At 41.0% G+C, this 72,089-nt stretch overlaps 1 long non-coding RNA gene across 1 annotated transcript; it reads right to left on the bottom strand.

Moving 5' to 3' along the window:
* Positions 1–16,667: 16,667 nt before the first annotated feature.
* On the bottom strand, positions 16,668–47,169 carry LOC131254833 (uncharacterized). Its single transcript, XR_009175943.1, has 3 exons — positions 46,699–47,169; positions 17,060–18,583; positions 16,668–16,907 (listed from the first exon to the last, which is right to left on the bottom strand). It is a non-coding gene; the product is annotated as an uncharacterized LOC131254833 (long non-coding RNA).
* Between the last annotated feature and the right edge of the window lie 24,920 nt (positions 47,170–72,089).

Genomic DNA, 72,089 nt, shown 5'->3' with positions numbered 1-72,089 from the left:
AGTCAACAATACGACTTTGAAGGTTCTGAATCTTTCATCAAAGTAATGCAAACTAAGGAATAGGAAATTGGAGCTCTCTTCTGTTTCTCTTTTCCCCTTTGCCATGAATTTTAGCTATGTTTTGCATATGGTTCCTTTCATAGGCTGCTTCTTTGGGTTCAAGTTTTAAGCTAATTGCAACAACAAGCTCTTTTCTGAAGTGTCCAACTTATCTTTTGTGTCTTTCATGTTTCTCTTTATGATTGATGAATTTTGGTTGATGTAAGCCCCGTGTCTTAGTCCATACCCTTCTGTAGGCTTCCGCGATCTTCCTGGTCGAATTCTGGCAACCTCCGACCTTTATCCGTCGTTTGCGCACGACCCTGAGTTACACGCTGTCAACCCGAGTCGACTCAACCCGAGACTTGTACTGTAGCGACCACGCCGTCGCCACAGTTCCGATGTCGCGTCTCGCGCGCTGAAGCGATACCCAGGCCAGGAGATGTGGGCCCGTGTTTAGTTCGAGGAAAACGTCGCGCGTTGCAAAACTGAAGAGAATCTCTACAACATGTCACCTCAATCCATCAATCAATCCCATCAAGGGTCAAGTACATGTCAAGTACACCATCACCTCACACCCATCCCCAAGTAACCTCAAAGGTCAAAAAGTTCTTACAAACCCCATACCCTTCTTACACAAATTACCCTAAAAGTCAAAAAAGTTCTTACACCCATCACTCACCACATCCATCACTCCATCACCCATCTCTCTCTCTCTCTCTCTCTCTCTCTCTCTCTACAACCCTCTCTCTCTCTCATTTCTCAAACTCACTCTTCCAAGCAAGAAAAGAGATCACACGTCCAAGCTCTTCACCCTCCAAGAGAACTTTGTGTGTGGCCCACTTCCTACCCTCTCATCTCCCATCTCAACCATCAAAACTCCATCATCTTCCATTGGAATCGAAGCTAAAGAGCAAAGGAAGCCTAAGGAGCAAGAAGGAGACGGTTGATGATCTTGGATCTCCATTTCTTTATTTTTTTTTATGATGTAAGGGCCCACTAATGATGGGACCCACCTTGATGTAGGCTTTGTATCAAAGAGGGGCCCATAGTGGAGGGGCCCCTCCATCCTCGCCGATCTCTCTCTCTCTCTCTCTCTCTCTCTCTCTCTCTCTCTCTCTATGATCATGGCCCACATATGATGTGTGTATTTTACCTATGCCATCCAAATAGTGGGCCACCTTGATCCCTTTTTAGGGCCTGCATGACCGGGTGGTCACACAGGCCCGGATGAAAGGGAAACACAAATATTAGACTGATCCAAAACAGGTGGTCCATGTGGGACCCACCTTGATGAGGTGCATACCCACACCGTCTGTCACCAGTGGAGGGTGCACTGACGCTGGGTGTGTGCTAACAGTGAAGTGTTAACTGACAGTGGAGGTGTACTGAAGCTAGGTGTGTGCTGACAGTCAAGTGTGGACTGACGTGGGGTGGGGCTCAAAGTGAAGTGTTAACTGACGGTGGGGTCCGTGGGACCCACCCACCTCGTCCATCCCTTTTTATGGGCCACACTATAGTGCATGTGTTTTATCCAAACCGTCCACCGCCCCTGGACGGTGGGACCACATCTGTGGGGCCCTCCTTGATGTGTTTTCCACACCCAGATCCACAGCTCCAGTGGTAGGCTGAGTGAAAGATACCCCGTTTCAACCCTGAGGTCTTAACACGATTCCCTAGTGAGCGTGGCTGCCAGTGAAGTGTGACGTGGCCGTAGGGTCCGTGGGTCCCACCCATGTCATCCATCCATTTTTTATGGGCCCCACCGTGATGCGTGTGGCGTCTCCATTGTCCCTGGACGGTGGGACCCACCCCACGTGTGGGGCCACTTTGGCATGTGCGTCCGTCCAGGCCGTCCAGGGCCTGGACATTACGTGCATATCAAATATAATATTATTATATTATATTATATCAATATGCTATATGATATATATTTTATATGTTATATTATAATATAATATCATATCTTATTTGTGTGTGTTGAGGGTGGGCCCTACGTGGGACCACATCTGCTCCCTTTAAATGCAATAAAGTTGCACTAGCAGCAGATATTTATAAATATATTAAAATATATTATATTATATATAAGGGTGGGACCCACCTCTGCCTCTTTTAAGCAGCAGCAACTGCCTGTACACGGCAGCTATACAACAGCAAGCTCCTAGGGTCTCGCCTATTCCATCCACGCCGTTTATCTATGGGACCCATCCTAACGCATGTGTTGTATACAAACCGTCCAACTTTTGGAGATATCATTTTATGGCTTGAGGCAAAAATAAGACAGGCCTAATATCAAGAGGACCACACTGCAGAAAACAGTGTTGAGTGAACGTCCACCATTGAAACCCTTCTTAGGGTCATAGCGGTTCTAGATCAATTTGAAATTTGTTTTTCATCTTAATTTAGGTCTGTGTGACCTTATAGACAGATTGTATGGGAAATAAATGTTATGGTGGGCCTTGGGTATTCTAGTGGTGGGAATCATTATCACTACTGTATTTGGAGTGCGGTCCATGTGATTTAAGTATATTTTTAATACTCTAAAATGATCCCTAGGAATAGATGAATGGTGTAGATGGCGCAACCCACTTAATGAAGGTTAGGCCTATTCGATTCAGCCCATTTGATTCGGCTCATTCGAGTCAGCCCATTTGATTCGGCCCATTTGATCAGCCCATTCGATTCAGCCCATTTGATTCGGCCCATTTGATCGGCCCATTTGAATCGGCCAATTTGGTTCGGCCCATTTGATTCGGCCCATGTGATTTGGCCCATTCGATTCGGTCATGCCTTAGGAGCAATGATGGTTTGACGTCCACATTGTAAGAGTAATGATGGTTAAATGTCCGCATTGTAAGTCTCCCTAAGGCCCATTGTTAGGCCCATACTTGTAGTGTGTAGGCCGTCTAGGCCCATCTTCGTTACGAACAAGAATCCGTCGCCATATAACATGTTTAGTATAGTTCCATGATTCATGATCATATGCATCATATGTATGCTTAATATGAGAAGTGACTGATTATAGCATATGCCTTCGGATAGATTTTTATGGGCTCCCGGATAGGTGGTGTTGCCCTACATGTGCGCACGATACACACAGGATTGCTACATGACTGGATAGTGTGATTCATGCATTTCATATTGTGTGACATGGTTACTGTATGCCCTAGTGACATCAGGGCCGTAGCCGCCACAGGCGAATCATGGTTGGCATGATTGGATACCGGAAATCTTATTCTACACGGGGTGTTATAGATATCCCTGGGTGAAAGTCCCTAAACCCTTATGGTACCAGGATGTTGCTCCAACGTCTAGACCAAGTGGGTGCAGGAGCGCCGAGTGCCGATTACCAAAAGGTTGCGCTTTCCACTGTGTCGTGGTCGGTTGGGAGGGAGTGCGGCCTTACCTGCCCGAGAGAAGGGGGCAAAGCTAGACTGAGTTTGACCAACTTGAGGAATGGGTCCGCTATCGACGAGTCGAGTCCGATATTAGCAGGCGGATAGTGAGGTCTTGTCCACTCACCTTGTTGAGCGTGATGGGGCGGCAATCTGGTTAGAGTGTACTAGACCTATTCCAGATTTAAATTGTATTGATATATGGACTCAGATGAAGATTTGTATACTTGAGTTACATCTCTCATCGCATGGCCTTGGTATGGCCAACATCATTCATGCCTTGCATCGCATAGCCTTGGTATGGCTAATGGTATTCATGGATTCATCAGCATGTTTCACATTACTCTGATACTGCATAACTGTATTACTACCTTGCGCACACACTTTCACCACCCTCTAAGCTTTCCATAAGCTTATACACGACCGTTGCGTGCAGGTGACATTGGACCGCAGCAGTGCTGAGGCAGGAGCGCTTAGCAGATCATCTTGGAGCTTTTTGTCCATTATCGTTGTATTTCCCTTTATGCTCATTGTACTTATAAAGTTTTTGATCATAGTGAAAATGTGATGGAGTTTTTGGTAGTTGTTTGTGGGTTATGCCTTTGGTTATGCTTATGATAAATCAAACTGACGTTGAAAATCCTCCTCGTAGCATCCCAAGATCGGAACCTGGCGAATGGACACTGGGAGCCGAGAATGGGATACTACGGAGGCTATCAACACTGGATTCGGCGATCGAAAATTTTGTCAGCCCGGTTTTCGAGTTTGGGGCGTGACAGAAGTTGGTATCAGAGCATAACTTGGGAATAACTAAGAACAACATTACATGTTTGCTATGAGTTTAGAATGACTAAGTCCCGAAGTTCGGATAGCTTAGCGATTTTTTGTTATAGACCCTTAACGTGCGTGCCTTCGAGAGTTTTAAAAGTTGATAAGCGCCTTTGCCCTTTCCTGTAGGACATAATGCCCAGGAGAGTGACCCGATCGACTCCCGCACCACCACCTGAGACTCCCGCTCCACCACCTGTGACTCCTGCTCTACCACCTACGATCCCCACTCTACCACCAGAGATTCTGACTCCCCAACCTGAGGATGTCGTTCCTCTACCAGAGACCGATGCGGATCCGACCGTACCTGTGAGTGCTTTCCAGTTATAGCAGATGTTGCAGGCTGTGACGGTCGTACTTCAGGGGCAGGGCAGGCACCCTGTTGTTTCACCAGCCCAGGCAGAGCAGGAGCGCATGAGCGCCCTTCTTCGAGAGTTCCGATGGCTCGATCCCCCGTGTTTCCAGGCCAAGCCAAACCCGACAGCAGCTGAGAGATGGCGCTCCGATGTGGAGAAGATATTTGATACGATGGGATGTACGACCCAGCGGCGAGTCCGATTAGAAGTATTTCTTCTCCATGGTGAGGCTGAGCACTAGTGGACATCAGTCTCCTGAGCAGCAGGCATCGATTTTGAGTGGACTTGAGAGGATTTTGTGGATCGGTTTGACCTACAGTACTTTCCTGATCACATTTGACGATAGCGAGTGTTGGAGTTCGAGGCCCTGGTGCAAGGTGAAATGACAGTGGCTCAGTATGTGGCTCGTTTTGTAGCGCTATCCAGATTTGCACCATATCTAGTAGATGATGAGCGGAGAGCCCGCGGGTTCGAGGACGGCTTGCGTTACGGTCTTCGAGGTCGTGTTATTGGGCATGAGCTCCCGACTTTTGAGGGAGTGGTACGGAAGGCCCAGATTTATGAGGCTGAGTGCGCCGGTTCTCAGTCTGATCGCGGGCAGAGGAGAGACCGGAAGAGGCAGGCTCCTCCCGGTGACTCCTAACAGCGTCGACCACAGCATCAGAGGTGCACAGGTCGCCCAGCCTTCCGAGCGCCAGCAGCACCTCCGGCACCACCTCCGAGACAGTTCACCGGCACCTGTTTTGGATGCGGTGCGATGAGGCACCGTATGTGGGAGTGTCCCCGCTCCCAGCAACAGCAACCGAGAGGCCCATAGCAGCCTCCACCACAGCCGCAGCAGAGACCCACACAGCAGCAGCGACAGCAGCCCCCACCACCAAGGCCACCTCAGCAGCAGCATCAGCACCAGCCTCCGAGACCGCAGCAGCAGAGGCAGCAGTTTCGACCTCCTTAGCGACAACAGCAACAGCAACACACTCAGAGGGGACAGGCACCTCCCAAGCCGGCTCAGGCTAGGTTTTATGCGGCTCAGCAGGAGCCGCAATCATCCAGAGGAGTCGTCGAGGGTATACTTATAGTCTCTACATGCATTGCATGTGTGTTGTTTGATTCTGGTGCATCGCATTCTTTTGTGGCCTAGAGTTTCTGCCGATCGACTGGTTTACCGTTGGAGTTTGCTCATGAGGGCCTGTCAGTATCGACTCCCTTGGGGAAGACTACAGTGTTGGGCCGATTTTGCTCGTCTTGCCCCGTTCTAGATGGGATTCCTTTTTGTCTGTCGATCTATTTGCATTGCCAATGTCCAAGTTCGACGTTATCTTGGGCATGGATTGGCTTGCCGAGTATCACGTCATATTGGACTACTCCGCGAGGACAGTCACATTCTATATACCAGGCTTGCTGCAGTTTCAGTTCGTTGCAGAGCCCCGGGGAGATCCATTGTCTTGCTTAATGTCCTACGCTGTTAAGGAGCTTGTTGCCGCTTATATTGACCAGTTACTCATGGTTTGCGATTTTCTCGATGTGTTCCAGGAGATTCCGGGATTACCGCCTCACCAACACACCAAGTTTCAGATTGATCTCGTGCTCGGTACCGTGCCTATTTCGAAAGCCCCGTATTGTATGGCATTGTTGGAGTTGTGGGAACTACAGAAGCAGTTGGACAAGTTACGCGAGTTGGGCTTTATCTGTCCAAGCAATTCGCCGTGGGGAGCGCCGGTACTCTTCATGAAGAAGAATGATGGCTCGTTGAGGCTCTGCATAGACTACCGCGAGCTCAAAAAAGTCATGATCAAGAACAAGTATCCACTCTTGAGGATTGATGATTTATTTGATCAGCTGCAGGGTACACAATTCTTTTCAAAGATTGACCTGCGTTTCGGTTATCATCAAATTTGGGTCCGAGAGGAGGACATTCCAAAGAAAACATTCAGGACGTGTTATGGTCATTTTGAGTTTCAGGTCATATCCTTCGAACTGACCAATGTACCCGCGGTCTTCATACAGTTGATGAACGAGGTCTTCCGTCCGTATCTCGATCAGTTTGTTGTAGTCTTCATTGACGACATTCCGATCTATTCAAGGACCCGTGAGGAGCACGAGCAACATCTGGAGGTTACGTTGCAGACCTTCCACGCCCACCAGCTGTATGTGAAGCTGGAGAAGTGTGAGTTTTGGTAGGAGGAGGTGAAGTTTCTTGGTCACGTGGTACGAGGGAGGGTGTCGCAGTAGACCCCTCGAAGGTTGAGGTAGTGCGTCAGTGGGGCCAGCCCACAAATACGTCCGAGATCAGCAATTTTCTTGGTTTAGCGGGCTACTACCGGCGTTTCATTGAGGGCTTCTCTCGTATTACAGCCCCGCTGACAGGTTGACTCGGAAGGGCGCAGAGTTTATTTGGAGTGACGCCTGGAGCGAGCATTTATGGAGTTGAAGCACCGCCTCACGTCCGCTCATGTCCTCACTCTTCCCTCTGGGAGTGATGGATTTATTGTATTCACAGATGCCTCGCATATTGGTTTGGGTGCTGTCCTGATGCAGCACGGGAGACCAGTGGCCTTCACGTCTCGTCAGCTTAAGGTCCATGAGCTGAACTACCTCACCCATGATTTGGAGCTAGCTGTAGTTGTCTTCGCACTGAAGGTGTGGAGGCACCATCTCTATGGGGTTAGGTTAGAGCTCTTCTCCGACCACAAGAGATTGAAGTACCAGTTCTCTTAGTCTGAGCTGAACATGAGGCAGAGACGCTGGATGGAGCTCCTGAAGGACTATGATTTTGACCTCCAGTACCACCTAGGCAAGGCGAACGTAGTGGCAGATGCCCTCAGCCGTCAGCCACGAGGCCTGGTGGCACATATGATGGTTCAGAAGTAGAGGATGTTCGAGGATATAGTAGAGTATGATTTTGAGTTCGGCCTGCAGTCTTCTATCCTGCAATTATCGAGCCTATTGATTCAACCCTCTTGTCGCAAGGGTAATCGAGGCTCAGCAGGTTGATGAGTCGTTGCAAACTTATATGGTTGAGGTGGCATCTAAGAGTTAGACAAATTGGCAGATTGGTACAGATGGTGGACTTTGCTTCAGAGGCCGATTATGTGTCCCGGATATTTCTGAGTTGCGCAGAGATCTTATGACTGAGGCACATCGATCGTAGTTTTCTATCCACCCTGACTCGACGAAGATGTACCGTAATATGAGGCGACAGTATTTTTGGGCGGGAATGAAGCGCCAGATTGCCAGTTTTATAGCCGAGAGTGACACGTGCCAGCGTGTCAAGGCCGATCATCAGAGACCCCCTGGTCTATTGCAGCCGTTGAGCGTCCCGATATGGAAGTGGGAGCACGTGTCGACAGATTTCATTATGGGCTTGCCGAGGACTCAGCACGGTCATGACGTCATCTGGGTCATCATTAATCGTCTGACGAAGTCAGCACATTTTCTTGCGATTCGTGCGACTTGACCCTTGGACCAGCTTGCGAGGTTATGCATCGAGGAGATTGTGAGACTGCATGGCGTTCCAGTCTCGATCGTTTCTGATCGAGACTCGAGATTCACTTCTCAGTTTTGGGGGAGCTTCCAGAGAGTGATGGGAACTAATTTGCAGCTCAGCACCGCGTACCATTCGTAGACCGATGGCCAAACCGAGAGGGTCAACCAGATCCTTGAGGATATGCTTTGGGCCTACACGATTGATTTCGGGGGTAGCTGGGATGAGCATTTGCGATTGGCTGAGTTCGCATATAACAACAGCTATCAGGCGACCATCGGTATGGCTCCTTTTAAGGCACTATACGGCAAACTGTGCAGATCACCGAGTTGTTGGATCGAGGTTGGAGAGCATCGTCTCCTACGTCCCGAGCTTGTACAACAGACATCAGAGGCCATCGATATCATTAGGCAGAGGATGCGCACAGCTCAGAGCCGGTAGAAGAGTTTTGCTGATCGCCGGTGTCGTCCTTTGGAGTTTGATGTAGGGGACCATGTGTATCTCAAGGTCTTGCCCATGAAGGGCGTAGTTCGATTTGGAGCGAAGGGCAAGCTTGCCCCAAGATTCATAGGACCTTTTGAGATCACTGGGCGTGTTGGCGCCGTGGCCTATCAGCTTGCTTTGCCATCTCAGTTGTCTGGCATCCATAACGTTTTTCATGTCTCTATGTTGAGAAAGTGTGGGTCAGACATCGTTCCTGTTATTGATTGGCAGCCGTTAGAGGTTTGTAAGGACGCTTCCTACATTGAGCAGCCAGTTCGTATCCTTGATCGGAAGGAGCAGGTCTTCTAGACCAAGGTCATTCCGTTGATGAAGGTTCAGTGGGGTCACCATTCTGTTGAGGAGGCTTCTTGGGAGCGCGAGGCCAAAATTCAAGAGCGCTATCCCCATCTTTTTTATGATTGATCATGTGTTGTATTTTGTATGATGTCTCCGATTTTATATGATGATGTTATGTTTCTTCTTTCTCATGAGTTATGCCTATTTGCGATGATTGTGTAAATTTCGAGGACGAAATTTTTATTAGGAGGGGAGAGCTATAAGCCCCATGTCTTAGTCTGTACCCTTCCAAAGGCTTCTGCGATCTTCACGGTCAAATTCCGCCAACCTTCGACCTTTATCCAATGTTTGCTTATGATCCTGAGTTACAAGCTGTTAACCCGAGTTAACTCAACTCGAGACTTGTATTGTAGCGACCGCGTCATCGCTGCGGTTCCGATGTCGCGTCTCCTGCGCCGATACGATACCCAGGCCAGGAGATGTGGGCCCGCGTTCAGTTCGAGGAAAATGCCACGCGTTGTAAAATCGAAGAAAATTTCTACAACATGTCACCTCAATCCATCAATCAATCCCATCAAGGGTCAAGTACACCATCACCTCACACCCATCCTCAAGTAACCCCAAAAGTCAAAAAGTTCTTACACACCATATACCCTTCTTACACAAATTACCCTAAAAGTCAAAAAAGTTCTTACACCCATCACTCACCACATCCATCACTCCATCACCAATCTCTCTCTCTCTCTCTCTCTCTCTCTCTCTCTCTCTCTCTCTCTCTCTTTACAACCCTCTCTCTCTCATTTCTCAAGCTCACTCTCCCAAGCAAGAAAAGAGATCACACGTCCAAGCTCTTCACCCTCCAAGAGAACTTTGTATGTGGCCCACTTCCTACCCCTCTCATCTCCCATCTCAACCATCAAAACTCCATCATCTTCCGTTGGAATCGAAGCTAAGGAGCAAAGGAAGCCTAAGGAGCAAGAAGGAGACGGTGGGTGATCTTGGATCTCCATTTCTTTATCTTTTTATGATATAAGCGCCCACTTATGATGGGACCCACCTTGATGTAGGCTTTGATCAAAGAGGGGCCCATAGTGGCGGGGCCCCTCCATCCTCGTCGATGTCTCTCTCTCTCTCTCTCTCTCTCTCTCTCTCTCTCTCTCTCTCTCTATGATCATGGCCCACATATGATGTGTGTATTTTACCCATGCCATCCAAATAGTGGGCCACCTTGATCCCTTTTTGGGGCCTGCATGACCGGGTGGTCACACAAGCCCGGATGAAAGGGAAACATAAATATTAGACTGATCCAAAACAGGTGGTCCATGTGGGACCCACCTTGATGAGGTGCATACCCACACCGTCTGTCACCAGTGGAGGGTGCACTGACGTTGGGTGTGTGCTAACAGTGAAGTGTTAACTGACAGTGGAGGTGTACTGAAGTTGGGTGTGTGCTGACAGTGAAGTGTGGACTGACGTGGGGTGTGGCTAACAGTGAAGTGTTAACTGACGGTGGGGTCCGTGGGACCCACCCACCTCGTCCATCCCTTTTGATGGGCCACACTATAGTGCATTTGTTTTATCCAAACCATCCACCACCCCTGGACGGTGGGACCCACATCCGTGTGGGGCCCTCCTTGATGTGTTTTCCACACCCAGATCCACAGCTCCAGTGGTAGGCTGAGTGAAAGATACCTTGTTTCAACGGTGGGACCCATCCACGGCTCCAGTGGTAGGCTGAGTGAAAGATACCTCGTTTCAACATTGAGATCTTGGCACCATTCCCTAGTGAGGGTGGCTGCCAATGAAGTGTGACGTGGCCATGGGGTCCGTGGGACCCACCCATGTCGTCCATCCGTTTTTTATGGGCCCCACCATGATGCGTGTGAGGTCTCCACCATCCTAGACGGTGGGACCCACCCCACGTGTGGGACCACTTTGGCGTGTGTGTCCGTCCAGGCCATCCAGGGCCTGGACGTTACGTACATATCAAATATAATATTAATATATTATATTATATTAATATGCTATATGATATATATATTATATGTTATATTATAATGTAATATCATATCTTATTTGTGTGTGTTGAGGGTGGGCCCTACGTGAGACCCACCTCTGCTCCCTTTAAATGCAATAAAGCTGCACTAGCAGCAGATATTTATAAATATATTAAAATATATTATATTATATATACTTTTATGTATATATAAGGGTGGGCCCTACGTGGGACCTACCTCTGCCTCTTTTAAGCAGCAATAGCTGCCTGTACACGGCAGCTTTACAACAGCAAGCTCTATGGGTCCCGCCTATTCCATCCGTGCCATTTATCTATGGGACCCATCTTGATGCATGTGTTGTATACAAACCGTCCAACCAATGGAGATATCATTTTATGGCTTGAGGCAAAAATAAGACATGCCTAATATCAAGAGGACCACACTGCAAAAAACAGTGTTGAGTGAATGTCCACCATTGAAACCCTTCTTGGGGTCACAGCGGTTCTGGATCAATTTGAAATTTGTTTTTCATCTTAATTCAGGTCTGTGTGACCTTATGGACAGATTGTATGGGAAGTAAATGTTATGGCGGGCCTTGGGTATTCTAGTGGTGGGAATCATTATCACCACTGTATTTGGAGTGTGGTCCATGCGATTTAAATATATTTTTAATACTCTAAAATGATCCCTAGGAATAGATGAATGGTGTAGATGGCGCGACCCACTTAATGAAGGTTAGGCCCATTTGATTCGGCCCATTTGATTCGGCCCATTCGAGTCGGCCCATTTGATTCGGCCCATTCGATTCGGCTCATTTGATTCGGCCCATTTGATTCGCCCATTCGATTCGGCCCATTTGATCGGCCCATTTAAATCGGCCAATTTGGTTCGGCCCATTTGATTCGGCCCATGTGATTTGGCCCATTTGATCGGCCCATTCGATCCGGTCATGCCTTAGGAGCAATGATGGTTTGACGTCCACATTGTAAGAGCAATGATGGTTAAATGTCCGCATTGTAACTCTCCCTAGGGCCCATTGTTTGGCTCATACTTGTAGTATGTAGGCCGTCTAGGCCCATATTCATTACGAACAAGAATCCATCGCCATATAACATGTTTAATATAGTTCCATGATTCATGATCATACGCATCATATGTATGCTTGATATGAGAAGTGACTGATCATAGCATGTCTTCGGGTAGATTGTTATAGGCACCCGGATAGGCGGTGTTGCCCTACATGTGCACACGATACGCGCAGGATTGCTGCATGACTGGATAGTGTGATTCATGTATTTCGCATTGTGTGACATGGTTACTGTATGCCCTAGCGACATCAGGGCCGTAGCTGCCACAGGCATCTCGTGATTGGCAGGATTAGATACCGGAAATCTTATTCTACATGGGGTGCTATAGATATCCCTGGGTGAAAGTCCCTAAACCCTTATGGTACCAGGAGGTTGCTCCAATGTCTAGACCGAGTGGGTGCAGGAGTGCCGAGTGCCGATTACCAGAAGGCTGTGCTTTCCACTGTGTCGTGGTCGGTTAGGAGGGGGTGCGGCCTTACCCGCCCGAGAGGAGGGGCAAAGCTAGGCTGAGTTTGACCAGCTCGAGGAATGGGTCCGCTATCGACGAGCCGAGTCCGATATTGGCAGGTGGATAGTGAGGTCTTTTTCACTCACCTTGTTGCGCGCGATGGGGCGGCAATCTGTTTGGAGTGTACTAGACCCCGGTGATATTACAGATTTAAATTGTATTAACATATGGACTCAGATGAGGATTTGTATGCTTGAGTTGCATCTCGCATCGCATGGCCTTGGTATGGCCAACATCATCCATGCCTTGCATCGTATAGCCTTAGTACGGCTAATGGTATTCATGGATTCATCAGCATGTTCCGCATTACTCTGATACTGCATAACTGTATTACTACCTTACGCACACTTTCACCACCCTCTAGGCTTTACATAAGCTTATGCACGACCGTTGCGTGTAGGTGACGTTGGACCGCAGCAGCGCTGAGGCAGAGGCGCTTAGCAGATCATCTTGAAGCTTTTTGTCCATTATCATTGTATTTCCCTTTATGCTCTTTGTACTTATAAAGTTTTTTATCATAGTGGAAATGTGATGGAGTTTTTGGTTGTTGTTTGTGGGTTATGCCTTTGGTTATGCTTATGATAAATCAAACTGACGTTGAAAATCCTCCTCGTAGCATCCCAGGATCGGAACTTGTCAAATGTGCGCTGGGAGCCAAGAATGGGGTACTACGGAGGCTGTCTGCGCCGGATTCAGCGATCGGGAATTTTGTGAGCCCGGTTTCCGAGTTTGGGGCGTGAAAGTTGAGGTCCTGCAAATGGGTTTTTCTTCCTGGTTTAATTAATGGCAACTAAAGGAGGTACGGATCGTTTTTCTTCTAATGGTGGACATGTCTGTAATTTATCTATGATGAATTAATGATTCAGGTTTATCTCCTTTTTGTTTCTTTTTGGGTTTTTTTTTTTTAGTTTGATGGATATCTACTAGCCTTTTGTTGTAGTATATATATATTTTTTATAGCTTTCTCCCATGAGAGTTGTGATCTCATTGCCACCCTTACACAATCTATATCATATAGAGATTCAATATTTTAATTTTGTGTAATGGGATGCTCTTTTGGGATTACTGAAACTTAGAATGTGGATGTCGTTCGATATATGGATACGTATTGGATCTTTATTTGGATCGGATCTTTATTCGCAAAGTTGGCTCTTGTCGATCGTCAATGCATTGAGTTTTTGTACCTACTATGCTCAGATGTATTTTATCTTTCATCTTCTTTCTTTGTTATTTGTTCTAATTGGGTTTTTTCTTTTTCTTTTTTCTTTCATTCTTTATTTTTTGTTTAGCTTGCTTAAGAGCAATGAGTTGTTTTTAAAGGAATCTATCATATTGTGCATCAAAGCTAAGTCACCTTCTTTGCAGATACGTTGGATTGAGAAGACGCCTTCTAATCAATCCATATTTTTCAAAGAATGGAAATAAATCTCCCGATCCCATCATGGACAATCTATTATCTCAAAATCCAGGTAATTTTAATTTCTTTCTTTATACTTTCATATGAAATTGATGATGGGTTTGGATTTTATTTTCCTTTATACCATTTTTCTCTCATGCTTTCTCTAGAATTTTTTATGTTCACTGTGAGCTCATTACCTATGCAGATAGCATGTGGGGCCACTTCTTATGCAATGCTTAGCTAGAGAAAATGGTCGATCGGGATTTGTCTCATTTGTATCCTGAGCATGGGAGTTACTTTTAGACATTGGTATGTCAGGCCATTCAGTTAATCACTTCAGTTAAAAGTACATAATCATAAGATCAAGATTCCTATTTATTACAAAATGGAAATTTTCCTATTTGGTACCTAATCTGTGCATATGTGGCCCACTATCGTGACTTGACTCGAGACCAAATGAGTTGATCGAAGTCTAAAAGACATGGCATAAATACTTACGTAAAAGTAATATAAAATACAAATGTTGTCAAAGCATCCAACACTTATATTATTAAAATATCAAAATTCTCTCTAAAATGATCTCATTTCTACTCACATTCAAATAGAAATTGTTAAAACTTAAGATCTGGGAAGTGAGATAGATTGGAACATGTACATATGATTATCTTCATTAGTTAATTTAATATCTATAGATAGTTTTTTTTTTGGTTATTTGGGATGTAATTAATTTCTTTTTGTTATTTTGTTTTATAGGATTTAGGCAGGGATGAATGGGAGCTGGATCGATGGATTTCTTTACTTTTTTTTTTTTCTTTTAATGTATTTGGAACCATTTAACTTATTATTGTAAATATTATTTTAATATTCATTTTTAGGACTGGCTAATGAATGGGATATGGTCGAGCTCAGTTTTGATGGATCTTTCCTTTGAGGAACCCATAAATCCTCATTACGGTCCTATTTTACAACCATTACAGGTCATGATCAGGCCTGAATTACAAGCATTGCTAGGCTTGACTTCTGCAATTAATGAATAGACAAAAGGCTGCATGGCTGGCAATTGCCTTCCATCAGGCAAAGCTAACATTTTTCTGTTGATTCAAGTGTGGCAACAAAGTTGACAATGAAATTTATGTAATATTATTTTTAAAGTTTCAAATATGTAATAAAAAAAAAGAAAAAAAAGAATGCAGGTTTCAATCAAATATAAATAGTGGCATGCACTTATGCTGGTGCTTCCGCAAGCCTTTACTGGTGCTTTAACAGACCTTTACTGCGCTCATAAAAGTGCCGGTAAAAGGTGTAAACCGCCGGTGAAGCATGCATACAGGAGCGCCCAGCACAACTGCGGATAAAAGTCACTAGCTGCCGGCAAAACGTTTGCCGACGCCACCTTTACCGGTGCTTGCCTGACTACCGACAAAAGTTTTTCCAGCGGTTTTCTGGGTTTTTATGCATTGGAATTTTCTTGTAGTGTAGGAATCTACATTATAAAGTAAACGGTGAACTGAGTGCACCATTTTTATGCATTGGAAGGCTAGAAGGCGATGGTCCACTGCTAAGCCTGGTGTGGGCCTAGCACAAAAGCCTAACCTTGAAACTTTTGTCTGGGCGTGAGCCCTATCCAATCTGGCCCAAAAAATTGATCAAATCCCCATTTCCCATGATTGATGCTCCTAATCCATCCATTGATCAAGGGCTAACTGTGATGTAGTCGCATACCTATCATCATGAGCACCACCTTATGTTTTATTTTGATCCCCAAAGCAAGACTAATCCAAGCTTAGGTGGGCTAAACCATGTAAAATCATGCCTAAAACATCTAAAATCATGTGGTGTGGCCCGCGGAGTTTTGGAATGGCCTGATTTTTGTCGTGTCCATTCATCCTGGTGGTGTCCATATTCTGAATGGATTGGATGGCATATAAAATACATTGTGAGGCACACAATTCTAAATGACAGGCATTCCATCCCAACTATTCCATTGGGCAAGGACACCAATAAGGCAATCAACAATGGTTGGAAGATGCTGGAAACAACCTTAGCAGATAGTGTTTGCTGAGGTTTGGTCCAGTGTTTTAAAAACTAGAAGACACTGGAAACATACAGATGGAATTATGGGTTTGGTCCAGTGTTTTAAAAAATAGACCAGACCATCCAATCCAACCGAGTTCTACTGGAACTGGAGACCTTTTTAGTTTGGTTTTAATAAAACTACTCAAGCACTAAAAAAAAAAAAACATTAAAACTCAACTGAATAACGGCATACTGACACTGGAACCTGTAACAAAGAAGTATGAACTGTCAGTTTATTCGGTTTGAACCAAACTTGACTAAACTCAAAAGGACATGTGCAATTAGTATTGCTTCATATACATCATGAACTCTTCACCTTTTAAATATTGGCATTCATATTAGCTATTCACTAAATAGCTGAGGAACTTGCCTTGTAAAATGAAGTGAAAAAGGGCTAGATTTTGAATGAGTGTCTGAATGAACAACCAAAAGAAGCATATCAGACATGCTCAATGGCACATCAGAATCTCAGTATGAAGATGCAGACAGAGGCATCATGAGTTTACATGCATGCAGCAATTCAATGCAATGAAGAAGTGCCTGTTTTTCACTGGAACCATTTGCATAAGCATTAGGAGCATTCATTCCAGATGCGAGAATACTCTATGGAACATCAGACGATCTGTCATTGAGCAAACTCAAGGAAACAAATAGCAAGTTTAGATATAGAACTAATGCATATGCAAATATGCAATGATAACAGAACCATACCTGTAGTTGCACCATGAAAATAGTGTACATTTTAACATATTGCAAGTCATAGTAATCTTCAAATTGAAGGGACGCAACCTGTGAACAGCATGACATTAGGAAACATAGAATAATCACTACTAACAAAGAAAAATGCTAAAATATAGATTTCTATTAAACCATGAAATGGATTCTTACCTTCGTTAAACACGGGAGAATAAGATTCCTATACAATGGCATGGGAAAGAACTTTAGGACTGTTTCCAGCTATCACATCCACAAAGCATTAACAAATGCATAAGATTAACGGGAGATAAGAAAGATGAATAAATGAAAAAAAAACGTGTTACAGAAAAATATAGAAACCAAAAGTAACTTAGCACTAATAACTTTAGCTCCGTAGTTGTTAAAGCACAAACCAGCGGGGATTCAAATATATAGCCTAGAGGAATCCATGATAGAAAAGCATGCAATGTTGCCAGTGTTGCTCGTATAAGTTTTGTCCTTTGTGATGTAGATAGTACATATAAGTACAATTCATGAATTAGCTGAAATCACTGTAGACAAACCAAATGGGACGTCAGTAACATGGGCACTATAACTAACTAGAAATAGCAAGAACACAAACTACAATTAGTGGTTTGCATCTTTCCAAAGATGTATACACTTCAGTATTCCCATGTTGTCCAAACAACAGAAACCACATCAATTCATGAGTAATGAGCGAAACCGGAACCCCATGTATTATCTTCTCCAATATTAGAAGCTAATCTTCTTTCTTTCTGAAAACAAATAAGAATTCAGAATCTTCTTTCTAGAAGCTAAATTTGTCAACATGTTGTCAGTTGTAGGACACAAAAACTAGCCCAATGTACTATTCTTAAATAATGGCTCCAACATCAACTAACAAAATCCACTAATGATTTTATGTATGAACCATCTACCAGCAACCCAGGGATGAGGAATCAGGAAAGTGCTAATATGGTGAAACAATTATGTTATATATAGAGCAGCAAGCCCATCCACATGCCTCTAATCATGGTACACATGGATGATATCTAAGTTGTCCATCATGTGGTCCTGCTGAGAAGATTTACTGAGCCAAGAACAGGACTGGCCAACTTAGTATCACATCATCATCTTGGACTCTTCTTTCCTAAAATGTGGCCCTCTTAATGACTGAGCTGGCCTTATTCCAGGCCAAAAGGTTCTCTCTTCTATGCTTTCTTTTTTCTTGCCACCCAAACCCAATGATGTGGTTAAGGAATTCAAGGTAATCGATAAAAGTTAAACAACTATATCCTTATCCATGGTAGCTGTGGAGTCGACTTCATTCTTTCCCCAAGGACCCACAAGACAGATTCCATAAGGAGCCCTATATCTTTAGAACAAGATCCATCAGCATTTAAACCATTGGATTTCAAATATCTAACAGAATAAATAATATAAAATCAAAGAACTATCTATAGAGTAAGAAGGTAGCTCATAGTCATGCTAATCATTGAGCACACAAAGTCCGAATTCCCACTAGTCCCCACAACAAGAGATATTTATACATTTACATCAATTTGACAAACGAAAAAAAAATAAAAATAAGTAAATTCATTAGAAAAATAATACCTTAGATGGATCTTGAGTTAGCATTTTGTCCAATAACTCCAAAGCAAGGGGGTTAATACTCTTAAGAAAATGAAGTATAAATTAAGCCCGTCAACAAGAGGACTAATAAGGGACAGAGACCGTGTTTCATTTCCAGCAACTTTGATGCTACTTGAGATATTGAATTGGAACTTATCATTTGAAAATAGACCACTAAATCTAGAACTACTTACTCTTTGAAAACCTCCCCAATGTCTCTCCATTGGACTTTGTGGCTTCATTTCATTATACTTGGGCAAGTTGAAAACCTCCCAAATGTCCCTCCATTGTCTTCATTGGCAGATCTACACAACTAGAAAATTTTATGAATTTATCTACCTGCAACAAGCAAAAAACGGAGCACTAGCATTAACCTTCTCTACTGGGATCACAAAGTAGGAGGCTTACTTTTTAAATGAGGAAAACCAAACCCACACTGAAGTTTTTTTTTAAATATATATATTATTTTTCGAAGGTGAGCGAGACTACCATAGGTTTCAATGTTGTAATGAAGATTTTCTACCATTGAACTGAATGCTCAAATCCAAACTGATGCCAAGGTTGGGAAAAGAAAATTAAAACTGAAGTTTATGAAAAATACTAGAGTCGACGCAAAGGAACAATCAGGAAAAAAGAATATTCTGCATGATGAAAAAGTGTCCATTTAAGAAATATGATTGTATGTTAGGTGGGATGGTGGTCAAACAATGGAAAAACACGAATGTCCCTGAACACTAAGTTTGAATGATTACAACTATGGCCTTCCAAGAAAAAACTTCCGAATATACATGGGATTTTCTATTGCATGGTGTCTTTAAAAGCATGAACATGCTTAGCTTCCGAATATACATGGGAGGCTTGCTGGAACATAAATATCAATACAAATCAGACACTCAACTAAAAAGAAACAGATTGGTGAACTACAATATACCCACTAAAAGCATGGAGTAAATGTTGGTGCATGCTAACTTCTTAATTGATAAAAGAAAATTGCAAATATTGCTTCTAACCTGAGAAGTTTTTAACTACTTTTGTGCTATTTTTCTTGGATAAAGGCTTGACATTCAGGCAAGTCGAAGTCACCACTAATTGATCCTACCAGCATATTTAAATTTAAAAAAAATGAAGCTCTATAACAATGGATCTTGGAAGAACATGGAGAATATGAGCCAGCAAGAGATATAAACCCGAAGTAGAGACTTGTAATAAGAAAGCATATGCAGTTCATGTATTGCAGTCCAATATTAAAGTAATTACATGAAATAGCTTAAAATGCTTGACAGCTCAAAGTACGGTTAACGCCATCAAACAAACATAACATACATTTAAGCCATCAAACAGACATGTTAAATGCATTAATTAACCATGGTCTACTACTGGAAAATCATCCAGAAATTGTACTTCTGGAAGATCGGTCTGATCCTTTGGACGACAAACTAGAAGTTCATAGCCAGAAATCAAAACAAAACAAAACAAAATCCCTGGTGCCTCAGAAATACTTAGGTCGAGACATGCAAAAAATGGTACAGCAAGATGGCTCCTTGACGTAATCTTCATAAGAGGAAAAAACTCCATAGAAAAAAAATCAATGAAACTTATCTGATTCCCACATGTATCCCTAATCCTAAAAACAATCATACATGTATCCGTCTTTTTTTTTTTAAATTTATTATTTTAAACACACCACCTGAACTGTTATTAATATGAAATGGGGTCCGTACGTCTATTTGGGCGGGTGCCAACAAAAAAGTGAGGCCCATCATATACATGCATCGCATACAAAAATTGTCTAATAGACTCTAGACACGTCTACAAGAATTCAAACCGAACGGTCAGCCCCAGATACCATGAACCGCAGAGAAGCGGAGAACAGGCTGATTCTAATCACAACTCCCTGGAATTGATGGAGGCGCTTGGTTGATGTGACCCATTAATCTGCAAGGATTAAGTTCCAGCGACTCATCCTTAAGGAAAAGCTATCTACCACTTCAAATCCGGATGGAGAACTTGACATCATTGCAAACAAAGAGGCCCACTGCAGCTAAGATGTTAAATAACAGATTGAGGGAACCAAACGATCTTATTGAGGCAGAGAAGCTCCAAAGAAGAAAATGGAGAGGTAGCCCTTCCAGAGGATAGCAAACCTCCTCTTTTTTCTATTTTTTCTCATAAACGCCAACAGCTGCCGCACCATGTACCATTATCTGCTGCCAGGCACAATAGCACCCACAAGGGCTGCACTTCAAAACTCTGAACCAGCATAGCCGTGACTTGATTGGAGAACCTGGGCTTCTTCATACCATGAATATTAAACAGACCATCCATAGCCATCTCATGATCTACTACGGAGAGCAGGGGAGACTTCAATGTCTTGATTTGCTACCCTCGAGCCAGGCCATTGTTGCATTCCATTAGGATTTTTAACATCCATGAGTTGAGCTCCAACATAGTAGACCGAAGCAGTAACGCCCCAGATTTTTGCCAACTTGGCGATGGATGTCCTTAGGCAATGGGTTGATCCCAATACCTTATTAACTTCTCAAAAATTCCATTCCAAAGTCTAAAATCCCTTTTTAACCCATTTCTTTCAAAATCTCACCTTTCACCACCTTATTCTTCAAATTTTTCTAAGTACTTTTATATTAGACACAAATATTAAAATTTAGATGATGAAGAACAATACTTAAACTAAAAATTTTCATAAATAGTAAATAAATAAATAAAATAGGTTTTTAACCATTAACCTTTTGAAATCTCATGAAATAAGTAGGATATTTGGATAGATCAGCTTCTCCTACCTGAAAAACATATATTGCATATCGCGTAACTCATACCGGATTGAAAGATACACCCGTTTCAAATATCGGGTGGTGAAACCACAACCAGACAGGACAGCGAGTCGGCAATGGCATCGCCGCAACGGCGAGGGCATCACTGCAATGGCGAGGCTTCGCTGTCCAGCGGGCCGGGTGGCCCGTTTTCTGCAGTTTTTTCGTCCAACTTCGAAAAGTCATATCTCCCTCGTTATAACTCCAATTTAGGTGATTCAAAAGCCAGATTGAAGCATGATAAGTCTAGTTTCATATAAAAATAAGTGAAAAATATAATAAAATTTTTAATATAGTTAAATATAGGTCATTATGACAACTATTTGAATATCATTAGTTTGGACAACTGCTGCTTCTAGAATTTTTAGAATTTTTCTACAACACAAAATCTAATGAAATTTGGTGGAGATGAAGTAGACTTAATGATGAACTACTAAAAAATAATTAAAATAATATACTAACTAAAAGTGCTATAAAGGGGCGTAGAACTGCCCTAGGACCATATTCTGTTGTAATTATGACATAATTTAGTTAAGTAGTAAACTGAATAATCAGTAGAATTAGCTTGAACTACTTTTTATACAAATTATAAAATCCAAAACCTTTAAAATTATTAACTCAACATTACTTAAAAACTTATGACCAATCTCAAAACCCAGTTGCTCTCGGGAGCATCTTGAAACTCTGTATCGGACCTGGACTGCGTGTCGAAAGTCCGACTACTGCGAAACTATACGGTTATGACCTTCTTATTGGGCTTGACAACTATTCCAAAAATTAAGTCCAAATAGTATCCTGAACCACACAACTTGAGCTCGAAGCAAAGTGTGTGAGAAACGCGAATATCTTTAGGAAATGAACTTAAACTTAAGTGATTTGAGTCGTTCGCTTGCAGGCCAAATTTAAGGTTTCAGATCGTCAGATTCTAACCCAACTACACCCTCAGATCAAGAAAAATTTTCAACACATCTCAGTATACTTGTGGCCCTAATCGAGTAACAATGACCATTGAACTAAAATAGGTCCTCCGCGGTCGATCCACTGATCCATTGGATCGAAATCTTAACCTGACTTAGATCCATTATCAGGGAACTTTCCCCTGACCATGTGCAGGTAAAGGACCTCCAGATGAGCTTCGTTGGCCTGAAACAAATGCTTTTTGGCTATACCCTAAGTATACCATGCCCTGGGGCCATTTGAACCAGTTCTGGTCCTATATAAGGCCCTTATCTCACCCCATCTCTCTCATATACGAATTTTCTAAAAAAACCCTAATGGAGAGAGAAAGAGAGAGAGAGAAGGAGAGAAACGGGTGGAGATCGAAGGGAGACCCTTGGAGTTTGCTGCCGTGGTTCATTCCTACTACTCCATGCGTTGAATCGCCTCTACATGTAGCTACACCGCCGAATCTAACTTCAATTTTGGTAAGAAAACCTAACCCTAATCTTGTTAAAATAGAGTAATCGACATAATAACTAACCTGTTTCATGATTTAGGTAGTCATTCTTCTATAGACGGAAGTATAGGATTCGAACCGAGTTCAGAATTGGCGTACCGGCGAAAGGTGCAGACTATAAACATTTAGGTTATAGTTTTCAAGGCTTTCAATGTCAGCTAATGATTTATGGCTGACTTGATTGCTGCCATATGATCCTAGTTACGATGCTTTGTATATATTATACATATGTGAACTATATTGAAATCAAAGATGCATTCCATGTGTTTGTTAAAATGTTCGAATGAATATGAAATTATGATTTGTGTTCGTCATGACTGTAAACATAGGATTCATGGTTGTCATCGGTATTATGATTACTATGTGTGATGATTTGCTATAATATATATCGTAACTAACCTAGTTCATATAGTAGGTAAAGGGTAGCCTAAGTATTTGATAAAATGTTAGAATGAGTGTGAAATCCTGATTTGTGTTTGTCATGATTTCTAATCTAAGATCAATATTTGTTATACGCTTTATAACCTACGTTGTGTAGGAAATTGCTATAGTTCATGTCGTAACTAATCTAGTCTATGTATTTAGTAATGTGCAGTCTAAGTGTTTAATAAAATGCCTGAATGAATAAATGCTTGTTGAATTGTATTTAATGAGGCCATTGAGATGGGATTCTTAAGTACCTTGTCTATATTTACAGTTTCCTTTATGTAACATATCTTGCTACTATGTGATTTATGGATGAATGCCTATGTATGATAACATGTACTCTATGTGTTTGTTAAAATGCTTATATGAGATTTATATTTGAATTGGTTGCTACATGCTGTCTCTGACTATCACATGTGAATACTATTTTTTGAAATGTGATTAGGACTACTATGTAGTCCAGGAAATCGGTAATGATTTCTGAATTAGTGTCCAAGGTCATTTTTGCCACACAAGACACGTTCGATGAATCCGAGTCGTACGCTGTTTGTCGACAGTGGTTAGGCCACGTGGAGTGCTTATGCGCTCCATGTCGATTAAGTCAACATGCGCTCGTACCAGTCGAGCTTGTCAAGTAACCCGATTAGCCAAATGTATGTCTACCATGTATGGATGTTACTGCTTGAATCTAAGGTATCAACTTACTAGTGGAAAGCCCGTTTAACCTTGGTACCATGATCCGCTAAGACTCATGAGCTGAGCATGGTGGTATGGGACACCGTGGTCGAGCTATCGGCCTACGTTGGGGCGATGAGCCTCCCCTTAGTGACCAGTGAGCAAACCAAACTCATGAGCCGAATTCGGTGGTTTGGGACACTGTATTCTAGCTGTCAGCCTACAATCAGGTGACGAGCATCTCATAGTGACCTTGAGTATACTCTAGGATTACGCTAAGGCGACAAGTCTTTCCGTAGTTACCTCGAGTATAAAATAGGCCTACCCTGGCGCAGCTTGGTTGTTGTCCCCAGTTGGGTTGGTGATGAGCCTTTGAAAATAGACTGTTAGTTGGTAGGGCGTTGGTGGTGTGACCTCGATTATGAATTAAGCCCACGCTGAGGTGAGGAGCCTCCCGTATCAACCTATAGTGTAAACTCGTGAACTTACCTATCGTATGTGATTAACTAGGATTGGCGACCCTAGATGGATCATTGTTTACGTAAATGATACAAAAAGAGGTACCTTAGCTTCCCAAACCTACTATATAAATAAGTCTAATTAAGAACTTGGCTAATCACGTACATGCATCGCATTTTCATGTGCCTTTGGCATTAGAGTTGAGCACAAAGGAAGGGGTGCATGCCGCGATCGTGAGATGATGTCGCAAAGGGAGTGCAGGCGAGGGCATGCATCATTATAACATATCATCGCTACATTAACAAAAGTACTTGGGACATGATTGTTGTATTGCTTTATCATTACTACTTGACTGAATTAATAACATGTTAACCTTTGCTTTATAGTTCCACTGAATTAGCTACTCATTCCTACCTAGGATGGTATTTTAAAACACCACCCAGACTCTGGTTTAGATGCAGGTGATGGCGAGGTCTATACAGTAGAGTTGAATTTCGTAGGCGAGGAGGAAGGATTCTCCTACGTTCAACTATCGGGCGGATCTATGTAGATCTCATACCGATACGCAGGGATTACTAGGATACTTGTTTAGTTGAACACATTTACTTCCTACATTTTATATGTTTAGAAACAATACATGTATATCTTTAGCATGGATCCATACTCATACTCCGAATTTTGTGAAACGTTTTCATAATTAAATGTATATATTTCAGTATTCCGCTTGCCAAATTACATTAACTCTGGAATATGATATGTTGTTTTAGTATAATCCCACTTATGTTTAAATGTACTAATATGGATAAAATTCAATCATCATTATCTATGTTGCATAAGTGATGCGTTAGAACTCAGGAGTAGAGCTTTGCTTGACCCCCGATTTTCTGGTCGTTACAAGATGGTATTAGAGCATGATTTGGATTAAACTGGACCTGGATTATGGTAACACGATACACACTGACGCACTCTGATTTAGGAAGGGGGCGATGGAATTTAGAGACGACATTAGGATCCCAAGGTTTCGCCGACAAGTGAGACCGAATATTGTAATTTAGTTTACAACATATCTTCAATCACGTGAATCGACATAGGTCGCCTCTAGGCCGTCAGTCAACGGGTTTGAGTCGTTAGTTGATGAATTCCAAACCTGAAACAGATTCGAATGGCGCGAATACGGGCACGTTGGACTACAAAAGCAGACCTAAACCAGGAAGTTTAAAGCGGAGTAATGAGATAACTAGGACCTTGAGACTAAGGATTTTACAAAATCTGACAGTATAGGAAATCCAATAAATTAATAACGTGAACCCTAGGACCTCTTTAGCAGGTATGAGCATATGTGAAGTGCTCAAGCGCAGTTAAATTCAAGTTCGGACAACTCAATTCCAATCAGACAACTTTTGACCCTAAGCGATAAAACAATTTCGTATATTAGAAATGGTACGAAATCATCTACGTATGAGCATCGACTTTAGATTACAACTATCGGATTACCGCTACTCCTAAATTAAGACTAGGCTACTGGTTATACTAAGGATTGTAAAAGACTGATTATGCTAGGATAAATAAATGATAGACTTAGTTAGTCGGCTTGATTAGGTTGGAATGAGATCTCATTCTTTCGTTGAATCCCCTTGATACTTATAGGCTTTTTCAGTAACTCTTAGGAAGCTTGTCTGACTTAGAAACTATTCACGCTCAGAGAAAACTTATATATCCCTCTGATTGAACGTTAGGTCAAATCAACACACCCCTTAAAATTGTCTTCTCAAGGACTTATTACAATCGGGAACACGGAGTAGAGGAACTATATATAAGCGAAGTATTCACGGTTTGAATTTAATTCTAAATCCTGGAAGTTAGCAATGAAATTAATGCTCTGATCAAGCAGAAGATCGGGATCAAGTAGGATTAAGAACTGATACGACAAAATTTCCGTCATAGCAAGGAAGAAGGTTTGTGTATCCGGCTCAGACCCACTACACAACTTTCCTTCCATTGGCCGGACCACTTACAACCAAAAGTTTATTACTTCACCTTTGAGAAGTGTTAAGAACATATAGCCAATAGGGATTATTTTTTTTTTAGGCCCAAGAAATTCCTCAAATAGGCAACAGACAGTTAGGGATTAGGTCCTGAATCATAGACCGTTCTGGCATACATATTGTGTATATGAATTTAGAAGGATAGTCTGCCCGTTAACTCGTTTTGTCCAACTTCCTTATGTACTAATAATGTATAGATTATCTTACGGTATTAACTGGACATGATTAAAGAGGGTAAGTCGGGACCGTAACAAACGTTTCTTCTTGGGTAGAATTAGGCAACTTGCCACAAACTCACACCCATCCCTGAAATTAACTACAACAGCCATCATTTTAACTCCTTTCTATAACCATAGATACCAATGTCATAGCATACATCATTGATGAAAGGAAGACCAATGTTTTGGGAGATTGTATCCCATTTCATGTCAAGGATAGGTACTAAATTATACCTTGATCCGACATACGGGTCGGGATATAGATCCTTGAGCCTTGAGAGTGAAAATAATTTTTAAGGGGGTAGAACATTATGAGCCCAATCTAGTTAAGTTAATTCATACATCCGTTTGATCAAAGTGGCGCAGCAGAAGCATAGTGGGCCCCTGCCCCACTGGCCCATGATCGAAGGAAATTGATCCAGGCTGTACGTAAGGATAGGTCACTAAATAGGATCTGAATCTTCCTTAGAATGTCAATAATGAAATCATCGAAGGAAAGTAATTAGGGTCCAAGTATTAAACCAATTCATATTAAAGAATAGGCCTAACAATGAGTACGAGCTGAATTACAATAACCAAGGTCAGTGTATCTACAATGTGCTCATTAAATATGAACTTAATAGGAGCCTTAGCCAATTTCAGGGTGAAACAGTTTCAAGGAGGAGAGACTAAAGTGAGCCAGACTAGCAAAGATAGCATGCACCGTATCACGTATATAAAATTAAAATCAATAAAACTTATGCAAAAGGAATAATAAAATCTTTACTTATTATCCTAAGTTAATTTCGAGGACGAAATTATTTTTAAAGGGGGTAGATTGTAATGCCCCAGATTTTTGCCAACTTGGTGATGGATGTCCTTAGGTAATGGGTCGATCCCAACACCTTATTAACTTCTCAACAACTCAATCCCAAAGTCTAAAATCCTTTTTTAACCGATTTCCTTCAAAATCTCACCTTTCACCACTTTATTCTTTAAATTTTTTTAAGTACTTTCATATTAGACATAAATCTTAAAGTTTAGGTAATGAAGAACAATACTTAAACTAAAAATTTTCATAAATAGTAAATAAATAAATAAAATAGGTCTTTTATCATAAACCTTTAGAAATCTCATGAAATAAGTATGATATTTGGATAGATCAGCTTCTCCTACCCAAAAAACATATATTGCACATTGCGTAAATCATCCTGGATTGAAAGATACACCCGTTTCAAATATCGGGTGGCGAAACCACCACCAAACAAAATAGCGAGTTGGCAATGGCATTGCCGTAGCGGCGAGGCCTCGCCGTCCAGCGGGCTGGCGGGCCGCAGTGGGCCAGGCGGCCCATTTTCTGTAGTTTTTTTGTCTGACTTCAAAAAGTCATATCTCTCTCGTTATAACTCTAATTTAGGTGATTCAAAAGCCAGATTGAACGTGATAAGTCTAGTTTCATATAAAAATAAGTGAAAAATATAATAAATTTTTTAATATAGTTAAATATAGATTGTTGTGACAACTATCCGAAAATCATTAGTTTGAATAGATGTTGCTTCTAGAATTTGTAGAATTTTTCTACAACACAAAATCTAATGAAATTTGGTGGAGATGAAGTAGGCTTGATGACGAACTATTAAAAAAATAATTAAAATAATATACTAACTAAAAGTGCCAGAAAGGGGTATAGAACTGCCCTAGGACCATATTCTGTCGTAATTATGGCATAATTTAGTTAAGTACTAAACTGAATAATCAGTAGAATTAGCTTGAACCACTTTCTATACAAACTACAAGACCCAAAACCTTTAAAATCACTAAATCAACATTAATTAAAAACCTATGATTAATCTCAAAACCCAGTTGCTCTCGGGAGCATCTTGAAACTCCATATCGGACCTGGACCACGCATCGAAAGTCCGACTACCGCGAAACTATACGGTTATGACAGTTTTATTGGGCTTGACAACCATCCTAGAAATCAAGTACAAATAGTATCCTGAACCATACAACTTGAGCCCAGAGCGAAGTGTGTGAGAAACGCGAACATCTTTAGGAAATGAACTTAAACTTAAGTGATTTGAGCTGTTCACTTACAGGCCAAATTTAAAGTTTCAAACCGTCAGATTCTGACCCAACTATACCCTCGAATCAAGAAAAAATTTCATCACATGTCAGTGTACTTGTAGCCCAGATTGAGTAATGATGACCGTTGAACTGAAACAGGTCCTCCTCGGTCGATCCACTTATCCGATTGGACCAAAATCTTAACCTGACTTAGATCCATTATTAGGAAACTTGCCCCTGACCGTGTGTAGGTAAAAGACCTCCAAATGAGCTCCGTTGACCTGAAATAGATGCCTTTTGACATACCCTAAGTATACCATGTCCCTGTGGCCATTTGAACCAGTTCTGGGCCTATGTAAGGCCCTTATCTCACCCCATCTCTCTCATATACGAATTTCCTAAAAAAAACCCTAAGAGAGAGAGAGAGAGAAGGAGAGAAAGGGGTGGAGATCGAAGGGAGGCCCTTGGAGTTTGCTGCGTGGTTCATTCCTACTACTTCACGCGTTGAATCGCCCTACATCTAGCTATACCGCCGAATCTAACTTCAATTTGGGTAAGAAAACCTAACCCTAATCTTGTTATAAGAATCTAAATAGAGTAATCGATATAATAGCTAACTTGTTTCATAATTTAGGTAGCCGTTGTTCTGTAGACAGAAGCGTAGGATTCGAACCGAGTTCGTAATCGGCATATTAGCGAAAGGTGCGGACTATAAACGTTTAGGTTATGGTTTTCAAGGCTTTCAATGTCAGCTAATGATTTATATCTGACTTGATTGCTACCATATGATCCTAGTTACGATGCTTTGTATATATTATACATATGTGAACTATGTTGAAATCAAAGATGCATTCCATGTGTTTGTTGAAATGTTCGAATGAATATGAAATTATGATTTATGTTCGTCATGACTGTAAACATAGGATTCATGGTTGTCATCGGTATTTTGATTACTATGTGTGATGATTTGCTATAATATATGTCGTAACTACCCTAGTTCATATATTGGGTAAAGGGTAGCCTAAGTGTTTGATAAAATGTTAGAATGAGTGTGAAATCCTGATTTGTGTTTGTCATGATTTCTAATCTAAGATCCATATTTGTTATACGCTTTAAAACCTACGTTGTATAGGAAATTACTATAATTCATGTCGTAACTAATCTAGTCTATATATTTAGTAATGTGCAGTCTAAGTGTTTAATAAAATGCTTGAATGAGTAAATGCTTGCTGAATTGTATTTAATGAGGCCATTGAGATGAGATTCTCAAGTACCTTGTCTATAGTTACAGTTTCCTTTATATAACATATCTTGCTACTACGTGATTTATGGATGAATGCCTATGTATGATAACATGTACTCTATGTATTTGTTAAAATGCTTATATAAGAATTATATTTGAATTGGTTGCTACATGCTGTCTCTGACTATCACATTTGAATACTATTGTTTTGAATGTGATTGGGACTACTATGTAGTCTAGGTAATCAGTAATGATTCCTGAATTAGTGGTCGAGGTCGTTTTCGCCACGCAAGACACGTTCGATGAATCCAAGTCATACGTTGTTTGTCAACAGTGGTTAACGTACGCTCGTACCAGTCGAGCTTGTCAAGTAACCCGATTGGCCTAATGTAACGCCCTGAAAATCGGGGGTCAAGCAGAAGCCCGACTCCCGAGTTCCAACACATCACTTATGCAACATAGAAAATGATGATTAAATGTTGTCTGTATTAGTGCCTTAAACATGAGTGAGATTATACCAAACAACATATCATACTTCAGAAATAGTTAAATTACGCGAGCGGAAGACTGTGATAATTGTATAAAATGTATAAACTGTTGTAAGTCTCCAAAATGTGAATATGTTACCAAGTTAAATATATATATGTATACTCCCAAAATGGACAAAATGAATATATATGGGTGCTCCAAAATATAAAATGGCAAGTGTAATAGCATCTATATAGCATCCTTGCAACCCCGTCGATCAGAACGCGGCTACATAGACCCGCCTGATAGCTGCATATAAGAGAATTCCTCCTCATCATCATAAAAGTCTGGCTCTGCCTCGAAAGCATCGTCATCATCTGCATCTACAACAGAGTCTAGTTGGTGTTTAAAACACCGTCCCAAAACATGGGAGCGAGTGATCAACTCAGTGGAGCTCTAAAGCAAAGGTTAACATGTTATCAATTCGGTCAAGTAGTAATGATAAAGCAGTACAACACTCATGTCCTAAATACTCTTGTTAATGCAAAGATGATATGCGATAATGATGTATGCCCTCGCCTACACTCCCTCTGCGACATCATCTCACGATCGCGGCATATAACACTCCTGCTATACTCAACTCCAACACCAAAGGCACATGCAATGCGGTGCATGTGCGTGATTAACTAAGTTCTTAATTAGACATATTCATACAGCAGGATTGGGAAGTTAAGGTACCTCCCCTTATATTATATACCCAAACATTGATCCATTTAGGGTCGTCAATCCTAGTAGTCACATACGATAGGCAGTTTTCAATTAACTACGGAGCGGCTCGTCACCTCAGCGCAGACCTGGTTTATACTCAAGGTCACTACGGAAAGGCTTGTCACCTTAGCGTAGTCCTAGTGTATACTCGTGGTCAATACAGGCTCGTCACCTGATCATAGGCCGACAGCTCAAATACAGTGTCTCATTCATCACCATATTCGGCTCATGAGTTTGGGTTGCTCACTGGTCACTATGGGGAGGCTCGTCACCCCAGTGTAGGTCGACAGCTCGACCACGGTGTCCCATACACCACCATGTCCGGCTTATGAGTCTTATCAGATCGAGGTACCAAGGTTAAACAGGATCTTCACTATTAAGTTGTTACCTTAGATTCAAGCAGTAGTGTCCATACATGGTGAACATATAATGGGTCAATCGGGTTACTTGACAAGCTCGACTGGTATGAGCGTATGTTGAATTAATCAACATGGAGCACATACGCACTCCTTGTAGCTTAACCACTGTCGTTAATCTTCATATGACTCGGATTCATCGAACGTATCCGTCGTGACTAAAACACTGTAGCCACCGATGGTAAACCGTTACTGATTGCCAGAACTACATCGTAGCCCCAATCATTCTCAACACAATAAGCATTCACATTTGATAATCAAAGACAACATGTGACAACTAATGCTACACATAAATCTTACTTGAGCATTTCAACACAACACATACTACACATGTTACCATACCTAAGCATTTCATCCATATATAACATAGTAGTAAGACAGGTACATGGAGGATATCATAACCATAGATAAGGGAGTTGAGAGTCCCATCTCACCACCCTTATTACATACCTTTACACAAGCATTTTATCAAACACTTAGACTACACATATCACACATGTAAATAAATTTGTAAAACACATATTAAGGCAAATCCCTTCACATAGGGGTTACCAGATGCACAACAATCATGTATTTACAATCAATAATCATGGCGAGTACAAATCCAAATTCCATGTTCATTCAAGCATTTCAACAAACACATGAAATGCGTTATAAATCAACATAGTTTATATATAAGCATATGTACGGAAAACCTCGTATCTAAACACATGTGATAGCAATCAAGCCAGTCATAAATCATTACTGATATTGAAAGCCTTGAAAACCATAACTTAAACATTTATAGTCCATACCTTTCGTCGGTAGACTCATAACGGGCTCAGTTTGAACTCTAAGTCTTTGTCTACGACACTAAAACAACCTAAAGCATGAAATAGGTTAGTTATTCCACCATCTGCTCTATTTGAATCCCTAAAACAGGTTAGGGTTAGGATTTCTTACCCAAGAACGGAGTCGGAATCGCCGAGATAGCAATATAGACAACCTGATTCGACACGTGGAGCGATGGGATCAAGTCCCAGGAACTAACTCACTCTCTCTCTCTTCTGGGGTTTATAGAATTCGTATGACAAGGGAGAGAGAGGGTTTAAAGCCCTTATATAGGCCCAGAACTGATAGGAATGGCCCTAGGGCCATGGTATACTTAGGTTATAATCAAAGACTGGACGCTTCGGTCTAACGGAGCCTTTTCGGAGGCCCCTTTTCTACACGCAGTCGGACTTAAGCTCTTTGCCATTAGATTTAGGTCAGGTTAAGATCTCGGTTCGATTGAATTAGTGGATCGGCCGCGGGAGACTAGTTTCAATTCAACGGTCACCGGTACTCGATCAGGGTCACAAGTGCACTGAGATGTGTTGAAAATTTTTTCTGATCCGAGGGTGTAATTAGGTCAGAATCTGATGGTTTGAATCCTTAGATTCGACTTGCAAGCGAACAACTCAATTCACTAAAGTTTCAGTTCATTTCCTAAAGATATTCGCGTTTCTCACACACTTCGCTCCGGGCTCATGTTATGCATTTCTGGATACCTTTAGGACTTGATTTCCGACATGGTTACCAAGTCTATCAAGGCGGTCATAACCTTATAGATTTGGGGAAATCGGACTTTTGACGCACGTTCCAGGTCTGATACGGAGTTTCGATGCGCTCCCAAGAGCAACTAGGTTTTGAGATAGATCCTAAGTTTTTAGGTAATATAGCGTTAGCGATCCTGCAAATTTTGGGTCATACAGATCATATTTTAAGTGATTAGTGCTAATTTCACAGATAATCTAGTTTAGCACCCAATTAATCCACATCTAATTTCTAAAGGATTTGTTCCTTAGTGATTTCTGCCTGAGGCGGTACTCGGGTCTTTGTACAAATTTTTCTGAGACGTTATAATCTACCCCCCTTAAAGAAAAATTTCATCCTCGAAATTAGTACCTTTTCATACTCCTCGAGAATCTGAGGGTAGTTCTTTCGGACCTCGGCTTCTGTCTCCCAAGTAGCCTCTTCCTCAGTGTGATACGTCTATAATACCTTCACCAGCGGGATAAACTTGTTGCGCAACACCTATTCTTTCCTGTCCAGAATATGCGTATAAGTAGTATCTTCACTCAACTACACCTGCTCCCATTTGATAATGTGGGAAAGGTCAGGAACATATTTCTTCAACATCGACACATGAAATACATTGTGCATGCCTACGAGTGGTGTGGGCAAAGCCAGGCGGTACGCTACCACCCCCACTCATTCCAATATCTGGAATGGGCCAATAAATCTCGATGTGAGCTTCCCCTTCTTTCCAAACCGAAGGACTCCCTTCATGGGGGAAACTTTTAGAAATACATGGTCCCCGACCTCGAACTCTAGCGGTCACGGCCTCGTATTGGCATAGCTCTTCTGCCTACTCTGTGCTACGAAGAGTCGATGCCTGATAATGTCGATCTTTTCTGAAGTCACCTGAATTAACTCTAGGCCAATCAAGCTCTTCTCGCTAACTTCTGCCTAGCAGTGTGGTGCTCGACAAGGACGCCCATACAAGGCCTCCTAGGGAGCCATGCCAATACTCGTCTGAAAACTGTTGTTATACGCGAACTCCGCATAAGGAAGACAGTTATCCCAACTGTCCTTAAAATCCAGCACACAAGCTCGCAGCATATCTTCCAACACCTGATTTACCCGTTTCGTCTGCCCGACAGTCTGTGGATGGAACATGGTACTGAACTTCAATTTCACACCCACTGCTTCCTGGATACGAGTCCAGAAGATAGATGTGAATCGCGTATCTCTATCCAACATGATCTCCATAGGAACTCTATGCAGACGTACTATCTCCTTGATGTACAGCCTGGCTAAATCATCTGCTGAGTTTGAAAATCTAATTAGAAGGAAGTGAGCCGATTTCGTCAACCGGTTCATGATCATCCAGATGGAGTCATGTCCCTTCCTCATCTTCGATAGCCCTGAAATAAAATTCATAGAGATGAAATCCCACTTCTATTTAGCTATAGGCATGGGTTAAAGCAGTCCAGGAGGTCGGCGATGCTCGGCCTTGACTTGCTGGTATGTGAGACAACGTGATACGTGCTCTGCTATGTGGGCCTTCATGTTGTCCCACCAGTACAAACGCTTCATGTCTTGGTACATCTTCGTACTCCCAGGATGCATTGCCATCCTCGAATTGTGAGCGGCTTCGAGAACTTCCCTCCTCAAATCATGAATATTTGGGACGCATAGGTGGCCTCGATAACGTAGACCCCCATCTGAACCAACTCTCCATTCGAAGTCTTCTCCATCACTAGCTCGCTTCCTCATCTTCACTAACCATTTATCCTCCTCTTGAGCCACTATGATTCGGTCATCGATAAGTGGTTGTGCACGAACATGAGCGACGCTCTCGAACGACTCATCTACAATAAGCTTCTACTTGAAGTCTCGCACAAATTCCACCATGTTCCACTCGCGTATCATCAGCAGAGCCGCAAAGGCTATAGCCTTCTTGCGGCTTAACGTGTCTACCACAAGGTTAGCCTTGCCAAGATAGTAGGAGACCTCGAACTTAAAGTCCTTCAAGGTTTCCATCCATCGCCGCTACCTCATATTCAGGTCCTTCTGCGTGAATATGTACTTAAGACTCTTGTGGTCGTAAAAGAGCTTGATCCTCTCCATAGAGGTAATGTCTCCAAAGCTTCAATGTAAAGATGATGGTCGCTAACTCTAGGTCATGCATAGGGTAGTTTTCCTTGTGTTTCCTTAACTGTCGCGATGTATAGGCAATAACCTTGTCCTTCTGCATCAAAATATAACCTAAACCAACACGAGAAGCGTCAGTGTATATCGTATACTTGACCCTTGCTCTGGCAATACGAGCACAGGGGCGGACGTCAACTTGTCCTTCAGTTCCTGGAAAGCTGTTTCTGCCTTCTCGTTCCAAGCAAACTTGAGATCCTTCCGAGTCAGCTAATACAACGGTCTCGCTATCTTGGAAAACTCTCGAATGAATCAACGGTAGTAACCTGCCAGGCTCAGAAAACTCCTCACCTCAGTAACTGAACCGGGCTGCTCCCAGTCCTGAATTGTAGCTACCTTAGCAAGGTCCACAACTATCCCTTCCTTGTATACCATATGTCTTAGGAACTTGACCTCTTCTTTTCAGAAGTCGCACTTCTTGTATTGTGCAAATAACTGGTTCTTCCTGAGAGTGTCGAAGACTGCTCGCAGGTGTTTCTCGTGCTCCTCCCGAATCTTGGAGTATATCAGGATGTCATTTATAAATACGATGATGAATCGGTATAAGTACAGCTGAAACACCCTGTTCATCAGATCCATGAACATGGCCGGTGCATTCGTGAGTCCAAATGACATCACCAGGAACTTGTAGTGCCCAAAACTGGTCCTGAAAGTTGTTTTCAGCATGTCCTCATGCCTGACGCACAACTGGTGGTACCCTAACTATAGATCTACCTTCGAAAAATACTGTGCTCCCCTCAACTGATCGAACAGATTATCAATCCTGGGCAAAGGGTACTTGTTCGTCACCGTCACTTGGTTCAACCTACGATAATCAATACACAATCGCAGAGATCCATCCTTCTTCTTTACAAACAACACAGGTGCTCCCCAAGGAGACACACTTGGTCGTATGAAGCTCGCATCCAACAGATCATCGATCTATTTCCTCAGCTCCTCCATCTCACATAGAGGCATGCGATAAGTCAAAAGAGATATAGGTGTCGCACTAGGCACTAGATCGATGGTAAAATCAATCTCGCATTGAGGGGGTAATCCAAGTATCTTTATGAATACGTCTGAGAACTCTTGGACTACAGGGGTGTGCTCAAGTGCTAGACCATTAACATCCCCTAGTAATGAAGCATAACAACTAATGCGATAAGGCCAACTGACCTGCACTAGGAATGTAAAGGTCGTGCTATCTAGTCCATGGGCTGTCACCACTTTAGTATCGCAGTCAATTTCTGCCTTCACCTCCGTGAGCCAATCTATACCAAGAATGACGTCATAATGGTGTAACGGGGTGATAATCAAGTCAATGCGCACTGTTCTGCTCCCAAGTCTATTGAATAACCCTTACATATCCTGGTAGCGTCTGAGAAAGTTCCTGTGGCGGTAAGAATTCTCACCCCAACCATAGGACTAGTTTTCAACCCCAGTCGCTTGACTACTATGCATGATATTATAGAGATAGTGGCCCCGGTGTCCACTAATAAGAAGAATGGTGTACCTTGAATATGCGCAGTGACTTCAAAAGCCAGTGGTACTGCGGTTGCTGTCTTGGATGCCTCATCTGCAAGTGAGTGCACACAAGCTTGCTGAGAACGGTTCGGCTGCAGTACCATGAGTCGTTGAGGCGGCCTAAATTGAGGTACAGTCGGCCGAAAAGATGGATCTGGTGGTGCTGACCGTAGGGGTGAAGTCGAGAGAAGTGGTGGCATCTGACGATTGATCCTCTAAGGGGGCGTAAAGTCGTTGTCCCTCATCCTGGTGAAACAGTACGTGTCAGGATGGCCCGACCTCTGGTAGTAGGTGCACCATATATCAGGTCACCTTGGCTGTGTCGGTGGAGCCTTAAGCCTGAGAGGCGAGTCAGTATGGGGCCTCTTGCCGAGGAATGGCTTGCTCGGTAACTCGGGTCGCGTCCTAGGAAGCATAGGAATGCGAGTGTGGAACAATTTATCCCCATCCTACTCAGCTCGTAGAGACATGCCCACTAGCTCAGCATAGGTAGATATGCTAGCGTAACACATCTTTGAGCGTATCTCAGGTCGCAGGCCCTCAGAAAAGTGCCGCATCTACATCGGTTGATCAGCCAATATCAACAGAGCATTAGCCAACTCTGTGAATCTTTCATACTCTGCCACTGTCATCCCTCCCGGACGGAGGCAAAGAAACTCTCCTTCTCATGCCGATAAGTGAGGGGAAAATACTTCTGATGGAAGCGGGTCTCAAAAGTTGCCCACGTCCATATGTATCCAACGACAATAGTCCGAAGGACACTATCCCACTAAAGGCTAACCTCCTTCTCGAACATATATATGACCAGCTCCACCTGGGGTACACATTGTACGTGAAGATGTGGTGGAGCAGGTGAAAGTCGTCGGTCATTTTGGATACTAGGAGGCTATTGTTTGGATTCCAGTGGACCAGTTGGCTACAAAGGAATCATGTGCGGCGGTCTCTTTCACCCACACTCGCAAGACTCTTCTCACTAGCATAGACCTCGCCAAGCGGCATTCCCATGATTCGGGCTACCAAGCCAACATCGACTGTGAGTTCTCGCCTTCCCACAGGAAATTTGAACTGCAAAGGCTCCAGTGTTGGCTCCCGTATATGTGCGTAGAAGGCTCGGACTGTGTTCACATTTGCCCGAGTCTTGCCCTTAAATATGGGACCCCACCCGGCTTCCACCAGGCGGTCCATCACCAGATATTTTTCAAAGAGATTCTCATCCATGTGTGCTTCGAAAAGGACCCTACGGCCCTGAAATCTTCCATGGGACAGATCCGCCAGTAGAGCTTTCTCAAGGGGAGCCTGGGGATCGAGGTCCTGCTTTGTCCTTATCTCTCGATCGGTGCTTGTACCTACGGTGGCGCTTCTCGGCCTCCTTGAATGAGTAGGGCGGCTAAGCCCAGCTACCTCCGTGGAAGCTCTCTTCCTTCCATGAGATAAAGAAGCGTGGAAATGGAGAAAATAGCCTCTACAAGCTCGAAAAGAGCCATTGGAGTGAAATAATGTGGAGAGATAGGATGGATTGTTGGACTTTGAGAGATTTTTAAGGCACAAGGAGTGTTTGTGTACTCAAATGAGAGGGATTAAGGGAGATAGGTAGTTGTGGAAGATGGATTTGAGAGAATAGTAGAGGTGGTGCAAGAAAAGGGTAGAAGATGAGATAGGAGGGGTGATTTAAGAGGGGAAAAAGGGATTTGTAGAGGAAAAAGGGAAGCTTGGAGGTGTGCAAGAGGGGAGAGGGGAGTAAATGAAAGGTTTATTGGGGTCCCCACGTGATTCCGTAGCCCCCACAGCGTCCCACAAGTGCTGGCCCGCCCAGCCCGGCGCGGCCCGATAGGCCTAGTCCAGGTGATCGGTGAGGCCTCGCCGATCCGGTGATGCCATCGCTGGTCCCTGGACTCCCTGGCGAGGGCTCGCCCCTAGGGCAATGGCATCCCCCCTCCCCCGGGTACCATATGAGTGCGAGGTCCACTTTGGGTCCCCCCGAATTGTACCGATTTGGCCCCCGACTCCAATCGAGTCGTTTCGGGTTCCATGTCGCGTATATTCACTCTCTTTGATTTGTTTAAATGTGCAACTGGTTAAATTTCCATCTAAGCCCATCAATTGATGGTCTGAAAAGACGTTGGGATCATTTCACATGATCACAAAGGCCTACGGATCCAATTTCTACGGTCGTTTCGATCAATCTCGCCGTATGGCGAAGTTAGGAATCTTACGTCCATTTTTATATTTTCTCGCACCCTCCTACATTGAAATACGTCAGCATACATCGTATGATCATAACCCAGGTCCAGTTTGATCCAAATCATGCTCTAATACCAACTTATAACGCCCTAAAAATCGGGGGTCGAGCAGAAGCCTGACTCCCGAGTTCCAACACATCACTTATGCAACATAGAAAATGATGATTAAATGTTATCTATATTAGTGTCTTAAACATGAGTGGGATTATACCAAACAACATATCATACATCAGAGACAGTTAAATTACACAAGCGGAAGACTGTGATAATTATATAAAATGTATAAAATGTTGTAAGTTTCAAAAGTGTGAACATGTTACCAGGTTAAATATATACATGTATACTCCCAAAATGGATAAAATGAATATACATGGGTGCTCCAAAATGTAAAATGACAAGTGTAATGGCATCTAGACAGCATCCCTGTAACCCCGCCGATTAAAACACGGTCTATATAGACCAGCCTGATAGCTGCATATAGGAGAACTCCTTCTCATCATCGTAAAAGTCCGGCTCTGCCTCGAAAGCATCGTCATCATCTGCATCTACAATAGGGTCTGGTTGGTGTTTAAAACACCATCCCAGAATATGAGAGTGAGTGATCAACTCAGTGGAGCTATAAAGCAAAGGTTAATATTTATCAATTCAGTCAAGTAGTAATGATAAAGCAGTACAACACTCATGTCCTAAATACTCTTGTTAATGCAAAGATGATATGCGATAATGATGTATGCCCTCGCCTGCACTCCCTCTGTAACATCATCTCACGATCGCGGCATGCAACACTCCCGCTATGCTCAACTCCAATGCCAAAGGCACATGCAATGCGATGCATGTGCGTCATTAACTAAGTTCTTAATTAAACATATCATACAGTAGCATTTGGAAGCTAAGGCACCTCCCTTTATATCATATACCCAAACATTGATCCATCTAGGGTCATTAATCCTAGTAGTCACATACGATAGGTAATTTCCAGGTCGTTACGGAATGGCTCGTCACCTCAGTGCAGACCTGGTTTATACTCGAGGTCACTACGGAAAGGGTCGTCACCTTAGCGTAGTCCTAGTGTATACTCGTGGTCACTACGAGCTCATCACGTGATCATAAGCCGACAGCTCGAATACAGTGTCCCATACACCACCATATTCAGCTCATGAGTTTGGGTTGCTCATTGGTCACTACGAGGAGGCTCGTCACCCCAGCATAGGCCAACAACTCGACCACAGTGTCCCATACACCACCATGTCCGGCTCATGAGTCTTATCGGATCGAGGTACCAAGGTTAAACGGGATCTTCACTAGTAAGTTGGTACCTTAGATTCAAGCAGTAGCGTCCATACATGGTGAACATATAATGGGTCAATCGGGTTACTTGACAAGCTCGACTGGTACGAGCGTACATTGAGTTAATTGACACGGAGCATATACGCACTCCTTATAGCCTAACCACTGTCGTTAATCTCCGTACGACTCGGATTCATCGAACGTATCCGTCGTGGCTAAAACAGTGCGGCCACCGATCATAAACCGTTACCGATTGCCTGAACTACATCGTAGCCCAAATCATTTTCAACACAATAAGCATTCACATGTGATAATCAAAGACAACATGTGACAAATAATGCTACACATAAATCTTACTTGAGCATGTCAACACAACACATACTACACATGTTACCATACCTAAGCATTTCATCCATATATAACATAGTAATAAGACAGGTACATGGAGGATATCATAACCATAGATAAGGGAGTTGAGAGTCCCATCTCACCACCCTTATTACATACCTTTACACAAGCATTTTCTCATTCAAGCATTTTATCAAGCACTTAGACTACACATATCACACATGTAAATAAATTTATAAAACACATATTACGGCAAATCCCTTCACATAGGGGTTGCCACATGCACAACAATCATGTATTTACAATCAATAATCATGGCGAGTACAAATCCCAATTCCATGTTCATTCAAGCATTTCAATAAACACATGGAATGCATTATAAATCAACATAGTCTATATATAAGCATATGTACGGAAAACGTCGTATTTAAGCACATATGATAGCAATCAAGCCAGTCATAAATCATTACTGACATTGAAAGCCTTGAAAACCATAACTTAAACATTTATAGTCCGCACCTTTCGCTGGTAGACTCGTAACGATCTCAGTTTGAACTCTAAGTCTTTGTCTACGGTACCAAAACAACCTAAAGCATGAAATAGGTTAGCTATTCCACCATCTGCTCTATTTGAATCCCTAAAATAGGTTAGGGTTAGGATTTCTTACCCAAGAATGGAGTCGAAATCACCGGGATAGCGATACAGACAACTTGATTCGGCACGTGGAGCGATAGGATCGAGTCCCAGGAACTAACTCTCACTCTCTCTCTCTTCTGGGGTTTATAGAATTCGTATGGCAAGGGAGAGAGAGGGTTTAAAGCCCTTATATAGGCCCAGAACTGATGGGAATGGCCCCAGGGCCATGGTATACTTAGGTTATAATCAAAGACTGGTTGCTTCGGTCCAACGGAGCTGTTCTGGAGGCCCCTTTTCTACACACGGTTGGACTTAAGTTCCTTGCCATTAGATTTAGGTCACGTTAAGATCTTGGTTCGATCGAATCAGTAGATCGGCCGCGGGGGACCAGTTCATACATCATAACCCTATACTTGAGAGTGAAAATAATTTTTAAGGGGGTTAGAACATTATGAGCCCAATCTAGTTAAGTCAATTCATACATCCGTTTGATCAAAGTGGCGCAACGGAAGCATAGTGGGCCCCTGCTCCACTGGCCCATGATCGAAGGAAATTGATCCAGGCTGTACGTAGGGATAAGTCACTAAATAGGATCTGAATCTTCCTTAGAATGTCAACAATGAAATCATCGAAGGAAAGTAATTAGGGTCCAAGTATTAAACCAATTCATATTAAAGAATAGGCCTAACAATGAGTATGAGCTGACTTACAATAACCAAGGTCAGTGTATTTACAATGTACTCGTTAAATACGAACTTAATAGGAGCCTTAGCCAATTTCAGGGCGAAACAGTTTCAAGGAGGGGAGACTAAAGTGAGCCAGACTAGCATAGATAGCATGCACCCTACCACGCATATAAACTTAAAATCAATAAAACTTAGGCAAAAGGAATAATAAAATCTTTACTTATTACCCTAAGTTAATTTCAGGGACGAAATTATTTTTAAAGGGGGTAGATTGTAAGGCTCCAGATTTTTGCCAACTTGGTAATGGATGTCCTTAGGCAATGGGTCGATCCCAACACCTTATTAACTTCTCAACAACTCAATCCCAAAGTCTAAAATCTCTTTTTAACCCATTTCCTTTAAAATCTCAACTTTCACCACCTTATTCTTTAACTTTTTTTAAGTACTTTCATATTAGACACAAATCTTAAAGTTTAAGTGATGAAGAATAATACTTAAACTAAAAATTTTCATAAATAGTAAATAAATAAATAAAATAAGTTTTTTACCATTAAAATTTTGAAATCTCACGAAATAAGTAGGATATTTGGATAGATCAACTTCTCCTACCCCAAAAACATATATTGCACATCGCGTAACTCATCTCGGATTGAAAGATACACCCATTTCAAATATCAGGTGGTGAAACCACTATCAGACAGGACAGCGAGTCGGCGATGGCATCACCGCAATGGCGAGGCCTCGCCATCCACCGGGCCGGGCGGGCTGCAGCGGGCCGGGCGGCCCGTTTTTTGCAGTTTTTTCATACGACTTCGAAAAGTCATATCTCCCTCGTTATAATTACGATTTAGGTTATTCAAAAGCCAGATTGAAGCGTGATAAGTCTAGTTTTATATAAAATAAGTAAAAAAATATAATAAATTTTTTAATATAGTTAAATATAAGTCATTGTGACAACTATTTGAAAATCATTAGTTTGGACAGCTGCTATTCTAGAATTTTTAGAATTTTTCTACAATACAAAATCTAATAAAATTTAGTAGAGACGAAGTAGACTTGATGAAGAACTACTAAAAAAAATAATTAAAATAATATACTAACTAAAAGTGCCAGAAATGGGCGTTGAATTATCCTAGGACTATATTCTTTCGTAATTAGGGCATAATTTAGTTAAGTATTAAACTGAATAATTAATAGAATTAGCTTGAACCACTTTTTATACAAACTACAAGACCCAAAACCTTTAAAATCACTAACTCAACATTACTTAAAAACTTAAGATCAATCTCAAAACCCAGTTGCTCTCGAGAGCATCTTGAAACTATATATCGGACCTGGACCGCGCGACGAAAGTCCGACTACCGCGAAACTATACGGTTATGACCATCTTATTGGGCTTGACAACCATCCCGAAAATCAAGTCCAAATAGTATCCTAAACTGCACAACTTGAGCTCAGAGCGAAGTGTGTGAGAAACGTGAATATCTTTAGGAAATGAACTTAAACTTAAGTGATTTGAGCCCTTCGCTTGCAGGCCAAATTTAAGATTTCAGACTGTCAAATTCTGACGCAACTACACCCTCGGATCAGGAAAAATTTCCAACACATGTCAGTGTACTTGTGGCCCTGATCGAGTAACGATGACCGTTGAACTGAAACAGGTCCTCCGCGGTTGATTCACTGATCCAATCAGACCGAATCTTAACCTGACTTAGATCCATTGTTTGGGAACTTGATCCTAACCGTGTGCAGGTAAAGGACCTCCAGATGAGCTCCGTTGGCCTGAAACAGATGCCTTTTGGCTATACCCTAAGTATATCATGGCCCTGGGGCCATTTGAACCAGTTCTGGGCCTATATAAGGCCCTTATCTCACCCCATCTCTCTCATATGCGAATTTCCTAAAAAAACCCTAAGGGAGAGAGAGAGAGAGAGAGAGAGAGAGAGGAGAAAAAGGGGTGGAGATCGAAGGGAGGCCCTTGGAGTTTGCTGCCGTGGTTCATTCTTACTACTCCACGCATTGAATCGCCTCTACATCTAGCTACACCACCGAATCTAACTTTGATTTGGGTAAGAAAACCTAACCCTAATCATGTTATAGGAATCCAAATAGAGTAATCAATATAATAGCTAACCTGTTTCATGATTTAAGTAGCCGTTGTTCTGTAGACGGTAGTGTAGGATTCGAACCGAGTTCGTAATCGGCATACCGGCAAAAGGTGCGGACTATAAACATTTAGGTTATGGTTTTCAAGGCTTTCAATGTCAGCTAATAATTTATGTCTGACTTGATTACTGCCATATGATCCTAGTTACGATGCTTTGTATATATTATATATATGTGAACTATGTTGAAATCAAAGATGCATTCCATGTGTTTGTTGAAATGTTCGAATGAATATGAAATTATGATTTGTGTTCATCATGACTGTAAATATAGGATTCATGGTTGTCATCGATATTATGATTACTATGTGTGATGATTTGCTATAATATATGTCGTAACTAACCTAGTTCATATATTGGGTAAAGGGTAGCCTAAGTATTTGATAAAATGTTAGAATGAGTGTGAAATCCTGATTTGTGCTTGTCATGATTTTTAATCTAAGATCCATGTTTGTTATAAGCTTTATAACCTACATTGTGTAGGAAATTGCTATAGTTCATGTCGTAACTAATCTAGTCTATGTATTTAGTAATGTGTAGTCTAAGTGTTTAATAAAATGCCTGAATGAGTAAATACTTGTTGAATTGTATTTAATGAGGCCATTGAGATGGGATTCTCAAGTACCTTATCTATAGTTACAGTTTCCTTTATGTAACATATGTTGCTGCTACGTGATTTATGGATGAATAATTATGTATGATAACATGTACTTTATGTGTTTGTTAAAATGCTTATATGAGATTTATATTTGAATTGGTTGCTACATGTTGTCCTGACTATCACATGTGAATACTATTATTTGGAATGTGATTGGGACTACTATGTAGTCCAGGTAATCGGTAATGATTCCTGTATTAGTGGTCGATGTCTTTTTCACCACACAAGGCACGTTTGATGAATCCGAGTCGTACGTTGTTTGTTGACAGTGGTTAGGCTATGTGGAGTGCTTATGCGCTCGTACCAGTCGAGCTTGTCAAGTAACCCGATTTACCTAATGTATGTTCACCATGGACGCTACTGCTTGAATCTAAGGTACCAACTTACCAGTGGAAAGCCCGTTTAACCTTAGTACCACGATCCGCTAAGACTCATGAGCTGAGCATGGTGGTATGGGACACCGTGATCGAGCTATAGGCCTACGCTGGGGCGACGAGCCTCCCCGTAGTGACCAGTGAGCAAACCAAACTCATGAGCCGAATACGGTGGTATGAGACACTGTATTCGAGCTGTCAGCTTACGATCAGGTGACGAGCATGTCGTAGTGACCTCGAGTATACTCTAGGACTACGCTAAGGCGACGAGCCTTTCCGTAGTTACCTCGAGTATAAAATAGGCCTACCCCGGTGCAGCTTGGCTGTGGTCCCCAGTCGGGTTAGTAACAAGCCTTTGAAAATAGATTGCCAGTTGGTAGGGTGTTGGTGGTGTGATTTCGAGTATGAATTAAGCTTACGCTGAGGTGACAAGCCTCCCGTAGCAACCTACATTGTAAACTCGTGAACTTGCCTATCGTATGTGATTAACTAGGATTGACGACCCTAGATAGATCATTGTTTGGGTAAATGATACAAAGGGAGGTACTTTAGCTTCCCAAACCTACTGCATGAATAAGTTTAATTAAGAACTTGGCTAATCACATACATGCGCCGCATTTTCATGTGCCTTTGGCGTTGGAGTTAAGCATAGAGGAAGGGGTGCATGCCGCGATTGTGAGATGATGTCGCAGATGGAGTGCAGGCGAGGGCATGCATCATTATAGCATATCATCCCTGCATTAACAAAAGTACTTGGGACATGATTGTTGTATTACTTTATCATTACTGCTTGACTGAATTGATAACATGTTAACCTTTGCTTTATAGTTTCACTGAATTAGCTACTCATTCCTACTTGGGATGGTGTTTTAAAACACCACCTAGACTCTGGTTTAGATGTAGGTGATGGTGAGGTCTATACAGTAGAGTTGGACTTCGTAGGTGAGGAGGAAGGATTCTCGTACGTTCAACTATCGGGCGGATCTATGTAGATCTCATACCGATGCGCAGGGACTACTGGGATACTTGTTTAGTTGAACACATTTATTTCCTGTATTTTATATGTTTAGAAACAACACATGTATAACTTTAGCCCAGTTCCATACTCATACTCCGAAATTTGTGAAACATTTTCATAATTAAATGCATATATTTCAGTTTTCCGCTTGCCAAATTACATTAACTCTAGAGTATGATATGTTGTTTTGGTATAATCTCACTCATGTTTAAATGCATTAATATGGACAACATTCAATCATCATTATCTATATTTCATAAGTGATGCGTTGGAATTCGGGAGTAAAGCTTTGCTTGACCCCTGATTTTCAAGACGTTACAGAAGCTTCCTTCCACTTCTTTAATATGAAATGGGAAAAGAAAACTACAAACTGACCAACCAAATGCCTATCACCTATGTTGTCCAAAAGGTCCCAACACCTTACAACAATTAGTACAAAAATTCTGTTTGGCCTAGAACCTGCAGAACTCACCTATGCATCTGTCTATGTGAGGGTTTAGACAGAAATCATTCTCAAATCTGACAGCCCTTAGGGCTGTCATAGCCACAGCTGTCATGGCTACAATCTGCGATGGCCATCAAAAGGGGAAGAGGGGGAGAGAGAGAGAGAGAGAGAGAGAGAGAGAGAGAGAGAGACAAAGAGGAAGGAAGATAGACAAGGAGGAAGGAAGAGAGATCAAGAAATGGATCTAAAAAGAACGAGAGAGGGAGATAGAGAGTACCTTTGATTGGAGGTTTGGGTAGGTTTTGTCTTACCATATATAGTTGAGACAGAACTCAACTATGGCCTTCTTTGCCCTCTATCTTAGCTTCATCTGAAGCCCTAGCTTCAACCATTATGTCCGCTTCAATCCCATGTAGGCCGTCATCCTGGATGTCCTTCTCGTAATCCTGTTACTATTGCAGAAGATCTTTCACATCGAGATGGGTTTGGGTTTTCGATTCGTCATGATGGGGTACGGCGCCATCTTCATCTTCATTTTCACCCGTTTCTTGTACAGCATTGGGTTCTGCATCCTTAGGAAGATGCCCTACTTTTCGTTCGTTGCAAGCACAGTTGATCAACAACTCTGAGGAATCCGAAGATCGGATTCGGGGTTTTCTGGTTTGGTGGCCTGCAGTACATAAAGGTAGGTTTTGATGCTTTGAATTTCCTCAAACCCTTTGATAATGAGCCATAAAGAAAACCCTAATGTCTGAAAAATCTAAAAGAGGGGTTTTGATGTTGGGCATGAAATTTAAATATGATATGCAAGATCGTAGGCTTAGATCATACTGATTGAGAAACAATCACATAATAATTCCACAACCTACACAAAAGCTTAAATATTCAAGGGGAATTTACGGGGGTCCAAGCCTACATAGGCTAGGATCGGATCAGTAAAATTATGGACCAAACAATGCTCAAAGGGAAATGGAAATCATCCACACATGCACAAAAATCAGTCCCTAATCCAAGGGATTCACCAATTTTCAATTCAGAAAACCCTAAGGTAAGAAAAGGGGCAAACAAAGTAAGGATCACGCAATCTAGGGTTAGGGTTATGAAAACAGATATGGAAAGGGAAAAAATAAGGAGGAAACCTAAACCTGTGATAATCCGCGCATGCGAACAGCGGGCCAGGGCCTGGTGCACGTGCGTAGGAGCCTGGCTGCACATGTGAGCATGGCCCGATTCCCCTAACCGACTCCTAGGGTCTGGTCGGCCAGGGGAGGACTCCAAAACCCTTGATTTTCAACTCGATCTGAGATGCGGTCCATGCGTGGTGCTCCACCAAAGTTTTAACCATCCTGTAGGGCCTGATTCTGAAAACTGGCTGTAGAGAGAAGATCTGCTACAAAAACGGATGGATTTGAGGCGATGATGGTTGTAAAAGGTGAGAGATATGGATGATAGGCGATAAGGGCGGATTGAGATAGATGTGGCATCGCACCATGGTAGTTAGCCCTTTGATGAAGGGAGGGCTTCGCACCCACTTGAATTTTTCCACAACTCATGAACTCAGAGAGTAGAAAAAATGCAGGAATTTTTTTATGTCAAACTTCAATAATGAAAAAAGCTACAAGGGATGCCTATTTATAAGAAAACCCTATACCCCAAAACTCGCGCCATGTGCGTAACCTATTACTTGGCGGTGAAGTAAACCAAAATAAAAACTAATCAAAGAAATTTAAAATATCCATGATATTCTAAATAACATAAATAATCAAAATCTAAAATATGAAATTAATCCGACTAGTGGGCCATGATCATGAGTTCCTATGATGAGCTTTACTTGACTATCGGGCCCACTCCAACAAACCAAAACTCCGTCTTCTAACTAAGAAGCCCTCTCTGGATGTCGTCATCAATCCAGATCGACGGTGAGGCCTTTCTTTTCCTGACGTACCTGCATAGGGGGCGGTAAGTGTGTGCGTGTGCGTGTGCGCGTGATGTACCCATTAGGTTTGTTGGGGATTGGGCTGCGGAATCACACAGAGATGGATCTAGGATAGCAATCCAAGAGAACTAAGCAAACACAAGAGATCACAAAGATTTAACGTGAAAAACCCTTTCAGGAAAAAACCACGATACAAAGCGAAATTGTAACATCCTGGATTTTCACTGTTTTATATTTCCAAAAATCCTTGAAAATTTTTCTATTAATTAACTTATAATATCACTTAATGACTATTAACACTCAATGTTAGTTTATATAAGGGTGTACTAGTAAAGAACCACACAAGTCTGATTAATCGGCCGTAGAAAGCCAATGAATCTGCCCGATCACTTGAACATCAGGTGTAGTGTAACGTCTCGCCCAACCAGAACAGTGTCCTAGGGCGTCCACATAGGATTCGCCATAGGACCGTTCATTTAAGCCACTCATAGTGAGGTATCACAAATAAATTAGACCAATATTAGCCCAATTGAATAGATCAGATGGGCCCTGATAGAACTTGGTGCGGGCCTCCAAGCCAGATGGCCGTTTATACTTAGTGACAGCTCATGCGGGATATACCGCGACACGGGAAGGTTAGAAAATTATAAAAATTTAGGGGAGCATAGATCTCACTGGGCTTGGGGACCATCGCGGACCACGGACCCAGTGGATATCCAGAAGTGGAATCTGGCACTTGCCAGTTGCGCCCCACCAATGCCAGAATTGGAATCTGGCATGTGTAAATAAAACTGAAATGTAAGACATCTCAGCTGTCGAATTTTTTCATAATTTACGATGAGGGTCTAATGTATTTTTCTACACCCGCCCACAAAAATCTGGGACCCGATCGTGAAACGGTGATCGTTGATCGCAAATTGGACCGTTGCGGTAAAACCCGACATCCGTTTGCCCTTAAATTTTGCATTGCCCTTCATCAGGCCATGGAACACCTATTCTATAAATTTCATGACCAGAGACCCATTAGAGCAACCCCATTACTCTTTTAGCCTAAAACCAACAGCTTAGAATAATCATGACTAAATCTTCACTTTCACTAGTTATAAATAAACCACATTATGAACATAGTTAATCCAAACCATAATCATTGCCCTCGAGAAATCTCAATACCTAATTCATTCCAGAAATGCCCTAATTTTCCGAACAAGCTCTAGACCACTCGTTGGCGGGCCACTAGTAACAAAACTATAGAATAATGCCCTTCTCATTGAGCTTGATGTCCATCGCGGGAGTCGGACCTGGGTACTGCCCAGAACCGCTCAACTTGAGCTAAAGGACGAGTACATGAGAAATGCAAATACCCCAAAGAAAGGAGTTGAAACTTAAGTGAATTGGGTCATCCACTTTTATGCAAAGTTGAGGATTTCGGACCGTCGGTTTAAGACCAAACTTCACACATGGAGTGAGGATATTTCCCTGCTCATAACCGTATAGCCGCGGCCCCGATTGACCATTGACGATCGTTGAATAGACTTCTCATTATATCTGTCGATCGGTGCATCCAAATGGCGGGCCGATCATATCCATACATAGATCATCATTAGGGCTAACTATCCTACGGTGTATATTGACTTGTACACCCCATAGTGGGCCCTAGAGCTTAGAAAGACCCTCCCATAGGTCTAGTGTAGTAAAAACCCAACACTTGGGGCCATTTCCACCAAATCTGGCATTATGAAAGGGCCTCATTTGGGCACCGCCTCCCCCCTTACGATTTTACCCTAGAAGAGAGAGAAGAGGTAAGGGGAGAAGAGAAGGAGGAGAAAGAGAGAGGAAGAAGAGAGTAAAGGAGGGTGTTGTTGGTGGTGAGGCCCAAGGATGCTTAACCTTACAACTCTTTACCCCTTCTCCAAGAAAATCCTTACACCCTAACCACAAGAATCGTTCCGTTGATCGTCTAGGTAAGACCCCTTATCCCTTTTTCCTTAAAACTCTTGTGATGAGAAGGGATTTCATGGATTTCTAACATGCAAATGGTTGTTTTAGAGAATCCGGCCGTCCGACCTCAAAAGCCCTCATTCCTAGGTCATTTTCTAAGTCTCCAATGAACCATAGGTGCGGACTATTATCCTTAGGTGGCCTAGCACCAATTTTAATAGGAGTTTAATGATTTTGTTTGCTTGATATGTTGTATGGAAGAATCTAGAGGAACCTAGGAATGGTATGTTGTTGGGATTGTATGGAATGACATGTTTAGTTCTCCTTGATGTTAAATCTTGCCTCTCATAATCTAGTGTATGGATGATTAGATGCTCATGTTTGTTTGATTTCTTTTTCTCACATGTGTTGCTTCATGGTGTGCATGATTCACTACTCTTGTGTATTTGATCCCTTGAGGTGTAGGAAGTGCTTAACTTCCTCCCTAACCTACACCACTCACATGCACCTTGTTCATGTTGTTGTAGCATGCTTGTTAGGAATAATTGAACCGTATGTTGTGATGTATGCAAACATGATACTATTATGCTAGTTGGTAATATTGGTGGTTGGTATGTTATGAATTAACATTGGACCCTTGGTTGGTCGGGAACATGAGGAGAACAAAGGTGGTTCCATTGGTAGAACCGTCTTAAGGCTAAACCCAAGGATTTGGACGAGTGTGTACGGACAGTAGTAGTTCTACTACATGGGTCCCTTGTACCTAATGTCGCTCATCGCATGCTCGCGTGACTCGTGCGGTTTGGCCTATTTACTGTCCAACCCTGTTTGTTAACCATGTTTGATCACTTATGTATGGAATCTGGAACACCCTATCACCGTTGTAGCCCGTCGATACCGGATGGAATATTGATCCACAGTCTCGTGAGCTGGGCATGGTGAAATGGGACACTGTGTCCGAGCTATCGGCCTACGCCGGGGTGACGCGCCTCCCCATAGTGACCGCGAGTGATTTCTTTCTCTCAGCACTCCCCGTGTGCTTGAAGTCGGGGACGGGGAACCCAATGGGATCAAGGATCGTGAGGTCTTAGCCTCACACATTGGGGGTCTTGGCCTCGCAACTAGTTCAGGGCATTTGATACGTGGGGTGTATCAGATTACCAAATCTGCTGGATGAATGGACTTAACTAAGAACCCAATTAACATCATCATTACACGCCATTAGCTAAGTTGGCGACTCGGCAGTCGATGTCGCTCCGAGGGAGTATTGACATATGCGATTGTTAGACGGAGTCGCTCGAGAAAGAGTTGTGGTGAGGGTATACATCATATCATCCACCATGCATGTGCATTAATAAGATTAGTTAGGTATTTATGAATGATTGTTTTTCATTAAATTTTTATTATAACTGATGCTTGTTGCAACTTAAGACTAATAGCACCCACTGAGTTGATCACTCACTCTCACTCTGGGACGGTGTTTTAAAACATAACCAGACCCCGCTCGTAGATGCAGGAGATACAGATTACGTGGAGCCTGGTGATGCGAGTCTCGAGGAGGACGAGTTCCCTTACTTCCAATTGATGAGCGGGACCCCGTCGGATCAGTAGATGGGTCGTTGGATCGCCGAGCAGCGCTCAACTTTATTCTTTTTGGACATGTCATTCTTTTTGTGATTTTGTTAGGCGTCACCTTATGCGCCCGTTTATATTCTTTGGGACATGTATATATAGGTATAGTTGATTTTTTTCCATTTCAGTAGACTTGTGTGGTTGTGCTTCATGTTCCAGGAAATTTCAGAATGCGCATTTAGACTGGATTAATCACATATTAATGAAAACCGGTTATAAGTGACCTGGAGAACTCGGGAGTCGAGCGCATGCACGACCCCTGATTTCCAGGGTGTTACAGAAATCCACTATGAAGGCATAAATTACAAAGAGAAAAGACTTACCTGATTCAAACAAGCTTGAATCTCACCCTTGGCAACCCTAAAACCCTTTCTAGAAACCCTTTGGAATATTTTAGAAAGCCTTAGGATGTTTTTGAATGGTCATAGGAACTCCTATTTATAGTTTAGGAAACCCCACTTTCGCACTTACGTGGAATAGTCTGGAAACCGCCTCAAATTTATGTAGTCTGTGTGTTATCTGCATAACCTTAGGCTGGTCGAGGGTGGCCTTCGATTAGTCGAGCCAGAGCTTCTGGTCGAGGGTGCCCTTCGACTAGTAGAACCTGTCCCTCGACTGGTCGAAGATCTCGAAAATTTCCAAATACATTGTTGCTGGACTTTCATCCGAACTTTCTCTGAGCTAGTCAAACTTTTCCAGATTTAAGATATGTTAACAACAATCTCCATCATGTCTTAAATATTCAAACGTGTAGTTTCTTGACCTCTTCTCTTATCTCTGCATCATATCATAGCTTTAATCAATGCTTTTCGTGCGCACTCCGTCCTTCTTTTATGTCATTGCCAAGCCTAGAGAAGTTGCACAGAACTTGAACTTCTCTTTAGGAACAACCTTGGTAAGCATGTCTGTTGGATTCATGCTAGTGTGAATCTTTTCCAGTGATACGCCTCCTTCCTTAAGCACCTATCAGATAAAGTGGTGACAAACATCAATATGTTTAGTACGTGAGTGATAAACATAATTTTTAGCTAAATTGATTGCACTTTTCCTATTACAATTAACCAACACGGCCACCTGCTGAAGTCCCAACTGATTTATCATGCCTCTTAACCAAATACCTTCCTTAAACGCTTTTATCACTGCCATATATGCTGCTTCAGTCATGAAAAGGCCACCACGGACTGAAGCTTTGACATCCAATTAATTGCTCCACCTGCTAGTACAAACGAGTAATCTGAAGTTGACTTTTTAGAATCCACACTGCCTGCGTAGTCTGAATCCACATACCCTACTAACTTTACCATTGTCTTCTCAAAAGTTAAGACGTAGTTTTTCGTACCTCGAATGTATCGAGGTAGCCATTTCACTGCTTTCCAATATTGTTTGCTGGGGTTTGACATGTATCTGCTCACAGCACCTATGCCTGTGAAATATCTGGTCTCGTACAGACCATGGCATACATTAAACTGCAAACTGCATTTGAATAAGGCACATGAGACATGCTTTTCCTCATTTGATTTAAGACATTGTTATGAGGAAAGCTTGAAGTGAGCCGCGTGGGGAATGCTCACCGGCTTTGCCTGGTCCATCCCATACTTGATCAACACATGTTCAAGGTATTCTACATGTGAAAACTAAATCCTGCTCCTCTTTTTGTCTCTATAAATATCTATACCGAGAATCCTCTTTATAGCCCCCAGATCTTTCATCTCAAATGTCCTTGATAACTGAGTTTTCTGTACGTTGATTTCATACATATAATGACAGGTGATCAATATATCATTAACATACAATATTAGGATGATGAATTTGTTATCACTCAATATCTAGTAATAGACGCAATGATCTTATTCATTCCAAGTAAATTTCTAAATCAACATGAAAGAATAAAATTTAAATACCATTGCTTAGGTGACTGTTTTAGGTTGTGCAATGACCTCATTAACCTGCAAACTTTTTTCTCTGCCCCTTTAACTTCGTAGCCTTCTGATTGCTACATGTAGATCTGCTCTTCCAACTCCCCGTGCAGGAATGCAGTCTTGACATTCATTTGTTTCAGCTCGAGATCATATTAGTATTACACCAAAATCGTGAATCTGCGACGGATTTTTTTATCACAAAAAAAACTTGGTTTAACGACGGATTTAGTCCGTCGCTAACGGAAAAGGTCCGTCGCGCACAACCTGCTTACGGAAATTAGGTCGGTTAAAAGTGGTGGGAATTAGTGACGGTCTAAAATTCGTCGCTAAAATGGAATTTGTGATGGATTTGGTCCGTCACAAATTAAGATTTTGGGACGGATTTTGGTCCGTCGCAAAGTATCACCTAAAATCTAAACTTTGAACAATCAGTAACAGAATTTTTACTTTTGCAACGGATCATGGTCCATCGTAAATCACTATAGTCCCATCCTATATATATATATATATATATATATTAATATATATATATATATATATATATATATATATATATATATATATATATATATATATTTGGTTTGTACTTTATTGTAGCCTAAGAGGTTTTTTTAATAGAATTTCAATGATTTATTTGTTTCGAAGATTATTTTTGTATCAATTCATTGAATGCATTAATTTTTTTATATCAATCAAGTGGAAATTACATATATATATATATATATATATATATATATATATATATATATATATATATATATATATATATATATTGTTTTCAAACTGATATTTAAATGCTTTGCAATATCACGTGAAAAATCCTAATCTATATTTTTAATATTTTATTAGAAAATTGAGATTTTAGAAAATAAAGTTTGAAAAAAATTGAGATTAAAAAAATTAAGATTTTGTTAAATAATTGATATTTGGAAAAAGAAAATTGAGAAGTTAAAAAAATATATATAGTTAAGAAGTTTAAAAAACAACTAACAATGTTTGAGGAAAATTGAGAATTTGAAAAAAAAAAATAAATTTGTGATTTAAAAAAAAATAAGATTTTGAAAATTTTTTAAGGAGTTTGAATAAAATTAATATTTTTGAAAAAAAATATAGATTTCGAAAAAAAATGATATTTTGAAAAAGAAAATTGAAAAGATTAAAAAATTTGTGAAAAATTTTACAGCTTCGAAAAAATATATATTTTTTTTGAAAAAGAAATTGAGATTTTGAAAAAATTGTCATTTTGAAGGGAAAATTAAAAAGTTAAAAAAAATTGTGATTTTGAAAATAATAAATAATAATTTGAAAAAACACCAAGATTTTGATAAAAAATTTCATTTTGAAAAGGAAAATTGTAAAGTTGAAAACAAAATGGTGCTTTTGAAAAGAAATAAAATTGGCATCTTGAAACTTTTGATAAGTTCGAATAAATTGTTTAGTTCAAAAAAGGATTTTGAAAAAAAAAAATTAAAAACTTTGATAACAAAAATAATATTTTGTTAAATTTTTTTTTTTAATAAGAAGATAAAAAATGGACAATTTGACAGAAAATTAACATTTTGAAAAAGAAATTTTAGTTAACATTTTGATAAAAATTGTGATTTTGAAAAAAATAAATAATAATTTGAAAAAACACCAAGATTTTGATAAAAATTTTCATTTTGAAAAGGAAAATTGTAAAGTTGAAAATAAAATGGTGCTTTTGAAAAAATAAAAATAAAATTGGCATCTTGAACCTTTTGATAAGTTTGAATAAATTGTTTAGTTCAAAAAAGGATTTTGAAAAAAAAAAATTAAAAACTTTGATAACAAAAATATTATTTTGTTAAAAATTTTGAAAAAAAGAAGTAGATAAAAAATGGACAATTTGACACAAAATTAATATTTTGAAAAAGAAATTTTAGTTAATATTTTTTATAATGATTAAAAAATGAGTTTAAAAAAACACTTGTGTTTAATAGAATTAGCAACTTTTGCGCTAAACTTCAATATGATTTTTTAATGAATTGACTGAATGCATTGATTGTTATTAGTTTTAATTTTAGTTTTTTTAATCGATTGAGTGGAATTTATGTTTACTTTGCATGAACAATGGTTTATAAATGCATCGCGATATGACATGAAAAATCCCTTAATTTGTAGGTTTTGAAAGAAAAAAAGATATTAAAAAAAAATGAAGTAAACTTGAAAAGAATTTGAGATTAAAAATAAATCAAAATTTTGTATAAAAAAAAACATATTGAAAAAAAAAAAAATCCTAAGTTAGAAAATTTTGATTAAAAAATTTGAATTTTTTTCTTTTTTAAAATGGCATTTTAAAAAAAATTGAGAAGTTTGAATAAAATTGAAAAGTTTGAAAATATTGATTTTGAAAATTTTTGAGATTTTCATTTAGAAATCTAGATTTTCTATTTTGAAATAAATTAAGAAGTTTGATAAAAGAAAATGAGAATTTGAAAAAAAAAAAATGTGATTTTGAAGAAGAAAATTGACATGTTTGAAAAAAAAAAATGATAGAGTTTGAAAATTTTATATATATATATTTTTAAAAAAATTGAGATTTGAGAAAAAATCTAGATTTTTATAAAGAAATTGAGATTTTGTATTTTGAAAAAATTTGAGAAGTTTGATGAGATTGATCAAATTCTATGATTAGGCCATCTTAAAAGCTGATCTGAAAGGACAAATGTGTTCAGAATGTACTAATTAGGATAAAGAACAAAATTCAGCTCATTGTGAACCGAAGAAAATCAAATCCATCCAAAACACTCCTTAAATGAGCATGATCAATTTGTCAAGATCCTATTTAGATTTTGGACAATCTAATTAGATGTTTAGATTAAATTTCACTCAAATCCAATCGTTGGATTGCAAAATATGGCCTATCATATTGTTGATCAATCTTGTTCTTTTAATATCTTTCTCATTCGTAACCTGATTGGGGTGAGTGACCATTCAAATCGAAGCTTTCGAAAAGTAGAATAGACTGACTGGATCAGATTTCTTAATTGCAAAAAACTTTATGTCAAAATTGCACCACGGGAACAGTGTTAATTGAAGACCAGCCATTAAAAACTTCTCAAGGGCCATGAAAGTTTTGGGTTAAGTTGTTATTTGTTTTTTTCCCTACATTGACGTAATCAAGAGGCTGGATGTCAAATAAATATTATAGTGGAGCCTAGGATATTAAAAAAAAAAAAAATTGAAATGTTGAAAAATTTTGACATTTGAAAAAAAAAAGTAACACTATGAAAAAAATTTGAGAAGTAGAAAATAAAAATGTAACTAAAAAAAATTGGCATCTTGAAAAATTGAGAAGTTTGAATAAATTGATAAGTTTGAAAACAAAATGGATTTTAGAAAAAAAATTTGAGATTTTTAAAAAGAAAATGAGATTTTGTATTTTGAAAATTTGAAAAGTTCGTTAAGAAAAATGACATTAAAACAAAGAAGAAGTGAAGTTTGAAAAAAGAAAGACATTTTGATAAAGAAAATGCAGGAGTTCGAAAATTATAGAAATTTTGAAGAAAAAAAAAAATCAAGATTTTGATTATAAAAAAAAAAAAAAAAACTAACATTTTGAAGTGAAGTTTAAAAATAATTGTAATTTTGAAAAAAAAAAATTGACAATGTTTGAGAAAAATTAAGATATTGATTTATTTTTATTTTTATTTTTTGGATTTAGAAAAACACCAAGATTTTGAGAAAATTTTGTCATTTTAAAAAAGAAAGTTGAGAAGTTGAAAAAAAATGTGATTTAGGAGAAAAAAAAATTAGCTTCTTGAAAATTTTGAGAAGTTTGAATAAATTGATAAATTCACTTGCATAAAAAAAATGAACCTCCAACTATTTATGCATACACACAAGTTCACAATTACAAAAAAAATAATGCCCTAGTATAATGAAGTGTAATTGCAAGAAATACTTATAATGATGAGATTGATCAAATTTTATGATCAAGCCATCCTAAAATTGATCTGAACGGTCAGGTATGTCCGTAGTGTGCTAATTAGGACAGAACCAAATTCAACTCATTTAGATCTAAAATGAATTAGACTTGTCCAAAACACTTTATATGGGCATGATCAGTTTGTCTAGATCTACATAGATTTTGGACAATTTGATTAGCCCAAATTGAAGAGTAAATGACTTCATATGTTTAGATTATTCAAATCTGATCGTTGAATAGCAAGATATGGCCCATCATATTGTTGAGCAATCTTGTCCGTCCAATATCTTTCTCATCAAAAACTCAATCGGGATGAGTGACCAGTCAAATTAAAAAGATCTTGACAAGTAGAGCGGATTGAATGGATCAGATTTTCAAATTGGGACAAATTTTTAGATCAAAATTGCACGGAAACTTGCTGACCTAATAAAAAAAATGAGTGAGGATTGAACGCCTGCCATTGAAAATTTCTTGTGGGCTGTAAAAGTTTTTGATCAGGCTGATATCTGTGTTTTCCTTCCATCCATGATTTTGTTAACTTATGAAAAGATTACATCTCAAATAAATATCATTGTGGGCCCTGGGAAGGTTTCAACGATGGGTGTCACTGTCCCCCACTGTTTTCTGTGGTGGGGTCCACTTGAACTTTGGATCTACCTCATTCTTTGGATCATCAACCGTGCGTCTCATCATATCAACGGTTTGGATCACCAAACCATGGCCCTCAATTTATGAAGATTCTACCTTCCAATATTAGGATATTATGCTCTTTTTCGTCTTTAACCGTCTATTGCAGGCCGTGACTATAAATGTCGAGATCATTCTATCGATGAAATTATTTATATATGGCTAAAACACATGGAAAAAAGTAATCAATGGCCTAGGTTTTGGAACCATGGGCTCTACCCGTTACAATAAAAGATACGCTTGCACAGTGTAAAAGCTCACGCTGTACCCCCACATGGAGTTAGTTTTGGTTTTACATGTGCTAGTTTTGGGACCAATGTAAAATGGTGGTGATTTACGCAGTCACTAGTGGAAATGATATAAAGTTATTCACACCATCCAAATAGTGGGTCCTCTACTATTTGGATCCTCTTGTAGATGGTTAATATTTACCTTGTACCCATATTATACAATCTTAACCATCTGATAAATGGGCCCTTAAATGTATGGTTGAAAACTTAGTTTATTATATAATTTGGTGTTAAACTCACGTTGTTCGGATGTGAATCAAAAACGCATTTTGAAAGAGGCATTTCCGAAACCCTCTTTCAATATCTTTTCCTTTCTCGCTTTCCCTCCTGCTTTCGCTCTGGCTCTCTCCCTCACTCGTTGTGACTCTTGTTCTCACTCCACCTCTCTGAGCAATGCCGGCCCTAACCCATCTCCAATCAAAACATTTCAGCACTGTACAAACCCCATCGTTTTCGCCCCATTGTCGCCGGTAGGAACCCGCTGCACCCATTACCGCTGCACTCATTTCCATTGTCGATCTGGTGGTGGATTCGGGATGGATTTGCTGATTTCAGGAGAATCAGGGGATATGGTTTTTGCATAACCCCTCCATCATCTCGAGCGTCAGGTTCTTGCAGGTAAATCCATCCATATTTCTCTTCTAATTCAGTTGAAAATTGGGGATACGGTTTTGTACATTAGCTATTTGTTGAATTTCCTGAGAGAAGGCAGGATTTGTGTCACGCCCCAGACTCGGTAACCGGATTCACAAGGAACCCGATGGCCGGTTCTGGCCGCAACAGCCTCCGTAGTACCCCATTCTCTCTAAGATCTTCACAATGTGGTGGGCCCCACTCCTCAAAATTTCAGCCCAAAGGCCAATCATAATTATAACAAGTTGCTGGATTTTTAACCCAACAGGTTTATGGGCTTATCGGAGTCCAGTAATTGTTTCATTTGATTAGGACATCAGCCCAAGTGGTCCAGCTATCAAGTTAGAGGGCCCCACCACATAGGGTTACATCATACTACACAAGGGAGTAGGTGGGCCACACTGCTAGACCAAAGTCCAGCAGGTAGCCCACATGGGGCGCCCCATATGGGCCTGGGTATTTGGCCCAAACTGACCCAAATTTGCAGGCCGCACCACAGTCAGCTCGATTGTCTGTTGGGCCTAAAATTTTGTAGAGTAACACTTCTATAGGTGGGTCACATCCCCACAAAATTTCAGAATTTTTGAATACTTAAAAATATTTTAATTTATTTAAATGAAACAGACTGTCCAGAAAATCGGACTGATCTGGACACCATATTGTAATGGGCCGGTCCAGCCACCACTATGGTGTGTACAGGTATCCATTGGCCCCAAAATTTTGTAGGTGGGTCCTACCATGAGTGAACCACCTCTCTGCAAAATTTTATGATTTTTGGATACTCATAAATATTTTAATTAAATTAGGAATTTCAATCTGTCTAGGAAGAGATGTTGCTGTCCATGCATTGTTTACCCAATAAGGTGGACCCAACCTTCATCCAAGAGGGGGAAAATGGAGGTTTAGTATTTTCTTCATAAAATAAAGTAAGGTGGGGTCCATAAAAGTGGCCCATCCCCCAGAGAAACCAAGCTAAAGTGTATGTTTTCCCTCCATACATGTGGGTTGGATAGCCCAACAAGGTGGACTGCCCACCCCTATGGGCCTCTTTTTTGGGTACCATTTCATGGGCCATTTGAGGTATGACCCATCACACCTCGCGGTGGGGTCCACACCTTCTCATTACACCCCATAATTATAAAGAAAATAATGGCAATCATGACCCAAAAATCCATGCCAAAGATTGAACATGACAGTCCATGCAACAGTCCAGGTTTTTGGACAGCAATACATGGCTGGACACATCAGCCTATATCTCAATAATATCAGCCATATAAAGGGTGTGTGGCCTTCCTTAGTGGGCCCCACATAAGTCCAGATCACATACTAGGACTAGGACACTTGCATGCATTGATTAAAGTGTCCAATAATCATGGAGTTAGGTGGTAAGGGCATCCCACCTTGCTGGATTTTTATTTTTATTTATTTTGGGACATCCAAGGCCCACTAAATGGGCCACACACATTATCATCCATACATCAGAGAAAAGAGAAGAAGAAAAGAGAGTAATCCGGCCATGGGGGTAGGGCCCCGCCACTAATGGGCCCTCTCAAGAGTGGATCATTCCCATACAACTACATTGATTGTACATGCAACATAAAATCACTACATGCATGATCTATAATTGCTATGGATGGTTGAGATGCCATCCCAAAATGATCCTTAGGGTCTAGATGAGCTTAAAATGGAGTGGATCATTAAATACATCATGATGGGGTCCATAGAGAATGACCCCATCATGGATCATGACATGCATGTAAGATGGGCCAAAGGGCCACATCTATGGGATCAAATGGGATCCCCACCATGGATTGGTGGGTCCCATATGATCCATCTAGGAAGAAAAATAAGATCAAGGGGTAGAAAAGAAGATCAGCAATTATAATCACCCTCCTTAAGCGCGGCGAGGTAGGGTTAGGGTTAGGTCTTTCGTTCATACGTTTTTAGGGTGATTATAATTACTGATCTTCTTTTCTACCCTTTGATCTTATTTTTCTTCCTAGATGAATCATATGGGACCCACCAATCCATGGTGGGGATCCCATTTGATCCCATGGATGTGGCCCTTTGGCCCATCCTACATGCATGTCATGATCCATGATGGGGCCATTCTCCATGGACCCCATTATGATGTATTTAATGATCCACTCCATCTTAAGCTCATTTAGACCCCAAGGATCATGTTGGGATGGCATCCAAACCATCCATTGCAATTATAGATCATGTATGTAGTGATTTTATGTTGCATGTACAATCAATGTAGTTGTATGGGTATGATTCACTCTTGGGAGGGCCCATTAGTGGCGGGGCCCTACCCCCATGACCGGATTACTCTCTTTTCTTCTTCTCTTTTCTCTGATGTATGGATGATAATGTGTGTGTGGCCCATTTAGTGGGCCTTGGATGTCCCAAAATAAATAAAAATAAAAATCCAGCAAGGTGGGATGCCCTTACCACCTAACTCCATGATCATTGGACACCTTAATCAATGCATGCAAGTGTCCTAGTCCTAGTATGTGATCTGGACTTATGTGGGGCCCACTAAGGAAGGCCACACACCCTTTATATGGCTGATATTATTGAGATATAGGCTGATGTGTCCAGCCATATATTGCTGTCCAAAAACCTGGACTGTTGCATGGACTGTCATGTTCAATCTTTGGCATGGATTTTTGGGTCATGATTGCCATTATTTTCTTTATAATTATGGGGTGTAATGAGAAGGTGTGGACCCCACTGCGAGGTGTGATGGGTCATACCTCAGATGGCCCATGAAATGGTACCCAAAAAGGAGGCCCATAGGGGTGGGCAGTCCACCTTGTTGGGCTGTCCAACCCACATGTATGGAGGGAAAACATACACTACAGCTTGGTTTCTCTGAGGGATGGGCCACTTTTATGGACCCCAACTTACTTTATTTTGATGAAGAAAATACTAAACCTCCATTTTCCCCCTCTTGGATGAAGGTTGGGCCCACCTTATTGGGTAAACAATGCATGGACAGCAACATTTCTTCCTAGACAGATTGAAATTCCTAATTTAATTAAAATATTTATGAGTATCCAAAAATCATAAAATTTTGCAGAGAGGTGGTTCACTCATGGTAGGACCCACCTACAAAATTTTGGGGCCAATGGACACCTGTACACACCATAGTGGTGGCTGGACCGGCCCATTACAATATGGTGTCCAGATCAATCCAATTTTCTGGACAGTCTGTTTCATTTAAATAAATTAAAATATTTTTAAGTGTTCAAAAATTCTGAAATTTTGTGGGGATGTGACCCACCTATAGAAGTGTCACTCTACAAAATTTTAGGCCCAACGGACAATCGAACTGACTGTGGTGTGGCCTGCAAATTTGGGTCAGTTTGGGCCAAATACCCAGGCCCATATGGGACGCCCCATGTGGGCTACCTGCTGGACTTTGGTCTAGCAGTGTGGCCCACCTACTCCCTTGTGTAGTATGATGTAACCCTATGTGGTGGGGCCCTCTGACTTGATAGCTGGACCACTTGGGCTGATGTCCTAACAATTACTGGACTCCAATAAGCCCATAAACCTGTTGGGTTAAAAATCCAGCAACTTGTTATAATTATGATTGGCCTTTGGGCTGAAATTTTGAGGAGTGGGGCCCACCACATTGTGAAGATCTTAGAGAGAATAATTTATACCTTTGGTTCCTTAAATGTTGGGCTTGATAAATGCACTTTTGAGGCCCACCACAGTTGAATTTAATCGGGTCCATGAATGTAGCTGGTTGTTGAACTCTTTAGGCCCAATTGGGCTAGAACTTTCCAGATAGGCCCATTGAACTCTTGGGCCATTTTTACCATACTATTGTGTTGGGTTAGTAGGCTGGATTACACAAGTAGATGGGCCCTTGGTTGCCCACCAAATCAACTTTAATACTTGGGCCGGGTTGTAGGCCCAACTTACTTGACTAAGAGCATGACATTTGCCCATGTGGTTTGAGCAATGGGTTGCCCACTAGGCCACCACAATATATGGGATTAGTGGCCTTTATGTTGGGCCCTAACCTTTCCCCTATGGGCCCATAGCGATATATATGGGTTGGGCTATGTGTGTTTCCCTTGGACCCATGTTTTAGATAGGCCTTGGGCCGCCTTTCTGAAGCCCAACATGAGTATTTGTGATATGATTATGGCTGTCCATTTCTTATTTCTGATGTTGCGTAGGCTTTGGGCCTTGATCCATAATCAATTAGAGATGGGTTACCTCTTAGGGACCAATTGTGGTTGGATGTCTACATTGGTGGCCCTAAGGTAGGCCCATGGGCTTCTATAGGTGGTTAAAGGCCCACCATAGACCCTTGCTAGGCCCGTTTCATCTATTTAGGCCTATACCATTAGTCTCGTGGTCCTTAGTCTAGGTCCTTAGTCTCGTGGGCTACCCCAAGTATATGGGCCCCCATTAGAGGTTGTATTCCTTATGAGGAATTGGTTAAGTACCTAGATCCTTCATAGTTAGGTAGAGAGTTCATTTTCACCTCTTCGGCACCCCTATTCATCTTCATGGCCCACTCCTATACGCATCATATGCATGCTTGGTTGAGGTATGATTGGCCATGGCTGTGTCATTGTGTAGGACATGTTGCTATCTCCCCAAGAGATGGATGCCTGGAATTGATGCATGGGTGATTGTGTGATTCATGCATCTGGCATTGCATAGCTTGTGGATATCCGCCCTTACTTCATCAGGGCCTTGCCTCCACAGGGGTATTCGTGGATGGCCGTATGTGTGGACACCGGAAATATTAGTTGAGCATACCGGGTGCATAGGATGCCCATGGGTGAAATTTTCAAAACTTCCATGGTACCAAGGATCTGCTCCAACGCCGCGACCGGGTGGAATATATAAGCACACGAGGGCCTTATACTGTTAGGTCGCGGCTCCCACTTTCATATAGTCAGTTGGATAGGGTGTGGCCTTACCTGCCTGGTGTGAGGAGGCATTGCTAGGCTGAGTCTGATCAGCTCGTAAATGGGTCCGCTACCGTCAGGCCTTGTTGGTGATTGGCTGTCCACAGGCGGGTAGTGAGGTCTCTTACGCTCGTTTGACTGTGCGGGGTCTGCAGAGCGGCAGTCATTCAGTAGTGTAATGGACCCCGGTGATCTCCTTATGATTGAAAATGTACTTGACTTATGGTTTGGATATGAGCACTGACATTACTTGCACCGCATTAGCATTGGCTGTACAAGCCCCTCCATGCATTGCCTTGGTATGGCACCCATTACTCATTGCATCGCGTTCATGGTAGGCCTTGGTAAGGCTAGTGATATGCACATTGATCATGCTTCTCTCCTTATACCTCCTACTATTCTTCTGTGCACCATTGTCACACACTTACACCACCCTCTAAGCTTCTATAAGCTTATGCACGATTGATGCGTGTAGGAGATTCTAGGGAGGCGCCGTAGCAGCAGAGCGGGGAGTAGAGTTGAGCAGTGAGGACTCCAGTGTTGCTAATTTTTCTCTCTTTTCCTTTTATTCTCACGTATGTCCTTTTGGACCTTATGGATGATGTAAAAGTTCAAATTTTTAGTGGATTTTGCGATGTGTGTTTTTTTTATTCTTAGATATACTTGCTATGATGTTGGGTATGCTCGTATTGAAAATGATTATACTGTTATGAAAATCCTCTTTGTAGGATCCCAGGATCGGAACCTACCTTAGGAGCTGAGAATGGGGTACTACGGAGGCTGTTGCGGCCAGAACCGGCCATCGGGTTCCTTATGAGTCCGGTTACCGAGTCTGGGGCGTGACAGGAGTGATGTGACCATTTGTCTTAGGACTGTGCTTTTGTTTTGAAATTATTTCATTAATCTGTTCTCAAAGAATTGAGATTTGGATTTCAGGTTGATCATGATTCATGGCCATCCATCCATTGGTAACCATCGTGCATCAAGAAGTCCATTGCATCAAGGTTGCTTTTTATGATTCAGTTATGTTATTCTTAGCTTGTATGGTCACCTGACTAGTGATATCATGTGCTCTTATTTTAGATAAATATGCTCTCTGCCATGAAGTACGTATGGCAGATCTAATTGTTTGATCCGTGAAGTGAAAGATGAGGGTAGGTAAAGGAGAAAATAAGACTAACTTTCAGCTTGAAAATGGTTTTGAGTAAAGAAATTTCTTACCCTTTTTAGCCTTTTGATATCTGCTATGAGAGTTCTGAACTGGCAGACATCTATGGAGAATTGGAGATGAAGGAACTACACATCGAACTGAATGATAAAGTATCAGAGATGGAACGACTGCAATCTAAGTTGATCAGAAGAGACTTGGAAGAAGAAACAGAGGAACCTGCTAAGAGTAGTTTAAAAGCTGTTATTGCGACCTTAGAGAAGGATAATGCCAATCTTAAGGTTGATACTTCTGCACATTCCAGAATGAAGTATGCTTTTGCTTTGTCTGTAGCAGTTGTTATTGGTATTTCTCACGCAACTTCTGTTTTACCTCAGCCACATTCTATATGCTTCCAATTATTTTTATTACTTCAATATTTTTTTATAAGTTTGGGATCCTGCATATGGTGTGACAAGCTCTCATTTAATGTAGAGAGAGAAAGTTGATCTTGAGGCTGCCTTGGAATGGTGCTAGAGCAACTGTGCAATTGGACCCACCTCATGATAGCTTGTTCTTGCACCCGATGTCAACATTACAGAGTTCATAAGCTTGGGGTATTTCATCTATTTTCCTGTTATTTCTGTTTTGTGGCATACCTTTCACGACATGAGAAATGGCGTTCTGACTGTCTGGTTTTTCTTTCTTTCCAAATTTGTTTCACAATAATGTTTTCATTATCTTTCAACTGAAAAAAGAAAAGAAAGAAGAAAATAACGAAGTGGATGTAGAACAAATGAAAGCAGAAATTTGAAGTTTCAGTACTTGAATTGAATGTTCTGAATCTTTTTGCTTAACTAGTGTATGGTGGTGTCTTTTGAGTAGGGGTGTATATGGAGGAGCCTTTGGAAATACCAATCATCAGTGATTTGACCATGGTTTTGGGTTCCATCTCTCAGGTATATAGCCTTTTTCATCTCTTCTATGTTCTTTTCATGGTTTATTTATTGGAGGGTGACTTTGAGTAACGATGTAGCGTGAATCCCGACACCTATTCGTAATGGGATTTTAGATTTTACTTTTTGGATGCAGTTCGGACTCCTCCCTGCGTATTTCATTCTGATGAGATTCATTGATTTCACCGACCCAAATGAATGTAGGTCTGCCGCAATGTGTATGTCATGCAAACCATTCATCTGGTGTGCCCCATCAAGATGAATGGACACAATTCAATCATTTCCACAACTTAGGTGGGCCAAAAGAAAAGGTGAACATGCAGGTTTTAGCGTGATCGTCAATTGTTCCCTGCGGTTTGTCCCATCGACTCTAGTACTGGGATGATTCTTGGTACCTATGGTGAAAACGAGTAATCAAAACAACGTGCACCAGATTCCACACACACATCATAGGTGGGCCATAAATATCTCGAACGGACAGATTAATTACATACATGAAAAGCATTTGTGGTCACTTCTCTGATAATAATAGCACATTAACCATGTATAACTAAACCATAGCCTTATATATACATAATAGCCGTGGATTTTATGTCACAGTTTGAGAAGGTGGTCGGCATAGCTCTTCCATTACCAATAACATAGCATTGGTCTTCTTTTTCTTTTCTTTTTCTTTTCCTTTTATTAAAGGTACGCGGCTGATGCTTACGCAATATTTTGTGCTGGAAAGTGGGATCGGCTACAGCCAGTGGACCATATGCTAGAGAAATACTGGGATTTCCTTGCTGCTGGTGGTGGTTATGAGGAAGCATTTGCTGAGAATGGGAAAGAGGAGGTGATGGTTTAAAAAAGGACCTTGAACAAAAGGAGTACTATATATATATATGGGGTGGTAGGACCATATGTCTTAGAACAAGGAAAAGCTTTTTGGTAACGTGCATGTGAATGCTTTGTGGTGGAATCTTTTGTTGCTTTCACATCTATACGTTGTTATTGGTAGATCTACTAGGATACATGTTTCTATTGTGTCTGTATCGGTCCACTTCCAAAGCACAAGGGTGGTCCAGCTGGGGACCACTTGATTAGTAATTTGGACCTTGCATGGGTCAGATTTTTCCGCATCATCAACTTGGCAAAAGGCTAGTTGAATTGGTTTTTGTCAAGTCAGCATTTTAGCACCTATTTTCAGAAGTGGGAGATGAGAACAGGGTTTGCAAAGGAGCATCCAAATGCACAAGATCAACTCCTGTTTGGATCAAAACAACACTAGGCTGCAAACATCCATTACGAGGGTGCATCCATGGATGTGCTATGCCCCAGAATTTTCCTTGGTAGAATTTATACGAACTCTAAGTGAGATCTGCGAATAACCAATTAAGTGGAGAGGATTAAAAATAAAACATAGCCAATGGGATACGCAATGGAAGAGCGCCATTGATGGGTTAAATTATATTGTTTGATGAAGAGGATTTTAGGTCTACCCATCCACTGTCAGTCCCAACATTTCAATACATATGCCACTGAAAGGTGGGCCAGACCTGTACGGAATATTGACATGAAACAAACTGCTGTAAAATAGGGGTAAACATTGGACAGGTCTTAAACATATGCTGATACTATATTTTTGCTATGCACTTGTCTTTTTTCTTTTTCTGAAAATAGTTGCTATATGTAGCTATGCACTCGCCTTTTTTTTTCCTTGTTCCTTTTAGGAAGTTAATTGCATGTGTAGAGATTATATTCAAAACTTATGTATGGAAAAATATCCTCATGCATCACTGGAGAACTTTCAACCTGCAAAGCATCAGATCTTTAGGAGATGATATTTCTAAACGATCAAGGTTTGCTAACACATTCAATGGCGTTCTATAATAATGGAAATGATTTATTGGAATAGTAGAAATGCACTGATGACTATTGATGACACGGGTAGTGATTTCTTGCACTCTGATGCATAGAAGTCACCCATCTGATTATTGTACTTTCGTACCATGTGGAAATATTCAAATCTAGCATGGAAAGGAACACAAACATTAGGATGAGCATTTTCCATGGCACATGGATTTGCTAAAAGCATGCTATGTTGATTCATGAAAAGCATGTTATATGTTCTCTCTGCATGCTCTAAAGCAGGGATAGGTGTACAAATAGTACAGAGAAGTGCTCTAGCGCTCTCAGAGCACTATATTATAGTTCTCCTAGTTCCATTGGTTCACTTGGACAGTCCTATTGATTGACCTGAACTGTTCATCAACTCCAGAACACATTTCATGGACTACCATGCTAAAATTGCACTGATCAAATGAATTATAGTCATCCATTTTTCAAACCATGGATAGGATAGTTATGATTTCCTAATAAAAGTGATTCTTTAGGATCATAAGCAATCAATGATGGGCCCTAACAAATAGATGGACCCAATTGTTTATTGGACGTGTGCAAATAATCTTGACTATACATACTAAAGGCCATTGATCGAATGGTTAATAATTGTGGGATCAGTGTGATGTTTGCATGGTAGCCCATGAAATGTGTTGGACCTAATGAATAGTCTAGAGTAATGGATTAGACTGTGTCCCAATGCAATTAGGAACACTACAACTTGTAGCTTGCTTGACATTGGATAGTTCTTTTATGAAGCTTCATTTAATTATATGTTTGGTTCATAAGGTTCATGCCAAATTGTGGTTATTTTAGTTACAGAGGATAAATTTATGTGGGCCGTTAGGCTTTAAGATTCTTTTTTTTTTTTTTTTTTTTTCGTGTTTTGTGGTACTCCTACAATCGATATTTGGAGCATAGGATGCATATTTGCAGAAATGCTTACAGGGAAACCCCGGAAAGAATGTGGTGCATCAATTGGATCTCATGACTGATTTGCTTGGAACTCCTCCACCGGAATCCATTGCCAGGTCAGTCTTCCCTTTCTTCTGATTGCAAATTGCAGTTGGCAAAAATCAACTGCAAAATTTGTTGGGAATTTTGGGCAGTTCTAGCAATCCCTGTTAATAATATGTTAGAGAGCTTTGGGCGGTTGGTTGAACCAGATTGCAAGTCTGCTATATTGCAATGAAATATGTAGAAATTTGACCATAGTGGAGGTGGGACATGGCGACAACCAAACTCTCTGTGCAATTCCATGTTTCACGTCCAACTTGGAACTACGGGAATTGTTGTTTGGGTTAGCCCCACCTAGGCCATTTCCTCTTTACTGAATTGAGTTGTTAGCAATTTTGTGAATAGGATTCTTAGTAAACAATCGTGTGAATTATTTTTCGAATGACTATCAGGTGTAAGATTCAAAAAGAAAAATAAAATAAAAATCTAACGATTTTTTATAGGTAATAATTATTCACAGATATTTTAGCGACGGACTAAATCCGTCTTTAATTTCTGAACAAGTTAAATTGAAGGATTTGAGGTCCTCGTATTAGCGACGGACCTTATCAGGTTTTTAGAATTTTAGCGACGGATTTTTTAAATTTACGACGGATCTTATCCGTCGCAAAAAAAAGCAACCTAGTAAACAGCCATGGACCAAGCGACGGACGAAATTCATCGTTTATTTAATTTTACGATGGATTTGGTCCGTCGCAAATTTGTGATTTTGGCGTAGTGTGTGCAACCTGCGTCAACAGGAATCTGATAGATACTTGTTTAACCACCGGTGTGAATATCTCTGTGAAGTCGATTCCTTTTCTGAGCATACCCTTTCGCTACCAGCCTCGCTTTATATCTATCATGTTTCCTTTTGAATAACCATTTGCATCTGATCGCTTTTCGGCCTACTCAAAGCTCCACCAGGTCTCATGTGTGGTTTTTGTGTAACGAGTCCATCTCATCATCCATAGCTGGTATCCACTTTTCTGTGTCAGGCTCATCAAGAGCCTCCTAAATATTTGACGGGTCCCCCTCATTTGTAATGAGGGCATATGCGATTTAGAGTCGTCCCTCTATCTTACCGGTAACCTACGATCACGTGGTAGGTTCCTTCTCATAGGCGGCTTCTCCACCTGAACATGTACCTTTGTCTGCGCATTTGTTTCTATTTGAGTATCATCTGTGTTAATCTGGATGTTTATGATCATCTTTTCTGGTTCATCTTTCTCTTCCTGATCATTCTTATGGAATAGAGAGCTTTCATCGAACCTGATGTCACGGCTAGTGATGACCTTGCGTGTGACCTTGTCGAATAATCTGTAACCTTTCACACCTACACCATAGCCAACAAAGATGTACTTTTTTGCTCTATGGTCTAGCTTCTCTCTAAATTGACAGTACATGAGAGTAAGCCTCACAACCAAATATGCGCAAATCTGAGTAGTCCAGCATATGACCATTCTATACTTCCTCTGGGATTTTACGTTTAATTGCCGTAAATGGGGATCAGTTTACTAAGTAGCAAGGTATGTTAACGGCCTCAGTCCATGAGTCCTTGCCCAACGCAGCATTACTTAACATGCATTTGGCCCTCTCCAAGAGAGTCTGATTCATTCGCTCAGTTATACTATTTTGTTTGGGCATGTGATGCACTGTGTTGTGCCTAATGATCCCTTTATCCTTGCAATATTCATTAAATTCAGTTGAAATAAATTCTCCACCATTTTCAGTCCTTAAAACCTTTATTTTTTGCCGTGACTGTTTTTCCACCATTGCCTTCCATTGTTTGAATATGGTGAAAAATTCGGATTTACGTTTTATGAAGTAAACCCAAACTTTCCGGGAGTAGTTAATGAATGAAACAAACCATGACGACCCCCAACAGAAACTACTGGCGATGACCCCCATACGTCAGAGTGCCCATAATTAAGCACTTCCTTACATGTTTTCCAGATTTAAAAGATAATCTATATTGTTTAGCATTTATACAATGCTCGCATATATCTAAATCAGAATTCTTAAATGCTGGAATCAAACAACGATCATATAATACCTTCATGTTCCGCTCGCTCATGTGGCCCAAACGAGCATGCCACATACGTACAAAAGTGGAATCCGCAACAACTGCTACTGCTCCACCTGCAGAAGTGCTTTCGATCAACCTACAAAGGTTTCCGTGCCTTTGCGCTCTCATAACCACGAGTGCCCTCTTTGAAACTTGGCTGACACCATTAAGGTTCGATGAACTTCACGCCTATAACCCCGAGTGCACCAAGAGAAATCATACTTTTATTCATATCAGAATGTGGTCGACAATGTCAAGTTACGCTCCATCTCATCAAACATTCGATGCTTATAAGTATCAACAATCCAAAACTGGAAAATAGAAGGAAGAAAATTATTACCTTGAAGAAGTTGGAGGGGCACAAGAAGAAATTAGAAGAAGAAGATCAAGGGGAGAGAAGCACCATGAGAGAGAAGATAGGAAGGAGGCAACCAAAGGGTTTGCTTTTCATTAATCAATAGTTGAAATTCGTGTTTAGGGCTTTACCCCACTTAAATAAGCAAATAAAGATATAAAATTACTAAAATACCCCTACGATAAGTAAATAAAGATATAAGATTACTAAAAGACCCCTAACTAAGTCAAAAAACGCGCAAATAACATAAGTATGGGAAAGTTTGGGCGCTCGGTCTTATTTCTCCAATTTTCCTTCACATGTGTCTTCCCTAAGTGGGGTCTTCTATATGTCCAATC

This window comes from Magnolia sinica, chromosome 9 (assembly GCF_029962835.1).
Source record: "Magnolia sinica isolate HGM2019 chromosome 9, MsV1, whole genome shotgun sequence".
NCBI classification, from domain to species: Eukaryota; Viridiplantae; Streptophyta; class Magnoliopsida; order Magnoliales; family Magnoliaceae; genus Magnolia; species Magnolia sinica.
This window is presented reverse-complemented; position numbering and strand designations above follow the sequence as displayed.